This window comes from Choloepus didactylus, chromosome 10 (assembly GCF_015220235.1).
Source record: "Choloepus didactylus isolate mChoDid1 chromosome 10, mChoDid1.pri, whole genome shotgun sequence".
NCBI lineage: Eukaryota > Metazoa > Chordata > Mammalia > Pilosa > Megalonychidae > Choloepus > Choloepus didactylus.
The window spans coordinates 1,349,836-1,421,924 of NC_051316.1; the positions used below are offsets into that span (position 1 = coordinate 1,349,836).

General features: G+C 36.0%; 3 pseudogenes; 1 reads left to right on the forward strand and 2 right to left on the reverse strand.

The window, feature by feature from the left end:
- Window positions 1-21,778: 21,778 nt before the first annotated feature.
- LOC119505694 lies at window positions 21,779-22,862 on the reverse strand (annotated as a pseudogene).
- A 68-nt stretch (window positions 22,863-22,930) lies between these two features.
- LOC119505126 lies at window positions 22,931-37,013 on the forward strand (annotated as a pseudogene).
- A 27,024-nt stretch (window positions 37,014-64,037) lies between these two features.
- Window positions 64,038-65,006, reverse strand: LOC119505128 (annotated as a pseudogene).
- Between the last annotated feature and the right edge of the window lie 7,083 nt (window positions 65,007-72,089).

Here is a 72,089-nt window from a genome sequence, read left to right on the forward strand (position 1 = left end):
AATTCATTTATCAGATTATTTAGTTTTTCAATTTCTTTATTGGTCTTCTGTCTGGTTGATCTATCTATAGGAGAGAGCGATGTGTTGAAGTCTCCCACAATTATTGTGGAAAAATCAATTGCTTCCTTTAGTTTTGCCAGTGTTTCTCTCATGTATTTTGTGGCACCTTGATTGGGTGCATAAACATTTATGATTGTTATTTCTTCTTGTTGAATTGCCCCTTTTATTAGTATGTAGTGACCTGCTTTGTCTCTCAAAACATCCCTGCATTTAAAGTCTATTTTATCTGAGATTAATATTGCTACACCTGCTTTCTTTTGGCTGTAGCTGGCATGAAATATTTTTTCCATCCTTTCACTTTCAATTTCTTTGTGTCCCTGAATCTAAGATGAGTCTCTTGTATGCAGCATATTGATGGTTCACTTTTTTTGATCCATTCTGCTCATCTATACCTTTTAATTGGTGAATTTAATCCATTTAGATTGAACTTTATAACCATGAAGTCATTTCTTGAATCAGCCATCTTATCCTTTGGTTTATGTTTGTTGTATATATTTTCCCCCTCTCTATTAATATCCTTTAATGTACCCATACTGAATCTCTTTATTACTGAACCTTTCTCCATGTCTCTCTCTCCTTTCTTTGTTTCTCTGTATGTAGGGCTCCCTTATGTATTTCCAGTAGGGCAGGTCTCTTGTTAGCAAATTCTTTCGTGCTTTCATTTTCCATTCTGTCATCTTCCAGGTCGCTGATTCATTGTTCAGCTTCCTCCAGTCTTGTACTATGAGTATCCAGAATCTTTTTAACTTGGTCAACAGTTTCTTTAATTTCCATCAGATTATCTTTTTTTTATTTTGTCTTGCAATGTCTTCTTTATGCTCTTCTAGGGTCTTCTTGATGTCCTTTATATCCTGTTCCATACTCTTCTTGATGTCCTTTAAATCCTGTGCCATGGTCTCATCATTCATCTTTAGTTCTGTAGTTAGTTGCTCTAAGTACTGTATTTCTTCTGATCTTTTGATTTGGGGGCTTGGGCTTGGGTTATCCATATCATCTGGTTTTCTCATGTGCTTTAAATTTTTCTGTTGTTTTTTGGCCTCTTGGCATTTACTTAACTTGGTAGGGTTCTTTTAGGATTTGTAGACCAATTGAAATCCTTATCTGTAATTTGTCAGGTCTACAGCTTCATGGAGAACAGTTTCTGTGACTAACCAGCAGGTGGTGTCCATAAGCCACCTGTTTCCCTCAACCCAGTTCTCCCCCACTTTGCTTCTGTGGTGAGTGGGTGAGTAAGTCTTGTGGGGTCCAGTTGGCGTACCAAGCTTGTGTGTGTAATTGGTGTTGCCCACCCTGTATAATGAGCATGTGCCTGGGTGGTCAGGGAGGGGGGCAGCTCTAACAACCAAATCTCCCTGGTGTTCCTGGAGTTTTAAAGCTGCTGCAATAGTCTAATCCTTCAGTTCAGTCCTGCCACAGTTTGTCTCTTCCACTGACCCACAGGTCCTCGGTGTTGGCATGTGGCCCCTGAGACTTGTGAGTGGGTCCCTCTTCCAGGCCGTGCACCCCCTTGTCCTCTGTTGAGGTATGACTGTGTTATGCCACAGGTTAGTGCCATCCCCCAGGGTGGTTCTGGGCTGCTGGTCTCTGTAGGGAGGCTCCCAGTCTGCTGAAATGATGTCTGAATGGGGCTTGTTAATTCCCACTGCTCCACCTTCCCAATTCTGGGACAAACAGCTGAGGGTGCAGGGAAGGCTAATGTCCACATCCAATTTTGTGGTGTATGCATGTTATTGTAAGCACTTCCATCACATTTGGTTGTCTGGGGCACCTCAGGGCTATGGGGTCAGTGACAGGCAGGAGTGTTTCTTGTCCACCAGGATGATGGCTGTAAGAGGACACCCCCCTTTTCTTGGGAAGTTGTGGTGTTTAGTGAATTTTCTCAGCCACTGGATTATTGCCTTTTGTCTCAGAGCTCTCAGTTCTGCTCTTGTCTTGACCTGTCCAAACTGCAAGTCTTTGAGGCTTTCTGTATTGGGTTTCTTAGAGTAATTGTTTAAGAAAATGAAAAAAAAGTTTAAAAAAAAAGGAAAAAAAAGGGCCCTCCTGGCTGGCAGATCTAATGTGTTATTGAAATGCTAAGAGACAAAGCAATTAGGACTATTAAGGAAAGATCCAGGGGGCAGAGAGATCAGTTTTTCTTTGGGTTTTGCAAATGAGCCTGTGGGCCTGAGCTCTGCTCTTCCCCTTTCTATGTTCACCAGAACTCCAAAAAGCATCTGCTTTTATTTTTGATTTTGTCTTGCTGTTTTTTGCTATGTCTACCTCCTCTCTGCTGGGCTGGCTGCTCTCAGATTCTCTGGTGTCTGGTTTCAGTCTACCTCTGCTTGGAGTTTGGATCAGTAGAATGAGTTTCTGATAAGAGCTGCCACTGCAGTTCTCCCTTCTCCTTCCCGGCACTGACACCCCCTCCTCCCATGGTACTGAGTCTGGCAGGGAGGGGCATGGGTCCCCTGGCCACAAAAACTTACAGATTTTGCTGATCTCAACAGTTCCACGTTTTCATGAGTGTTGTATGAAGTATGCCCAAAGTCAGATTGCTCTGTGGTGTCCAGTCCACACAGTTCCTGGCTTTCTACCTATTTCCCTGGAGGAGTAACTAAAACATACACCTCACCAATCCACCATCTTGCCCTGCCTGTCTCTTGTTAATTTTTATCTCAATTTTATTGAATTATATTTGCATACCATACAATCATCCAAAGTGGACAATCAAATTGTTCACAGTACCATCATACTGTTGTGCATTCATCACCCCAATCTATTTTTTGAACATTTTCCTTGTACCAGAAAAAGTGAAAATAAGAATTAAAAAAAGTAAAAAAGAACACCCAAGTCATCCCCCCTCTCACCCTATTTTTCACATAGATTTGTCCACAATTTTTACTCATCCATCCATATGTTGGATAAAGGGAGTGTGATCCACAAGGCTTTCACAATCACACTGTCACCCCTTGGAAGTTACATTGCTATACAATCATCTTCAAGAGTCAAGTCTACTGGTTGCAATTTGATAGTTTCAGATGTTCATGTCTAGCTATTCCAATGCATTAAAACCTGAAATGGGCTATTCATATAGTTCATAAGAATGCCCACCAGAGTGACTTCTTGACTCCATTTGGACTCTCTCAGCCACTGAAACTTTATTTCATTTCAGTTCACATCCCCCTATTAGTCAAGATTATATTCTCAATCCCAGGATTTTGGGTCCAGATTCTATGCTGGGAGTCATATCTCATGTTGCCAGGGAGATTTACACCCCTGGGAGTCAGATCCCATGTATGGGGGAGGGCAGTGAATTCACCCACTGAGTTAGTTTAGCTAGAGGGAGAGGCCCACATCTGATATACCATTTTAAAAAAATTTCGCATTGTCACTTTTGTCCTTGATTCTAAGTGAATGAGTACATTTGCTTATGTATGTCCCCATGGAACTGTATATATCCTTTCTATTTTGTTCCTTTCATTGATTTGTCTCTTACCTTTCCTCACTGGGGAATATGTAGGGTGGGCTAGATAATTAGAAGTTACATTAAGACTTAAAAAAACTCATTGATGATTTGGGGATAATCAATGAATTATATGCCACTTCCTCAGGGAACATCATAAAAGGGGAAGGAAACAATAAATTCCCCTACAAAAGATAAAGTATGCATAATTTGTTGTAAGAAAATTGGCTTTTCATTAAATGTGGTTTGATAGGACTTGTCTTTCATTCTGATGATCTCTTGGTTCTTGGTAATTTCCTATTATTCCTGGATCCTCACTGTAGATACCCCTGTTGTTACTGACAACTGATTTGCTCATGTACACCATTAAAATTCATTTGCTTCAGTTTGCTGGTAACAGGATAGCCCTACCAAAGCATTAAACTCTATGAAGTGAACATATGGCACAGATATATTTGCTCATGTGACCTGATAACAGGAGTTGGATGCTGTAAGTGCAGAGGAAGTTAGAAAAATCTGAAAATTTCATAACTGATCTCATGTAGTTGAACTTATTATGATTAGAAGTGTCAGATATAATAAAAGACACACATTTTCATTTGAATTTCATTGAATTACCAGAGATAAACTTCAAATATTTTGGGTGAAAATGTGTCCTATGTAATAGTTGATAAATAATAAATATTTTTTAGAGAAAGTGTGTAACATATGATATTTGATAAACTGGAAATACATTTCAGATAAGCATTCTTCATGAAAACCTTCAAGATTTTGGTTTTGGTTTTGTTTATAATTTACTACTACATGTTTTTTTTCATAATAGGCATTAAAAACTGATAGAGTAAACTAACAAATAAATAGTATGCTTTTTAAGATTTGCAGAGTTACAGAAAATACCTGTGAGAGTTTGGATATATTATAACCCACCAAAAGCCATATTCATTGATGCAATTTTCTGGGAGCAGATGTATTGTTGATTAGATTAGAATCCTTTGATTGATTGCTTCCATGGACATGTGACTCAATCAACTGTGAGTGAAATGTTGGATTGGAAAATATCTATGGAACTGTACTGCACCCATTCAGGGTGGATTCTAATTGAATCACTGGAGTTGCATAAAGGAATTCACAGACAGAAGTTCCTCAGAGCAACTGAGAGTGACATTTTGAAAAGGAGTTGCAGTCAAAGAGGAAAAAGTGCCCCAAGAGCAACATTTGGGAGAAAGCCATTTTGAAACACAACCTGGGAGAAAACAAATGCCAGCCATGTGCCTTCTGAGCTAACAGAGGTTTTCCAGATGTCAATGGCCATCTTTCAGTGAAGGTACCTGATTATTGATGCCTTAACTTGGACACTTTATGGCCTTCAGATTGTGACTTTGTAACCAAATAAATCCCCTTTATAAAAGCCAATCCATTTCTGGTATTTTTCTTACTGGCAGCATTAGCAAACCAGAACAATACTTGAACCTGAAATAATTTCTAACTCACACAATGATATCTAAAAATTGAAAAATCAGCTATTCATTTGCATATTTCCTTATGCTTTGAGCTCCCATAGTTAATCTTAAATAAAGGTATTAAAATGTACACATTAAGATGTTAATTAACAAATGTGGCATATTCTTTTCCATACCAAAGGAATGGGCAGGGTGGAAGAATCCAGACATCTTAAAAGGGAGATGGTAAATGAGAATGGAAATAGAGAGATACTCAATAAACAGAAGAATATTTATTAGAAAAAAAATTGAAGACCTCAAAATGTTATAATAGGTATTGGAATATTGATCTCCTTTGTGTAATCTAGTGAATATCCTAGTAAAATCTTGAGACAGCAAGCCCGTGAAAGGGTGAGTGTCAGATAAAATTTCCAAATGGAGATAGGCTTACAGTTTGTATATTTGGAATAATGATGGACCTTGAGAGGAGAATGAGGCTCAATAGGGAACAGAGACACTCACCCAGGATGAAGGAATAGAGGTGGCCCCTAATCTCAAGAATTGTCCTGTCCATCAAGATTATAGATCAGGTTCCCACATAGGATGCCAAAAATTGCTGATTCCTTGATTTTCTGACACTCTCCTGAAAATTCTACTGGCACAGCTGTGAAAAATCATCCTTACTTCACAACTGCCAAATGGTGTGACTCTTGACTGCCATTGATCCAATCTTTAGAGCTTCAGTTATTGTTGCACAGGCTAAATTTGGAGATTCTACTTCACTATAAAAATTCTACCCTGCATTTTATGTGACTGGATACCTTAAACTCTATTGTCTTGTCCAATTGAAAAATCATATTGCACAAACATAGATTCTTTTTATGGGAACCCTGAATGTGAGAGGAGTTTAAAAGGGAATGCAAGTGGATTAGGCTAAAGTTGCTTCACTAGCTTCAATCAGAGCAGTTCCAATTTTGACTATTAACTGATTTTCCTTGTAAAACTGTATGAAAGGAAGACAGAAGTAGTTACCATGGAACTATTTGAAATTCAGTCATAGCCTATAAATTTTTCACCTTAAATTTATAGAAATAAATGGATAGCTTATAAAATAGATGTCCTAAATACACTCATATATATTTTAAATGTTTTTTAGAACATATCATTCCACATTGTTTTATGAAATATCATAGGCATATTTAATTAGTCACATATTTTAATATTTCTTTAAACCATAGATTTCAGCAAGCATGGGTCTATGTCTTATAGGCCTGGAAGCTTATTCAAATTGTGGGGTATTTAATAAAAAGCCATAGCATAATTATTACAAATTTCAGTATAAATGTGACTACTTATTTCAAAGGAAAAATAAATAAAAACAAATTATGGATATAAAGAAACTATAATGGTCTCATAATTAACAAAGTCCTTAAATTAAATATTTTTATTAAGTACAGTACAGACACAACTCAGTCTACTAGGTAATAGTATTTTAAAACCCATTTCATGCAAGAAAAAGTATCTCTTTTAAGGAAATATGTCATTGATTTCAACCATAAAGATACAGTCACCAAACCTCATATAAATTATTACAAACTCAATTTCCACTTACTTGGACCCCAGAAAAGCCTCCTGACACTACAGGGCAAATTTACATTGAAGAAGTGCAATGGAGCAGATAACAGAATAGAAAGAGGTGGCTTTCATTGATCACTGTTATGGTCATTATGCTTTCACAACATATAGAGAGACCAATCTCTGAGTAACCATAATGCTAAGACCACACCCAAGGAATTGGTCATTCCCTAAAACTTAAGTTTCATAAGCTCCATGTTAACTGGACATCTTTCATTCAAAATATATCTTATAAGACATATGCAAATTTTCAAGTATACTAAGGAAAACTCTGATTTCACTGCTCAGCTAAACTAAGACCCTAACATTTCTACATAAATACCTACATGTTTTTGATATTTATGGATATACTACAAATAGTGTTGTTACTATTTAGTCAATGTTGTATCAGTGCAAAAAGTGTTTCATATATGAATCTCTCAGATTGAGGAAGAACATATTTTTGCTTCAAAATAAGATGTGGTGTTTATTTTTCTAAGAAGAAATATTCTCAATTTTCTCTACAATATTAAGATTAGGTAATGTTACATGGCATCTTATAGCATGCATTCTATTTCTTCCCAGAAGAATAACTGGATAAAGTGGGCCAATAGAATATGATAGTGCTGCCTGATTTCTTTTTACTGGGAGTCTTGGGTGCCTGAGCAGCAGGGTCCCCTTTTCAGAGTTTTGCTCATCATCTACTTGGTCACTGTGGTGGCCAACCTGGGCATTATCATGCTGACCAAGGTTGATTCTTACATCCACATACGTATGAAATTCCTTATGACACTTGATTGTCATTGATCTTGGCAGTTCTACTGTAATTTGTCTCAAGATGCTGGCAAATTTTGTTGTGGAGCAAAATATCATTCCCTGTATGTCTGTGTCATACAGCTATCCTTTTTCCTTTTGCTCATTATCAGTGAAAACTTTTCATGTTGTCAGCCATGGCCTACAACTGCTATGTGACCTTCAGTAGCCCTCTGCTCTAAAGTTTCATCATGATCCAGAGGATTTGCTATGTGCTTGTGGGTGTCCCCTACCTCTACAACACCTTTTAGTTTCTGATGTTCACCATTATGAATTTTACATCAACCTTCTGTGGCTCTAATGTCATTATTCACTTTCACTGTGATGAAGTTCCTTTGTTACCCATGCTGTGCTCAATTGCACAAGAACTATAAATGTTGAACATAACATTCTCAGCATTTAATATGATTTCCTCCTACCAGTAGTCCAGGTGTACAGCATGTTGTTTCTGATAGCCAGATTTCAAATGCATTCTCCTGAAAGCAGGAAAAGATCTTTTTCCATGTGTGCTTCTCATCTGACAGTGGTGGTTGTATTCTATTGGGCTCTACTATTTATGTATGTACAGCCTAAAACTGGTTACTCCATTGATTCTGACCAAATGCCCTCTGTGTTTTACACTTTAGTTATTCCCATGCTTAACTGCTTGATCTATACTTTAAGGAACAAAGAAGTAAAAAATGTGTTCTACAGGGTCTTTAAAAACACATGCAATATTTGTATTTAATATTCATCACAGAATATTTTCCTAATGAGCTATGGCAAAGGGAATTATCCTTAGAAATATTTTAATAGACATAATTTCATTATTTTGACTCCTAAACAAAGTCAATTATAAGGCACACATATATCATTTCCATTATATTCAGAAATTAAAGATCATAAGTGAGATTACAATTAAATATCACTTCTTTCCCCACTGTGATAGTCAGTGCTCTCAGAGAAACAGACTTAGAGGAGATTTGAATTACTGTATAAATACTATGAGATTCATTGTAAGAATTGGCTCACATGACAGTGGGTCCTGGAAAGTGTGAATTGTTAGGCAGGCCATGAGTTAAGAACTCTGATTAAGGTGCTGTTGATTCACCAGAATTAGTGTGCTTGCTGAGGTAGTGATAGAAATTCTTCTTTCTGATGGCTAAAATGCTCAATTCTCACTTTAAGGCATCCAACTGATTAGATAAGAATTTTCATTTCATCATCAAAGGCAATGTCTTTGTTGATTGTTGATGTAACCATGCATACTTGCTATGGTAGTTGGAAACTGTATGTACTCAGAAAAAAATATATTATTAAATCTAATCCATTCCTGTAGCTATAATCCATTCCCATTTTACTTAGGATCTTTTGATGAGGCTACTTCAGTTATGGTGAGTACCACCTTAATCAGAATGGGTCATACTTTTCTTCTTACTGGAGTCCTTATAAGAAAATGGAATTAAGACAAAGAAAGAAAGATACAGAACCAAGAAGCCAAGATAAATGGAACACAAAAGAAAAGGGAGAGATCATCAGACACTGCTATCTGCCTTGACATGTGGCAGAAGAGCAAAAGATTACCGGTTGCTGGTCTTGAGAAGAAGGTATTGACTTCATGATGCTTGATTTGGACATTTTCCTGGCCTCAAACAGTAATCTATTAACTTTCCATTGTTTAAGCCAACCAATTTCATGGTATCTGCTTTCAGAAGCCTAAAAAATTAAAACAGACTTAAATTAACTGACTAATGATTTAAGTTCCCGGTATCATTCAGACATGTTTGATTGACTAAACACCTGCTCACCATTACTAGCCAAGTTGACAGATAACATCATTCTTTGATTCTGACTATATGATTCATTATGTGATCTCATAGAACCTCATTAATCCTCTGATGAGAAATTTACTATATTACTCATTAGTAAACACTGTGTGCTTATGTAAGTTTTGTTTAAGTACATGGATTTTCTCAATCTTTTTTTTCATTTTGTTTTCTGATCCTAAAATAACAAAGTGTAAACAAAGTTTGAGACAAAGAGTTCTCTGTCTTTTCAAAACACAATGAAGTATTTTCTTTGTCCTTCTGTTATTAGTCATTTCTACAGTGGTGATCATTCCTTATTATCTATGTTGTTCTCAGACATGTGTGAAACAGACTTGATAATTTTGTTTGGCAGTAAATTGCATTTCCTTCCTTAAGAGAAAATTCGTGTCCTCCATGCTGATTCTCATGGCCATTTTCCAGCTATGCAGATAGATGTTAGAAAGGAAATGAATGGATAATGAAAGGGGGTAAAAATAAGCAGGGTGAGTGGTTTAAGATTGTAGAAAGAAGGTAAAAATAAATTTAGATTGTTTGATTAAAATGACCAAGAGATTTATCAAAGTTGATATTTGATGAAGAATATGAATATATAAAGTAATGTAAGAACCAGGAGAAATGGAAAATGTTGACATATTTTCATATCCATATTTTCAATGGATTGCAAATATTGCATTCATAAAGAATAACATGTCAACAGAAAAAATTACCCTTGGATAATTTTATTTATTACTCAACATCCAAATAACTTTAGGAAAGGCTTTATGTGAAAATGGTGCATATTCATTAATAGAGCAGTATAAAAGTAGATGAGGTAATTCTACTGATATTAATATTCATTCAACTGTAGTCATATACACTTTTCCCATTATTTACATTTGTCACAACACAATTCTGGGTACAAGTATCTATATGATTTCAAATTATTTTCCTACCTTCCTTCCAAACAAACCAAGCATTTTCCTATTTTGAATACTTTCTACATCATTGTCAAATAATTAAAGGGACCAAGTACTTGAGAAAATTCTCAAACAGGTTTAATATCTTATAAAAATATGAAATTTATTAAAGGATTATACACACTCTGACTTTCTGCTTTGACTTGCTAAGGATCATATGCCTACCCTAACTTCTAAACTGGTAGATAAAGTGGCTCCTATAACAAATACATAAGTAAAATTAAGCATAATGATGACAGTCCTGTTTTTTGTCCAGTCTCCTATAGGCATTGGGCCTCTAATCTAGAAAAGTACCATTTTTTACATCTAAAATAGAATTTTGCATTCATTTTCTTATAAATTGTCTTATGTTACAGAGCTACAAAATAGACAGTATTCTCAATAATGAACAATAAAACATCATCAGAAATATAGAATTATTACTTATTTTTAAATAAATGAAATAGCTGGAGGAGTTAGAATATTCAATTTCAGAAAAGCCACTCTAGTAAAACAGAAGTTAGTCTGAAATAATTTATTTGGAATTGGATCATTATTTTAGAAGTAAAATTAGATATTTAGTTTTAATTTGGATTGTTAACAAGTATCATAATAGTATTCTATGTGTGGCCTTCATATCCTAACCTATTCTATCATATCATATTATATATATAGCTTTCATAAAAATAATAATTAAGATATCTAAAATAAGACTCAAATTAATATGATCTAGGGATTTGAGACATTGTTACAGCAATAAAAAGAAAACTGAGCTCAAGAACTGATTTCAGATAAAAAATGTACACATACATGTATAGAGATACACATACATGTATAGACACAAACAAAAATATATAGTATAAAGCAAATAGACAATGACTTGCTTTATGTATTTGTTATATAAATAATATATTGGGTGGATTTTTTTCAGTGATTTTTTTGACCATTTTGCTCTTTTGAAAGGAACTTCCACGAGCAATTTGCACAAGTATTTGTTTGAAACCCTGTTTTCAATTCTTTTGTGTTGAATTCTATATTTGACATATTTCTAGGGCAACCAATTTTTTCCCATAGTGTCTGCACCATTTTGCAATTATACAAAATATACAAGGGTTCCAATTCCTCCACATCCTCTTGAACACTTTTCCTATTCACTCCTACTGGAGCTGAGTTTAAAGATGTAATCTTAGACAGCCAGGAGTCCTAACTAAAAACAAAAAAACAGATTCCTGCCAAAAGCTGCTGCTTATCAAAACTCTTTTCTCTCCCATTATCAAATTATTTTCTGAGTTTGTTTTACAAGCAAACTCAGGTGCATTGTCACACTACAGCTTTCACTGGTTTATGTGAGCCTCCTGAAAACAAGTTGATTTAGGATTAGCAAACTCATGATAAGTGATATACCTGGCTATCTTCCAGAGTGGTATCTGGAAATTTATAATCTCAGGTAATGATAACAAAGATTAGAGAAAACTGATACACTCAATGATTAAATAGTGGCTTTTTCATGTCTTTAGTGTTTCTTTCTTGAGCTTGTAAACACAAAGACAATACCCGGCATGGACCTTGTGCTAATAACACAGTGCTTCATTACCATCACATACTCATGCATCAAATGAATCACCTCATTAGTTTGATAGATATTTTCCAGGTTTTTAAAATATATGTACTTATCATATGCTTGTTACTAATATTCAAAGTGAAAATTTTAAGCAATTAAATCAAAATGCAAACACAGCTTCTTGATCCCAGACACATATTCTTTGTGTAATATTCTTCCTTTTTAAATGTACTGGATTTTACTTTATTGGAAAAAAAACTGAATATAATAAAAAATACAAAATTGCTTTTTTGAATAAATTCATTTCTGTTTATCATGTTAGCTTTCACTCCTGTCCTAAGGATATTTAATGTTAAGAATAAATTTTACTTTCTATATTTATGTTTGATATTATATAGTGAAGATTTAATATTTTGGTCATGAATTTTTCCCCATACTTTCTTTTATTAACCTCATAGCCATAGCATCAAGACATATAGCAAAGACAGCAGTATTCTTTTTAAAGCTTATATTTAAATCTTAAATAGCTTTCCCATTTTAATTTCACATTACTCTATCAAAAAAAGTGAAAACTGGACATACTTCCATGATTAGCCAGGCTATGTAAAAGATAATGTCTTTCTTCTTGCCATTGTATATACAGATCCAGGCTCTAGAAAGATAGGAACACTTTATAATTGTTTTTGAAAAGTTTGCTACATAACTGATGGTCTGTAATAAGCCAGGTTACAAAGTAAGGATGGGGATAAGGGAGGGACATTTTCTTTCAGAAACAGGACTTCTGAAGGTTCCCAGTCCAGCAATTATTCCCAAAATGGTTTGAGAAGTGGGGGTAAAATCTTAATGTGAGTTTCAGAGTACTGTCACTTTAAAGGGATGGTAATTGTCTTGTGGGGAGGGGAATGGCTAAGTTGGACCATATCCTTCCTCTCCAGCTGGTGAAATGGAAATGGAAAGTTTATTGCCCAGTGACTGTGAAAGTACACTGAAGATCTGATGTGCAAAATTCTCTAAGTGGTTTCTTCTAGAAACAAACAAATTAGATTCCTCCTCTCACTTCATCAAAGAAGTTATTTTTAAAGGCTGTTGGAGTGGGGCAAGATGTCAGAGTGGTGTGTTGTGGGTTTTTGTTACTCCTCTGGGGGAGCTGGTAGATAGCCAGTTACTGTATGGAATGGACACCTCAAGGGAATCTGAGTTTGGGCACATATCACACAAAAGTCTTGAGCACATGGAACAGCTGAGATCAGTGAAATATGTAAGTTCTAACAGCCTGAGTCCCCCATCCCTCCCTGCCAAGTATAACAGATAGTTTTGCTGCTGGTGTCCTAAGGTACAAGGGGCTGCTGGTGCTGGAAACCAGGAGGGAGAACTGCAGTTCCAGAACTAATTAAGAAACAGATTGCTAAACAAAAACTCCAACCATAGATAAACTGAGACCAGACTGGAGAATCTGGGAGCAGTAAGCAAAAACAGAAAGCAAAAAAGAAATAAAAACCTTTTGGAGTTGGGGTTGAACATAATATGGGAAATGGCCAGACTCAAACAGAAACAGGCATATATGCAAACCCAGGGGACCAGGGCTCTCCTCTGAAAAGCTGGTTTTTCTGCTTTCTTGTTTGCTCCTCAGTTGCTCTCCAACTCCTTGTCTTTTTGCATTTCAGGGGATCATCAGAACTGCAAGGATAGAATTACAGTTGTTTTTCTTTAAATAGTCTATACTGGGCCTTTCTTTTCCTATTTTTCTCTTTTTAAATTTTTCTGTCTCTTTCTCTTTTTAAAAAAAAAATAAATTCTAAGTAGTCCATTACAGACAGCCTCAAAGGCTTGCAATTTGGGCCCAGGCAAGAGAAAGCTAAGGTAATTCTGAGAGAAAAAGCAATAAGTCTAGTGGAGGAGACAAATTTCTAAAGCCCATAACTTCCCCAAGAAAAGGATGGTGTGGTCCAACTCAAGGGGCAGCCCTCCTTTGGGGATCTCAGACCCCAGGGACTTTAATTCAGAAACCAACTACAGTCAGCCATGCCCCCAACAGGATCAGGGTCACTGCGAGAACTAAAGGCCCACTACCTCCTTACACTGGTGGGGGAGCTGCAGACTGGCAAGTACTACCTCTTGGACAGGATAGGAAAAGCACAGAATCTAAAGGCCTCACAGTAGGGTCTCAATCTCAAGGAAACTCTGCACCCTCCTTCTGAGACCTAGACCTCTCTAAGACTAGGAAAACCTGATTGGGATTGATCATATCTGAAGAGAAACCTCACACAAAAAGGCTACATGGGGGCAGGAAGGAAATAGAAAAACAAGAAGTGAAAAACTCTGATCAATTAAATGGAATCAAGTCACAGGCTTAGAAAAACTGAACTGAATATGAAAGGTTAGAGAACAAAGCCAATGAACAATAAAACCCTAGGTAAAAGAGGGAAAATGAGCTCCAGAATAAACTAATCTAGAAAGTCAGATGCCTAGACAGGTTATGATAATAAGCCATATGAGGAAACACAGAAATATGGAACAGCCAAAGGAATAAACTAATAGTTCAACTGAGATACAGGAGTTGAAGAAACTAAAGCTAAATCAATTCAATGAACTGAAGGAAGAACTAATTAAAGATGTTCAAACAAATCTCTTAATCAATTCAAAAATCAAGTCAATGAAATGAGGGAAGATATAGCAAAAGACATGAAGGATATAAGAAAGATGTTGGATGACCATAAAGAAGAATTCATAAACTTGAAAAACAAATGGCAGAACTTATGGAATGAAGGGCATAATGGAAGAGATGAAAAAGACAATGGAGGGATACAACAGTAAATTTGACCAGGCAGAAGAAAAGGATCAGTGAAGTGGAAGACAAGACATTTGAATTCATACACACAAAAGAACAGATAATGAAAAGAATGGAAAAATATGATCAGGGTCTTAGGGAGCTGAGTGACAACATGAAGCATACAAATATATGTGTTAGGCATGTCACAGGGGGAGAAGAAAGAGGAAAAGGGGAAGAAAGAGTAATAGAATAAATATTCACTCAAAATTTCACAACTTTTATGAAAAAAAATTCAGATTCAAGAAGTACAGCATACACCAAACAGAATAGTTTGTATAGACATACTCCAAGACACTTATAATCAGATTGTCCAGTGTCAAAGACAAAGAGAATTCTGAAAGCAGAAAGGGAAAAGTAATCCATCATATACAAGGAAAGTTCAATAAGACTATGCACAGATTTCTCCACAGAAACAATGGGGGCAAGAAGACAGTGGTATGATATATTTAAGATACTGAAAGAGAAGAATTGCCAACAAATAATACTATATCAAGCAAAACTGTCTTTCAAAAATGAGGGAGAAATTAAAATATTTCCAGGAAAACAGATACTGAGAGTGTTTGTGAAAAAGAGACCAGCACTACAAGAAATACTAAAGGGAGTGCTACAGGCTGATAGGAAAAGACAGGAGAGAGAGGATGGAGAGTAGTGTAGAAATGAACATAATCAGAAAGGGTTAAAGGAGAGACAGAGAAAAATAAGACATGACATATAAAATCCAAAATACTGAATGGTAGAAGAAAGTACTGCCCATCCAGTAATAATACTAAATGTTAATGGATTAAACTCCCCAATAAAAAGACACAGAGTAGCAGAATGGATTAAAAAACAAGACCCATCTATATGCTGTCTACAAGAAACTCACTTTTAAAACAAGGACAAAAATAGGCCAAATGTGAAAGGTTGGAAAAAGGTATTTCATGCCAACAGCAACCAGAAAAAAGCAGGAGTAGCTATAGTAATATCAGTCAAATTAGACTTCAAAAGCAAAACAATTAAAAGGACAAAGAAAGTCACTATATATTAATAAAAGAGTAAATTCATCAAGAAAACACAACAATTATAAATATTTATGCACCAATCCAGAAAGTCCCAAAGTACATGAGCCAAACACTGAGAACACTGAAGGGAGAAGTAGATTCCTCTACAGTAATAGCTGGAGATTTGAATACACCTTTCTCAACAGTGGATAGAACATGTAGATTGAGGAGCAATAAGGAGAGATGTTGAGTTCTATGGTAAATGAAATAGACTTGACAGAAATTTATAGAACACTACATGCTACAACAGCAGGATGCAAACATTTTTTTGAAGAGCTCATGGAACATTCTGTAAGATATACCACATGTTGAGTCACAAAGCAGCCCTCAACAAATTTTAAAATATTGGTATTAGAAAAAAAAACACTTTTTCAAATCATAATGGAATGAAGTTGTAAATAAGTAACAGGCAAAAGGTTGTAAAATTCACAAATATATGGAAACTAAGCAACACAATATTAGAAAACCAGTGGTAAAGGATGAAATTACAAGAGAAATTGGTAAATACCTTGAGGCATGACAATGAAAACACAGCATATCAAAACTCATGGAATTCAAAAAAGGCAGTGCTGAGAGGGAAATTTATTGCCCTAAACACTTGTATTAAAAGAGAAGAGAGATCCAAAATTGAGGAATTAACTGTTCACTTGGTGGAATTAGAGAAAGAACAGCAAACTAACCCCAAAGAAAACAGAAGGAAAGAAATAACAAAGATTAGAGCAGAAATGAATGAAATTGAGAACAGGAAAACAATAGAGAGAACCAAAAAAACTATAAGTGATACTTTTAGAAAATCAACAAAAATGAAGGAACCCTATTTAGGCAGACAAACAAACAAACAAGCAAACAAGCAAAAAAGACAGCAGATGTAAGTAATGCAATCAGAAACAGGAAAGGAAACATTACTAGTGACCTTGCAGAAATAAAGGAGATAATGAGAAGATACTATGAGCAACTATATGCTAATAAACTAGATAGCTTAAATAAAATGGACAACTTCTTAGAAAAGCATAAAACAACCAACATTGACTCAAGAAGATATAGAAGACCTCAACAAACCAATCACAAGTAAAGATCATCAAAAAGCTCCCCAAAAAGAAAAGCCCAAGACCAGAGGGCATCACATGTGTATTCTACCAAGCATTCAAGAAAGAATTAGTACCAACACTGCTCAAGCTCTTCCAAAAAATTTAAGAGGAAGGAAAGCTACCCAACTCATTCAATGAAGCCAAAATCACCCTGTTATCTAAATCAGACAGTGATACTACAAAAAAAAAAAAAGAAATTTATAGAGCAATCTCTTTAGTGAATATAGATACAAAAATTCTCAGCAAAATTCTTGCAAATCAAATCCAGCAGCACAATAAAAGAATTTTACACAATGACAAAGTGGGGTTTATTCCAGGTATGCAAGGCTGGTTCAAAACAAGAAAGTCAATTAATGTAATACACCACATCAAGAAATCAAAGCAGAAGAACCACATAATCATCTTGATCAATGCAGAAAAGGCACTTGACAAAACTCAATATCCTTTCATGATGAAAACACATCAAAGTATACAAACAGAAGGGACTTTTCTCAATATGATAAAGGCAATATTTGAAAAACCCATAGCTACCATTGTATTCAATCAGGAGAGACTGAAAGATTTCCCTCTAATATCAGGAACAAGACAGGGATGCCCACTGTCACCATTGTTATTCAACACTGCATTGGGCATTCTAGCTAGATCAATTAGGTTTGAAAAACAAATAAAAGGTATCCAACTTGGAAAGGAAGTAAAACTTTCACTCTTTGCAAATGACATCATTCTATATCTAGAAAATCCAGAAAAATCTACAGCAAAGCTATTAGAACCAATCAATGAAAACAGCAAAGTGGCATGCTACAAGATCAGTGTCTAAAAATTTATAGTGTTCTTATACATGAGTAATGTGCAACAAGAGAAAGAAATCAAGTATAAAAGTCTATTTACAATAGCAACAAAAAGAATCAAGTGTTCAGGAATAAAAACAGGGCCACAAAAGACCTATGCAAAGAAAACTACAAGACTCTGCTAAAAAAAATTGAACATGACTATAAAAAATGAAAGAACATACTGTGTTCATGGAAAAGACTAAATATAATTAACATGTCAATTCTACCTAAACTGATTTATATATTCAGTGCAATGACAATTAAAATCCCAACAACTTATTTGCAGAAATAGAAAAATCAATAACCAAATTTATTTGGAAGGGAAAAGTGTCCTAAATAGCAAAAAATATCTTGAGAAAGACTAACAAAGTTGGAAGTTTCACACTACCTGACTTTGAAGCATATTACAAAGCTACAATTCTCAAAACAGCGTGGTACTGGCATAACAATAGATATACCAATCAATGGAATTGAATTGAGTGTTCAGAAATAGAATTTCACATCTATGAACAATTGATCTTTGATAAGACAGTGAAGCCAAAGCAACTGGGACAGAGCAGCCTTTTCAATAAATAGTATTTGGAAAACTGGGTATCCATCTCCAAAAGAATGAAAGACAACCCCTTTCTCACACCACATACAAAAATTAACTCAAAATCCATAAAAGACCTACACATTAGCACTAAGACCATATGACTCTTAGAAGAAAATGTAGGACAATTTCTGAAAGATGTTGTGATAGGTTGTGGTTTCCTATACCTTACACCCAAAGCACAAGCAACCAAAGAACAAATTGACAAATGGTATCTCCTCAAAATTAAGCACTTTTTTACATCTAATGACTTTGTCAGAAAGGTAAAAAAGCAGCCTAGAAAATGAATGACAATATTTGGAAACCACATATAAGATAAGCATTCAATATCCCAAATATGTAAAGAAATCCTACACCTTAACACAGAAAGACAAACAACCCAATTAAAAATGGTCAAAAGACATGGACATATAATTTTCTAAAGAGGAAATACAAATGGCTCAAAAACATATGAAAAAATGCTCAACTTCTCTGGCTATTAGGGAAATGCTAATAAAAACCACAATGAGATATCATCCCAAACCTGCCAGAATGGCCATTATCCAAAAAACAGAAAATTAAAAGTACTGGAGAGGTTGTGAAGAAAGAGGCAAATGTATTCACTGTTGGTGGGAACATAGAGTGTTGCAACCACTCTGGAAGACAGTGTGGCAGTTCCTCAGGAATCTAAGTATAGTTTTGACATATGACCAAGCTATTCCATTGATAGGTATATACTCAGATGAACTGAAGGTTAAGACACAAATGGACATTTGTAAACAGATGTTTATCATGGCATGATTTGCAATAGTCAAGAGATGGAAACAGCCCAAATGTTCAACAAAAGATGAGTGGATAAACAAACTGCAGTACATACACACAAAGGAAGATCACATAGTTATATGACAGAACAAAGACATTGAACATATAATAACATGGATGAACCTTGAGGACATTATGTTGAGTGAAATTAGCCAGAAACAAAAAGACAATTACTGTATGGTTTCACTAATATGAACTAACATTAACGACTAAATTTTGAGAGTTAAAAGCTGATAACACAGGCTACCAGGAGATAGAAAGTGGGTACTATAGAATGTTCAGCAGGGAATTAATTGTATAGATGAAGAAATAGTGTGATACTGTGTGATGGTAGCACAATATTGTAACTACACTGAACAAAGATGTACTTGAGTAAAGCTGAAAGATGTGGTGTAGGGGCATAAATGACACCTGAGGTAAAGATAGAAGATAAAGACTAGGACTGTTTAACTTAACTAACTAAAACTGAAGTGGTCAATGATTGTGACTAAATGTACAAACAAAACTGTTATTTCATTTCAGAGAACAAATGAATGTCAACCAGGCATAGTGTTGGGAAGGGGATGGTATTGTGGAAAATATAATCAAAGCCAACTGAAGTCTATCATCAACAGTAACATTGTGATATGCTTCCATTAAATGTAACAAAGACAATATACCAAAACTAAATGTTTAGGAGAGGAGGATATAAGGGAGGCATATGGGAATCTTGGTAGTGGTGTTGTTGTCTGACCCTACTATATAATGTAGTGTATGATATTTTCTTTTTCTTTTTATTATCTTTTTATTACCCACTAAAAAAAACTGTTTTCATAGTAATCAATATGTCCAAGTGCTGACTGGGTGATAAATGCTCGACTCTATGTTGAAACCATGAACAACTGATTGTACACTGTGGATAATCACAGAGTGTGTGAATATAGCTCTATAAAATTGTATGAAAATATTAACAGGGATAAAAGTGCTGGAGAAAACATGGAGAGTGGGATGTACATATTTACTTTTGGTTAGGAGGCAGAATGGTATAGCCTCCTTGGAGGACAGTGGGGTGGTTCCACAGGAAGCTAAATATGTAGGTGTGTAAAGGTCCTGCAACATCATTAGAGGTCACCTCCTTTTAGGATCTGAGAGCAGGGACATGCATGGACATTTGCACATTGGTGTTTAAGAAGAGAGTATGTATGGATTTCAGTGGGTAGGAGGTGTCCTAAGGGTACCTCAACTGAGGAACAAGATGGTGAACTATTGTGCATACATACAATGGAATATTGAGCAAGAGTAAATCTGTGAGACATGCAATAATGTGAATGGAACCTGGAGAGTGCATTTTGAGTGAAGTACACCAGAAACAAAGGCAAACACTATAATGCTTCACCAATATGGACTAACTACAATGTGTAAACTCATAATTGAATCTTAGAGCACAGCTTATCAGGGGAATGCTTATTTTAATGGTCCCTCGATTCTAAGCTCTTACAAGCAGTTACATCTATTCCTGAATTGTAATGGCTATCTAAAGATTCTGAGATACTGGTCCCTTTGTGTATAACCTGATCAAGCCCTGGAACTTTGGGTGTCTGTGTGATGCTTGAAACTCAGAGCTAGAACTCAGCAGATATGAATGTCAGTATTAGCACTGCTAAAAAAGCTGAAAAAGTGTCCAGCATTCAACTAGATATGAATGAATTAGATGTGGTTAGGACTAGGGCAAAACAGGCCAAAGGTTAAAGGACAATAATACTGGCTTCATTTTAAAACTTCAATTTCCATGTAAGAGGAAGGGAAGTGATGTTTAGTTGGTGCAAGATCAATGTTTCCTGAACAACTTAATTCATACAGTTTGTTCAAATACCATAATTTCATGGAAATTTTAATAGGAAGTGAGACCTGATAGGTTTGCATAAGTTCTTGTGAAATAACAACATATCCCAGTGTAATTTGGACAGAAAATAAAAAAATATATACACAAGGCCCTCCTGAGGAGCTGGGAGAAAATGCAGAGGTGTTAGGCTTCCTCACCTGGATAGTTGCTGATTTTCTCACATACATTGAGGACTGACAGTTTGATGGGCTGAGCTCTCTGTCATGGGACTTGCCCTTAAGAATCTCATTACCACAAAGGAGAGGCTACGTCTGCTTATAATTGTGCCTAAGCTTCTCCCCCTGAGTATCTTTTGGTTTCTTAGTTGTGTCCTCTCTCCCTGACTAATCCAACAAACCAGGTGAATTCAATGCACTCTCCCCTATGTGGGACTTGACTCCCAGTGGTGTAAATCTCCCTGGCAAGGCAGTGTATGATTCCTGAGAATGAATCTGGACCTGATATCATAGGATTAAGAACATCTTCTTGATGAAAAAGGGGATGCAAAATGAAACAAAATAAAACCTCTGGCTGAGAGATTCCAAATGGAGATAAGAGATCACTATGGTGGGCATTCTTACACATTATATAGATAACCCTTTTTAGGTTTGAATGTATTGGAATAGCTAGAAGAAAAGACCTGAAACTATCAAACTGCAACCCAGTAGCCTTGACTCTTGAAAACAATTGTAGAGTAATGTATCTTACATGAGGTGACAGTGTGATTGTGAAAGCCTTGTGGATTGGACTCCCTTCATCCAGTGTATGGATGAATGAGGAGAAAAATGGGGACAAAGACTAAGGGAAAAATAGCATGAGAGCAGGGGATGGTTTGGGTGTTCTTTTTTACTTTTGTTTTTTATTCTATTTTCACTTTTTCTGGTACAATGGAAACATTCAAAAATAGATGGTATTGATGAATGCACAACTATATGGTGGTACTATGAAAAATTGATTGTACACTTTGGATGATTGTATGGAATGTGAATATGTCTCAATAAAATTGAATTTAAAAAAAAAAAACACTTGGGATGTTCCTTGCCACCCATCTGGTAGTAATCTCAGAGAAGTGCATCATCAGTACAGCCCCTTTCTAGGACATAGCAGAATTCCTGAAGATTGGAGACCCTGTAGAAGTGTGCAAAGGGAGCTGCCCCCACTAGGAAGTGGAAAACCTGATTAGACTGGAACTATATATCAAGCTTTCCAGGAAGAAGCACTCAGTAATCTGTACAGTGTAAAGTACAGCTCTGGTGATGTACATTGCAGTCATGAGGAAGACCTAGTACATCTGCCCCCATGGTGGCTTTGACAAAGCCCTTAGCAAAAATAAAGTGCATGGTGGGCACACCACCATTCAAGCCAAATTCCAGGATATCTCATGCTCCAGTGCACCACAATGATGACAGAAATCCCTAGGACACAGACAATGGAGATGTAGATGAGCTGTGGCTTTGGTGAGGAGTAGAAGGAGTAAAAGAGGCAGGGGATAAGGTTCCCCATAATCAGTAGAGCATCCCTGAATAGTTCAGTTTGGAAAGAAGTCCAAGAGACTTTCTCTGAAAGACAATAGAGGTGTGAAAGAGCCAGAAGAAACTAACACAGAGCACAGCACCCAAAAAGAACATCCCCTAAACCACCTTCTTCTGTAGAGAGGTCATGAAGTGCACTTTGTTCTGAGCATACTCAAGAGTCCCAAAAAGAGAAACAGCACAGAACCAAGCAGATGGGTCCATATGATGTCAGTTTCTGTATGGATGCAGAATATGATCTTGTACAAGCCAGAAAGGATGGTTTGGGTGGTCTGTGGCCATGTAGCATTTAGTCTTTGTCCTTCAGCCATTAGGGGAGCACATCACATAGGATGATCCTCCAATGTCCCTCCCAGGTCCTATATACAAACTCTTCCATCTTCTCCATGGTGTGGTGTCCTTGCAGGGGAAGTGGCAGCATGGTACCCAGACTCCTCCTCTTCTTCCTGGGGCATTGGACATGTTTGCTGTTTTTCAGCTTTGGTTGGGGTTATGCAAATTCCTATTTGCCTATCTCTTCTACCACAGGTTTCAGTTCAGCCTGTTCCACTGTGTCAGTTTTCCTGTTAATGGGATTGCATTTTGCCACAAAAGATTCTTTGTGGGAAGACATTTGGCTTGTAACTTCAATTTTGGAAACATTGGGGTCTCTCAGGCCCAGGGGGCAGATTTCTCCCTGTGATGGATGACATGCCAGGATGGCAGGTTCTGCTGGAAGCTGGGCCCACAGCACTATATCCCATAGTACAGGAGATGACCTGCCATGGAGCAGTACGTGTTCTTTGGCACTCTCTCCTGGTCATGCATTTTTTCTTTCTCAAAGTCTACCATTCTCATCATTTTTTCACAAACCACAAGAAAAGTAAAATAATATTGATAATATTCTCCAATATTATCCATATTGAATGCACTTTATAAAAGCATACTTCATCAATTTTCCTAAACTAGCTTTAGTTACTTGAGCATTCATTAACTTTTTGGCAAATAAATATTAAATATTTGTTTTCATTTTTAATAAAATCATTAATTGTGGAGTATAGATCAATGAATTTGTATTTGACCATTCCTTGATTTATAGACCTTTAGTTGTGTTCATTTTTTTTTCTTTTTGCCAATATTAAAAAATGACAGCTGTAGTAAACAGTCTTGTGCTTTTAATCTGATATGTTAATAATTTTTATTTCTCAATTTAATGTGTAAGTGCTCTTTTGCAGTATAACAAAATGTTCTTGGGTGAGTTTTTACATATATACAAATAATTTGTGAAAACTCTGCTAAGAATCGTGATTTTTCAAACAGTGCTTTCTTTTTTTAATTTTTCATGATAGGATACTATAATATGCTATTGTATCATTTTTGTCTGTGTGATGATAAAATTGAATATGACTATAATAGATATGTGATATCAGCTATCTGATATCATAGTTACAATATGAATGGTCCTCAAATATTTCCTTCTTTTCTGTAGAAAATCTAAAATATTCCAGATTTTACTGAACAGTGCCATCATCTGTAGTAGTCACAAATCACATTTTCTCTTCATATTTATAGCAATGAATAGTTCCAGAAAAATGCTGGTATCCTATATGTAAACCCTTTATTTGAACATACATAAACTTCTTCCCCAAATTAGAACCTTCATATTTCTTTTGATTATGTATTTTCAACGTATATGCACCTAATGACTTGATGAACCAAAAGCTTTTAGCTAATGGACTGGATTATACTTGCATTAATTCTTAAATTGCAATAGTTACAAAAGGACCTTATGACTAGGTTGCATAAACTTGACCCACAGTTATTACTAAAAGTTCTCAAGTTTGATGCCCCACATGAACTCAGTAATGAATTTCTTCTAAATATTTCATGGTTTCTTTATTGTTTTGAACTGATTTTCTCAAAGAATCCAAATTTTCCATATGGAACAGGAAGCCATTCTGGCTTTAAGATATTGAAACTTTATGGGTCATTAACAGGCTTTTGAAGTTTACTATTTTATCTTAAGCATCCAAGTGGTTCATCCCTAATTTCACTTATAGGGTTTAGACCAAGCTACAACATTTAAGAAGAATCAATGATAAGTTAGGGATCAAATTTAAAAAAAAAAATCAGATAACTTTGATTTTAAATCTGTGACTCTTCTGTGACTTTTGGTTTGAAACTGTGACTTTTGATTTGATTCTGTGACTTTTGATTTAAATCTGTGACTTTTGATTTGAATCTGTGACTCTTCTTAGAGCAGACTGAGTCTCATGGTGCACAAGCAAGTCCCCCCCTGTCTGACTTGATGTCTGCTTCCATACAGTAGATTAAAAACATTAAGTTTAGACAAAACAAGCTTATAAAAGAACAAAGTTGAAGAATTTACAATGATGATTTCAAGACTTACTATAAAGCTACAGTAATGAAGATAAACAATATTTTATAAAGATAGATAAATAGATCAATGGAACAGAATTGAAGCATCTAAAACAGATACATACATATGTTCAAAAATCATCAGCTAAGAGCCCAAAACAGCTGAAATCATGTCCAGATTTATATAAATCTTCCTACCACTCAATAGCAAAATAGAAACAAATAATATAAAAGATATAAAATATGTTAAATGACATTTCACAGGAAAGAAATATGAATGACCAATGAAAAAGCATGAAAAGCCATAGATTCCAATGTCATCAGAGAAATGCCATGACAGTGAAAATGAAATATCACTTTCTACTCACTAGATTAGCTAAAATTTGGAAAAAAATGATATTACCAAATACCAATTACTATTTTCTCCTTCTGGAATCATCAAACATGGTTGATTCGAGTGGAAAATGGTAGAGCCACTTCAGAAAACAACTTGGCAGTCTCTAATAAAGTTACCATATGTCTAGCATATGTCTCAGTAATCTCCTTTTTGAATCTTAACCAAGAGAAATGAAAGCATATTTGTGTATTAATGTTCATGAAGGTTTTATTCATAGTAATCTGAACTTCAAATATTCCAACTCCATATAAACAGAAAAATATATTTTAAAAACTGTGGTATATTCATAAAATTAATTCTATTCATCAATGAAATTGAATCAACTACTAATGTGTCCAACAGCAGTGACGAATTTCAATAGCATTAAGTCAAGGAAAAGAAACCAGACAAAAACATACTATATTATTCTATTTATATCATATTCTAGGATAGGTAAAATTAACCTCTGTTGATAAAAATCATATGAATTGTGGCCTGGATATAATGTGGGGTATTGACCACCAAGAAAACTTTCTGGGGTGATAGAAATGTTCTCTTGATTGGGGCAGTAGTCAATCAGGTGTTTTCATTTGTCAAATCTCATCCATGTACACTCTTACAGTCTGTGCAATTTATGTGCAAATAAACCTTAATAATTTTTTGAAGAACCCATTGAAAAGTAACTTTTTGTTTAATATTTTTATTTTTCTTCTCAGAAGCCTGCTCTTAATTTCTATGTAATACATATAAACTAAATTTTACAGGCTACATTTTATGAAATATATATCTCGATATTTTACTTAATACACTTCTGAGATGCAGATTTATTTTGATTCCAGTATTTTGCCATACTGAATAATCCTCTCATGAAGATTTTTTTTACATTTTAATAACTTATATGTAGTTGCATAACTGAATTTAGGAGTGTATTATCTGCCTACTGAATATGTATGTCTTTTCAAATGTTCTTGGACCTTAGGAGAGAGGTTTAGAATAGTTGTGCTCCTCTGCTCATGGCATATCATCATCAGTGGGCCTAGCAAAGTACACCTCTTTTTAGATTTTTATCTTATTCCATTTTAACTTTATTTCTTTATCCATCCCTTCTGCTAAACCCTGATATATTTAATGTGAATATTGTTATTGTATTCTTACAAAATATTTTTTTCTTTTCCATGTGCATACATTTATACTTTACATAAATGGCATTGTGCCATATAGCTCAACATCCATCCTTAAATTTAAAGTCACTAGGGGACAATCTTATTACACTCAAAATAGGAAGTTTTGCTACAAAGATACTTAAGCTCCACCAAAGAGAATTGTCTTTATATAATCCCATTACCCATCACATGCACTATAAGCTTCTGTGTTTATAAAAAGTGTCTATATCTGGAAATCTGGAGATATATTCTAAGCTAAGAAAAGAGTTTCGCATTTAACTACTGTTTGATTTTTTCCCAGTAGTTGCCTTCCACATCTTTTCTCAACAAGAATACAAGAGTAAAAATAAAAGTTTAAAATAATTTTATTGCATGAGGGTTTTTCCTTGTGAGACTCATCCCCCTTTTATTTTTCTTCAAAACAAACCTTTAGACAATAACCATGCTAATTGTATTCCTTGAGGCAGAAGAGGAGAAAAACCCATCAACAGAAAGTGACATAATGAAAGTACTATTTACAGTAGAATTAATACATAACTAAATAGATATTATTCACATTAATTTGACTGCAAGATATTTAGTTCCTAGTTCTTCAACATTCCATTTTCATAGAAATCAATCCCCAAATATAAATTAGATGCTTTGGGAAATACAGTTAATCATTTTGTCCCTTAGATGCCATGGAGTTTGCCTCAGTTCAGTAGTCTAGACCTAGACTGTCACAAAGAGTTCTCAAATGGTACCTGATTGAATTCCTAGAGTAGCTTCTGTTAAAGAATGGTCACTGGTGGCACCTTCTCCAAGGAGATAAAAGACAATTGTGGCTCCTGGAATCACTGTTAAGAAAGCTCCATCAACTCTGACTGCCTTGGTGAAGTAAAGACACCCACTGAGAACTAGAAGCAGATCCTCTAATAGATGTGGGTAGAAAACATTTATCATCTTTTTTATAATGGACACTAAAAATTCTAAAACCTTCAGCTTAAAACAATCCACCTACTTTTGTAGAAGGGACACTTTGCAAATCTGGGTTCATCACTCAGCATGGCTAATAGAAGTCACCTGAACCAGGCTAAAGAGAAAAAGAGTGTTTATGCTGGCAGGAGGACAGGGGAAGATTTCCCAAATCAGTCTCCATTAATGTTAGGGGTTGCTCCTTCCAAACCAAGTCTCAGTGACTATTCCTCCATGCCTGGGGCTGCACCCTCCAAAATCATCTTTTGCAAATTCATGGCCTCCAAGCACCCAAACCAAGTGCAGTCTCCTGCTGACAGCTCCAGCAGGAGTTAACATATCACTGAAGAAGAAAAAATCAGGGACCACAAACAAAAAGAAGAGAAGACCAAGAACCAGAGAAACAAGACCAAGGCCTGTACATGCACACAAAACATCCACACTCACTCACCAAACCAGTTTTCCTCTGCAGCCAGCTGCCATTGGGGTGCTGGATACCAAGGGCAAGAAACTCGCTTGTCCAGCTCTGGGAGAAAAGTGTCTCCATTGACCATAGATCTGAGTTTCAAGAATACCTTACATTGGAGTTCAAAGAATCCACTGAGCAACACATCATTTACAAGTTGTGCCTCACACTGGGGGACAAAACTGTAGAAGAGACACTTCCAAAATCTGGGTCCATCACTTGGTGCAGGCAAAAGAAGTTACACCAAAGCAGGCTGAAGAGGAAAAGAGGGTTTATTTACACCAGCAGGAGGACAGGGGGGAAGCTTTCCCAAATCAGCCTCCCTGAAGTGTTTCTTCAGTTGGTTTTTATACCTATCAGAGACAAAAATAATTAATCATTTTAGTTAACATGTTACAGAAGTCTGGAGAATTTTAGTAGTTTATCTTACTTTCTTTAGTATTTACATTCTGTTTCATATGGGAAAGTTGTCTTCCAGTCTAGGAAGATAGACTAAAGGCTTATATATATCTGGGAGGTTTGGGGCAATCTCCCCAAAGTGATTCTTTAATTGACTAAATCCATTTGAGACAAAGAGAGTTAATCATCTTAGTTAACATGTAACAGGAGAATTGCACTAATTTTTCATACTGTCTCGGGCATTTATGATGGGAAAGTTGCCTCCCAGGCCAGGAAGATAAACAAAAGGATTATTCATACCTGGGATGTTTGGGTCAATACAATAAAGCTTATTAATGTTTGTGTGCAGTCTTTACACTTACATACTGCTGCAGACCTTATATGTACATTTCACTCTGCAAGACTAAAAGTTTTCATCTCTGTTTACTTCCTGTTTTAATGCTACACTTAAAAATTGCTTTTATGTTACATTTTAAGGATAATTTACAATTTTCTGCTTGTTATATTTAAGAAGTTATTCTTAAAGTTTCCTCATAAAATGATGTTTATTTCCAATGTTGGGAAATGGGCCATCATTCATTTTGGCTACTTCTTGCTGAAATTGGGGCAGAGTAATCAAGGGGTCATCTGGTGAAATTTCTGACTCATAACTTGCAGATATTGTCAATCTCTTTTGATGTAGAATGGGTCATTCTTAGCTGGAGTTCTAGAAGACAAAAAGAGTTTTGCATATATTTGAGTTATGATTTGAGTATTTAGAATCTAATTTCTTTTAATTCGGACAAGAGTATATATAACAATCAGGAAGACTATAAGCATGGTTTGAAGAAGTGTCTGTAACCATGACCCTATTCCTGAAGTTAGCCAACTGAATAGATCAGAAAATTTAGAATTATCATATAGGTACAGCATTCTTTTTGACTATGGCACAGGCCCCCCTTGTGAGGTAGTGAGTATATCAAGAGCCATTCTATTCTGTAGTACTGCCTTGCACATTAAATCCATTTCTACCTTTACTAGAGTTCTACTGTGATAGCTGTTGCTTAATGCCTGGACAACAAATGTGTTAAATGCATCTACTTTGACCACTATATCTTCAACTCCTATAGATGGGATGAAAACTCCAGCTACATGATCCTACCAATGGAAAAGAGAGTGAATCCAAGGAGCTTGTAGCATGTGTAAATTGGCTGCTATATAAGGCAGCTTGCTATGAATTGTTCCTTGTGCCCAAGGTAACTGCAGAGTTTATCATACTATCCATCCAGCTGAGAGCCAGGGCCACAGATTAGATCCACAGATCCATTAGGTTCCTTTAGGGGTGAACCAATATTTTGTAGATCTAAGATTCCAATCAGTAATATACTGATCACTAGCTAATAGAGTGATATTTTGTTTACAATTTTAGGTGCAACTGTTCCATTTTGCATTCTTAGGATGGAATGTGCAGCAGGGAATGATTTTTCTGTTCCCAACAAAGTGGAGCCTTCTCAGTCAGCCTTCCATATCCCAGTGTAAGCCAAACTATACTGTCCCAGAGTTGAACATGTCCATCTTTTATTCTTTCAGTAAAATATTCTCTCTTTTTACCTAATTGTTGGGAATAATGCATTGCTGCTTCATTGGTGTTTTTTTTTTTTTTTTCAGAGTAAACAAGGTGTGGTCCTGCTGGTTTAAGTTTACTGGCCATGACTAGGATCAGCCCTGGTGATAGTGTTGGAATTTGACATATTAGATTGTTTCTGCAGTTAGTTTATTAAAGACTTGAAAGCTATCCAGTCTGAACCCTGAAAGGGAGATAGGTATGCACCATGGCAGACCAGAGACAATAGAGATAGGCAGCTGGCCACAAATCCAGCAGTTAGACTGGTTCATGGAAGCAACATATGAATGGGACCATTGCAAAAAAAGATTATTTCCTTGGTTGGTTACTAAAGGGCACAATAGGATCATGGAATAATAGAAGGCAAAGAACATTTAACTAATCTGTCTAGAGAGACTTATTTTTAACCAAATATTTTAGGCCATTCATAGGTTCACAGGTGTACTTCTGTTCTGGATCATTAAGGGAGTCCTCTGTCACTGTGGCTTTCCAGCTAATGGGAGGTGAGTCTCCATTCTGGAACAGTTGTGCTTTGACCCTGGTGTGGTTAATCCAAGGTTTTATTCCCTACAACTTTAGAGAAGAAAAAGTAAAATGTAATGCCAAGTAAGGTCCAATCCATTTGGGATTTAGTTGAGCCTGGGAATGTTGGTCCTTCCAAGTACAGAGCCAGACCCAATCTACAGGCTGGTAATGGCATAAGGGGGTATCAGTGGGGAATTTAAAATGATTAGTGTCATAATTATTAGTTTATTGAATTGCAGCTAATTCTGAACTGGGATGCATTGTTGCCTGTATATTCAACATTTAGAAATGGCTTTCCAAATGTCATTTCATAAGGGCTCAAACCCAGCCCACTCTGTGGCACTACTTGTTTCCTTAGGAGGACAGTAGGCAGAGCTTTACCCATTTTAAATGATTTTCCAAGCAGATTTGTGCAAGGCTTTCTTTTAAAGTTTGATTCATGCATTCTGTTTTTCCTGTGGCTTCTGGCCTGTAGGTGGAATATAGCCAGTAGTTGATACCTAGGAGTCCTGAGACATCTTTTACAATCTTTGATATGAAATTTGGTCCATTCTTTCTTTGAATAGAAAGTGGGAGTCCAAACCTAAGATACATTTCTTTAAGTAACCATTTAATAACTTCTCATATTTCCTCAGTTCAACAAGGAAGAGTTTCTACCCACCAAGAAAAGGTGTCCACAAATACAAGCAGACACTTCAAGTTTCCAGGGACTTTAGGCATTACTATAAAATCTATTAGCCAGTCTTCCCCACCACCTAAGCCTCTATATTGTAGTCCTTTAGTTAACACAGGAACTTTGGAGTAGGTTCAGTGATTAACTCTGGCACAGGTTATGCACTGACTCATTGTATTTTGTATGGTTTGGCATAAGTTAGGACATACCAGAACCAGCTTATCCATTGGAAGAGAGTTTCTCATACATAATGAGTCATTTCATGAAAATACGGTACAACAGACTTCAAAAAATTTTCATAAATAAATAATATTTGATAGTCTTCCTTGTCCTCTCCCCTCCTAAGCCAGCTTTGATTTGTTAATGTAGTAAATCCCCGTTCCTTTGCCCTTGCTAAGTCTTTATCTGTGTACTGGGGCTTTTCAAATCTTGAGTTCAAGATTCTGATCACTCTATGACAATAGGTTGAGCTTTAGATTAGGATCAAGAACAACAGCAATACTTCCTAGCTCTTGCCTGGCTGTCTCCTTTTGCCACTTTGTCTGCCAGTCTATCACCCATAACCTCTTTAGTTTTTGTGGATTGGTGCCCTTTGCAGTGGACAATGGGTAATTCTCTGGGATGCATCACTGCATCTAGCAATTCCAAATTTAGATCTACATGTTTTATGTCTACAGTTAACAGACCATGCTCCTTCCAAATCATTCTGTGAGCATGTAGAATAGTGAAGGCATACCTCAAGTCTGTATACATGGTGACTCTCTGTCCTGCAATCAATTGCAGAGCTCTCAAGAGAGCAACTAGCTCTACCCTCTATGCTGCAATTCCTGGCAGGAGAGGATTTTCCTCCAGTATTTCTGTGAGTGTGACCACTAAATATCCCACTGTTCATTTACCCTGGTCCCTGTAATACTCCCATAATTAAGCAGCACATCTGTCGGCCCTGGTCAGCTTGAATAGACTTCATCTAACAGCTGAACACAATCATGTTTTCAGCAGGTCCATTCAGACCCCATTCTTACTTTCTGGGGTTCATCTATAGTCTTTAGGATGACATTTGGGTTGACCAGCATCATCACATTAGAGTGGCTCAACTTCCCCATGGTGAGACATTGTCCACCTTTTGGTTCTAATATAGTAATGAAATATTAAGGAATAAAAACATGGGTTGGGGAGCCTAAAGTAAACTTTTCTGCTTCCTGAAAGAGTTTGCAAATGGCTGCCACTGCTCTTAGACAAGCAGGCCATCCTTGGGCCACAGTGTCCAACTGTTTTGAGAAATAAGCCACTGGTTCTATACTTCCTCCAGAAGGTTGCACAAGTACCCCTAAGGCAATGCCCTGCTTTTCATGAACAAACAGGTCAAATTCTTTCATAGGTTCAGGAAGCACTATGCTAGTTTCGATATATTATGTACCATCAAAAGCCATATTTTTTAATGTAATCTTGTGGGGACAGAGGTATTAGTGTTGATTAGGTTGGAATCCTTTGAATGTTTACATGGAGATTTGACTCAATCAAATGTGAGTGAAATGTTTGAATTATTTCCTTGGAGATATGAACACTGACCTTTCAGGGTGGGTCTTGATTTTATCACTGGAGTCCTGTAAAAGAGTTCCTAAACAGAAGTATCTCAGAGCAGCTGAGATGGACATTTTGGAGACGGCCACTGAAAGTAGACTTTTGCTGACACTTTGGAGATGCTAGCCCAGTGTTTGCTCTGGAGAAGCTAAGAGAGGACAAAATGCCCCAAGAGGAATATTTTAAAGAAAGCACAGGAGCTGAGAGAGGAGTTGTAGGTGGGATCAGCAGATGCCAGCCATGTGCCATTCCAGCTAACAGAGGTTTTCCAGATGCCATTGGCCTTCCTTTGGTGAAGGTATACTTGTGTTGGTGCCTTAATCTGGATATTTTCATGGCCTTCAGACTGTAAATTTGTAACCAAATAAGCCCCCTTTATAAAAGCCTATAAATTTTTGCTATTTTGCATGATGACAGCATTAGCAAACCAGAACAAGCACCAAGACTGGAGCTGATATCAGTTTGTCCTTTGGACTTTGAAAAACAATTGCACATTCTGGTGTCCATTTTAAAGGATCCTTTTCATTTCCCTTTTCAATCCCTAAATATAGGAATCTGGCTATTAATCCAAAATTTTGTATCCACATTCAGCAGTGGCTGGCCATACCTAAATGTGTTCTGAGTTCCTTTCTGTTCTTTGGTGTGAATACCAGCCAGAGGGCTTCCTTTCTACTAGGTAACAGAGCTCTTTATCCTTTAGAGAGCTCAAATCTCAGGTATTTGACATGAGTTTGTGTAATCCATGCCTTTTTTTTTTTCAGATACTTTATGTCCTTTTTTGGCTAGCCCATTCAGCATCGTTATGGTATTAATGTCTGAGGTTTCTTGTAACTTGCTAGAAATGAAGATATAGTCTACATATGGGAGAAAAAGTCCTTCCTGGAGCTTCACTCCCTGGAGATCTCTGGACTAGGCTTGTTGAAAAACAGTTGGGGCATTTTTGAAACCTTGAGTTAACATAGTCCAAAAATATTGCTATTTTATCAGATTCTTCCCATTCAAATGCATAAAGCTTTTGTGTCTTTATGCAATGGAATGCAATAAAAGGTGTCTTTTAAATATAAACTGTAAAACAAGTATATGTATCAGAAATGTTGATGAGGAGGGTATACAGATTAAGCACCATGGGGTGTATGTGTTCCACTCTTTGGTTTATAGCTCTTAGACCTTGCACAAATCTGTAAACCTGTGTTCCTGGTTTAGCACTGGCAAGATGGGGCTGTTAAAGACTGATTGGCAGGGTTTTATTAGACCCTATTCTAAAAATCTCCTAATTAGTGGCAAGATACCTACCCTGACTTCTGCTTAACTGGGTACTGTTTTAAGCATTGTGGAGCAATGTTTGTCTGCAATTTTACCATGAATTCCTGTGCCTCTCTGGCTCATCCTGGGTGTCTGTGGTCCATGCCTCAGTTGGGACTTGTTGCTTGATGTTTTCAGGCACTCTAAATCTCTCAGTGCTGTCAGGCCCAATATTGCTGCTTGCAAAACACAAGCATGGATTGCTGAGACCTGTAAATGTATTTTGCCAGGTGAGAAAGAGAGAGGATCATAGTTTAGACAGTAAATCTTAGCCTAAGAGAGGAAGGATGCACTCCAGCATGTAAAGGAACTTGTACATTAATTGACTTTCACCAATTTGATATTGCAGTGTTTACAGGAAGAAGTGGTCATTAGCAATTCCAGCTACACCCATAACAGGGACAGATTTCTTTGAGATGCAATTAAGTTTCTGATTTAAAATTAAATAGGTTGCTCCATTATCCACCATGTAATTTACTAATTTCTTACCCACATGGAATGAGATCCAAGGTCCTTTGTGGGTCATCGGGATGGTTTCCTGAACTGTGGAAAGTGCCCCCAAGCCCCATCACTCCAGGTCACTGTCCTTATCTCCTGTCTGCTGCAGACACTGGATTGCTGGAGTCCTTTTGGTTTCCCTTGGCATTAAGCTGGGACATTCCCATTTCCAATGTCCCTCCTCCCTGCAATATGCACACTGCTCCAGGTCTAGCAGTTTCTTTGGGGGCCCAGGGGTCTTAACTTTTACAGACTCCATTGTTAGCTGAAAAATTTTACTTGGGTCTGGTCCTAGGAGATTAGCATTTAAGTTAGCTTTATAGGCAATAACTTTCATTTTGTCCTTTTCTTAAACTGCATCACCATTATAGAACATCTTAAATGCAATTTCCTCTAGTGCCTAGATTGGTAACCCAATTCCACCCTCAACTTTCTGCATTTTCCAGTGAATTTCAGGGCACTCTGACAAATAAAGGACCAATTTGCATTATGTTAAGTTATTGGATTCTCAAGGCTTATATCAGTAAATTTATGGTAAGCTTCAAATAATCATTCTAAAAACATTGATGGATTTTCATCAGACCCTTGGACAACCTCCTGAATTGAGGTGAATAAGAAATCTATTGTCAATGTAGTGTGTGAGGAAAGCAAGATGGACTTGTGTGTTTTATATATTGATAATAAATTTTTAAAATCTGCCCCTTAGTTTTCTATTAAATACAGTCTAATGATAGCACTGGGCTAAAAATAATGAAGAAAGGGACAGAACCTTATGTTTCTTTTATCATGGTGTATGCACAGAATACTATCACTGAAACAGAAGATGTAGCAAATGCTAGTAATCACAACCTGATTAACATTGTGTGAATGATTATCATGGCATTATGTATGTATGGACTTAAGTTTCAGATATTAAATAATTCTACTATGTATATACTGTGATTTTAAAAAGTGACAAATGCATCCAGTACATATGGCCAAATGTTCCATCTCTATTTGTGCTTTGTTATAAAATGTCATGACTTGTGGTCTGGAATTGCAAAACTAGATACATAATTACAGAAAATACTTAAAATAAACAAGCATCTCAGGAGCAGGGTAATATCCCTGACCAAGCCACATTACTCTAAACATAATAAAGAGATATTTCTTACCAAAGAATCCAAAGAAATAATAACATTTAAGTAATCAAAAACCACATTTGGTCCCCAAATTCATTTTTAATTTGGCTTAAAATATAAAATCAAGTTATAAAATTAAGGAATAATGAGTATTGGACATTCTACAGAATGTCATGAAATGCCAAAAGCAGTTTTTTTATACAAGAGTTCAGAAACTTGATATAGTGAATCATGCATAAATTCACAGAATGGTCTCATTCACTATAAGTTCATAGGCTTCTAATTCATAGTTGTAATAATCACTGTTAGTGTCTCTATACAACTCATAGACTACACTGCTGCATCATTTTACTCTCTCTCATACCAAACAAGGGTACAGTAAATAGTATCATCAATAGACATGTAGTAAAGATCATGTCCAGTGAACAGAGCCTGGCTTCTCAGCATAACAAATTAGGAGTAGTAGATTAGTCCAATTAAAGTCCCTGATACAAAGAATTGAAGGCCAAGAGAAATTAAGAAACATGAGAAGATACATATTGCACAAATGGCATCCACATGTAGGTCAAAGTTTCTCAATTCTGATAAATGATAATTTTCATTATTATCAAATAGCTAAGAATGCTATTTGGCACATATCTGGGTAATATTCTGGGAATAAAGAAGAAAATTGAGAGAAACAAATAACTTCCTGATTTACAGATAATAGTTTGTGAATGTCCAGAGAGTTAAACATGCATATACCATTTTCTTGATTATTTTTTTCAACAGTCTAGTCAAGAACAAAGAAGAATAGAAAGGGGAAACTGCTCCTTCTTGACTGAATTCATTTTCTTGGGAATAACTACTAACTCTGACATCAAAGGGACCCTATTCACCATATTTCTAGTTGTTTATCTCATTAACATTCTGGCAAATCTTGGAATGATCTTTTTAATTAGAATGGATTCCCAGCTTCACACACCCATGTACTTTTTCCTCAGCCACCTCTCCTTCTGTGACCTCTGCTATTCTACAGCAATTGGGCCCAAGATGCTGATGCACCTCTTTGCCAAGAGCAAATCAATTCCCTTTTTTGTCTGTGCTCTGCAATTCTTCATCTTCTGTGTCTTTGCAGATGCTGAGTGTCTGCTGCTGGCAGTGATGGCCAATAGGCACAAGGTACATTAAGTACAAGACCATTAGTAACCCCTTGCTCTATACAGTCAACATGTCCAGCAGGGTGTGCTCTATGTTCATGGCTGGAGTTTACCTTGTGGGAATGATGGATGGTTTGACACATACAACATTAACATTCCACTTATGTTTCTGTGGGTCAAATGAGATTAATCATTTCTTTTGTGACTTACCTTCTCTTTTCCTCCTTTCATGTTCTGATATACAGGTCAATGAACTGGTATTATTTACCATTTTGGCTTCATTGAACTGAATACCATTTCAGGAGTTCTTGTTCTTATTGTTATATCATCCTATCAGTTTTAAAGATTCAGTCTGCTGATGGGATATGGAAGGCTTTCTCCACCTGCACATCCCACACATCCCACTTGAATGCTGTTGCAATTTTCCAGGGAACTATACTCTTCATGTATTTCAGGCCCAGTTCTTCATATTCCTTAGATCAAGACAAAATGACCTCAGTATTTTATACTCTTGTGATTCCCATGTTAAACCCCCTGATTTATAGCCTAGGGAAAAAAGATGTGGAAGAGGCTTTGGGAAGACTGAAAAATGAACGGTGGTATTAAATATATATATATATATATATGTGTGTGTGTGTGTGTGTGTGTGTGTGTACATATATTTGTATTTATTGTTTTCATTAAATCATATGAAAATACATGAGAAATTAGTTGTTACAAATACTAATTGAAAAAAGGGTGTACTAAATTGCAATCATACCACAATTTTGCATTTCCCTAAAAGGTCATGTTTCATTATATCCCCTGAATTTATATATATAAATCCCTCTTTGTATAAAACTTGTCTGAAACGTCTTGTCATGTCAAATTTTTACTTGCTCAAGCTCTCATTTGTGTATTATTTCAATTATTCTAAAATACAGTACATTTTTACTAAGTGCCTTTTGTATATTTAGGTGCTTAGTATTTCATGATGAACCTAGTAGTTCTTATACTAATGAATTATCTGGTGGAAAAACAAATATTAATTAGTTTAGTTTTCAAAAATTCATAATAAACTGCAAATCATCATGAAATAAAAAGACCAATGAAATCCAAAACAAAATGTCCAATTTTGGTGTGCAGAGAAGGAAGGCTCCCCTCAGTGGAGTAATTTTGTCACAGAGCTAAATAATGAATAAATATGCAAGTTGGGGGAAGGAAAGGATTCTATTCACAGAGAATGGCAGTTTGAAAGGACTTGAGGAGGACAACACCCTCCCTTTAAAGATGAAATAAAGTCCAACATGCTTAGATTTTAATGAACAAAGGGAAGGACCTGGAGAAAGTATACCCTTGAATGATAATTCTTAACTCCTCCATCACTTCCTTCAGAAAGCTTTTCTACTCTTCTCCTTTCTTGATGTATGTTTAATGCTCCTTTTTGTATTCAAAAACAACTGATTCCTCCAGGCACTTTTGCAATATTATTTTTATTAAATAATTTTCTCCAATATGGCATTCTGAACATTTTGTACTCAAGAACTGAGTTTTTCTTTCCTGTTATCCAAAGTATCTGTCTCATGCCTTAGACACAAAATGGGAAATAATCAGATAAGTAATAAAATCAAAGCATTAATATTATTAAGTGCTTATTAAATGTTAGTTAAAATATTAACTGAAGGTATAAATATTGATTGAAAGTACAGGAAATGCCTTGAATATATTTTTTAGCTTGTAAGTACATGTACCTGTTGTGATTACTAGAATTAGTGGATATACAAAGGAATACATATCAACAATTTAAGAAAAAAGAGCATTCATTGATGTACTCTCTTGATATTCACCTACTTTATCACCTCAGGTCTAGCAACACTCAAGGACACTCCTAATTATACATTATAATTGTACAAGCTAAAGTGATTGAAAATTCTTAGACTTGATAGCTATCATTGTAAAATGCCCTGGGTGAAAACATTCTAGAATATGAGTAAAGTCCAAAGACCTCCTTGTGTGTTACAAGTTGGCATTTCTTTGTGGAACACAAGGACATGTTAGAGAAAAGTATACAAGTAGAGAAGATCTATGGGGAATCTTGTTTTAGACAAATGACTTTAAAGCATTCCTAATTGTGATTGTTAGGTTTATGGGTCAACTTGGCCAAGTAATGGTGCCCAGTTGTCTGGTCAAGCAAGCACTGGAATAACCATTACTGTGAGAACATTTTGTGGGCTGAAATCATCAGTAAGTTGATTGCATCTGTGACTGAGCATATCTAGAATCAACTAAGGACAGGGTCTTGAGCAATGACATACATTTAATCCAGTCAGCTGAAGGCTTTGAAAGAAATGATGACTTCAGCAACCCAAAAAGAGAATTTTCATCTTTATTTCAGCCAGCCAGCCTATCCTGGGGAATTCATCAAAAACCATCATCAGAGTTGCCAGCTTACACCCTGCCCTACAGAATTTGTACTAATGCATCCCACAGTTTTGAAACACTTTTATAAAATCTCATATTTGCAGATATCTCCTGTTGGTTCTGTTTCTGTAGAGAGACCCAAATAATACACTCCTCCACCATATTTTCTCTATTAACTCATAGAGTGTTGGAATTGTTATTATGAGTGGTAGCATGGCAGAAAATTGTTTGAAATTGAGAAATTAAAGTTCAAACCATGGAAAGACTTCAGAGGATTGCCAATAATTTGGAATATCTAAAAATGACATCTAATTAACTCATTACACTTCCATATGACATAAGATGTTACTACTTCTAAAGACCAATTAGATCTCCACTTTGGAACCTTTATCCATTTAGTGGGTGTGAAATAGAGGGAAGGATATTTTAAGCCCTATAAATGGATTACAAAAATGGAATTGACTGCTTTGGCTGTGTTTCCTCTCCCTTAAATGTGCAAGTTGATGTAGAATAAACAACTGTTGGTATTCTTGTTTAGGAGATTCATAACTGAAAAGCTTGGGAATATGGCATGTAGGTACATTTCTACCTTGGAATACTACACAAATAGTGAGCACCTAACATTGAAAGGCTTTGATATATCCTAACCTGTCTACCACATTCCTCACTAGACCTGTTATTGTCTGTTTATATACCCCATACTCTTCTCACACATCTATCAACAAATGATAGGAATTTTATTTTCCAACCTTGATATTATAAACATGTGTGTACAGGGTTAATTTTATAGGCATATTCTCATATCTATTCCTTTAGTCTTGTTATTGAAATCCTAAACATAAAAATAGTGCACTAGTGGATTTGGGTATGAGTATAAAACAGCAGATAGAAAGATATATAATCTTGAGTCCCTGCTTAACTATATTTGTGAGAATAGAAGAGTACTAATGTTCAATGACCCAGTTAGTGGGAGGTATACATTAAAGTCAGAATCAACAATGTTATCTCCTTTGAAGAAATCCCTTGTTATGAACCTGTTATACACCAGGGGTTAAATGCTGCTAAAATAAATGTACTCTTTAACAAGTCATTCTTCCTTGCTAGATTTCAGTTCTCTCTCTGTGGAAGAGGGGCTCAAATTCAATATCACTAAGGTCCTTTCCAGCTGCCACCTTTTGTACCTATGTATGATTCTAATGTTGTTTAAATCCATCTCACTATTGGATTGAATTTGAAAAAAAATAGTTGATTCATCTTTATACAAAGGGAAGGCACTGTGTATCAATGCTGATATGACCTGATATAATAGTGTAATGATATCAGTGAGATTGTGGGATTATCAAAAGTCCAAGTACTTTTAAATGCAGTCCTTTGAACTGGCTTCTTATTCACATTATGTCTTTCATAGATATATCACAGAAATGGATATTCAACTTTGTATGTAAATAGAAATTAAATTCAAGTAAATAGAAATTAAAACCTAAGTACAGTACCATGACTCAGTTACAAAAAGCTAAAATGGTGATACTCAGAGCTAACTCATATTGGTGAGTATGTGGAAGAACAATACCTATCATACATTCATACAATGAGTGAAAATTGTCACCCCTATTTGGAAAGCTTAATGACATAGAAAAAAACAAAAAATTGTATTCCTAGTTTTACCCAAGACACTGAGTGAATATCCACCAAAGGCATATATAGAAATACTCACAGTAGCATTATTTACAATAACATAAATCAGAAAACAACTCAAGTTTCTATTGACACATTAGATCAGAGTTGAGATTTTTTAAGTGTTGTTAATATTTTAGACTTTGTAGGTAATAAATCTGTCTCAAGCATTCAAGTTTCTCTTTGCATCAAAAACTAGAGCCAATATACAATGAATGGAGGTGAATGTGTTACAATGAATTTTTACAGGAAATATTTGCAAATCACTGCTCTAGATAAAATAAACAACATATGGATGTGGTATATTGGACTACTATAAAGCTGTGAGAATGAAGAAAGTCCGCAGCAAACAGTAACATAAAGAAATGTCACAGACATAAACTTTTGTGAAAGAAGCAAGACATAATTATATACAAACACTATGATTTCACTTCCATATGGTTAAAAATCTACAAACTATTCTCTTATATTGGACATCAATTTATGAGAGGGTGTGTGGATGATTTCTGAGATGCTTACTGATGTCTTATGCTGTGGATTCTGGGTGATGAATATTTTCATTTCTGAAAAATTACTTGATACATACTAATTATATGATTATATTCTAAAAGGTTTTCAAAAACAAAGGATATTCAGTATCATGTGTAAGCAACTGTTTTATTTCATTAATATTTTTTCAATCTCTAGTAGTTTCTTATATATGATGAGTAATAAAATATATTTGTAAATTTAATGTAGAGTACAACTCTCATAGAATATATCAACCAATGCTCATTAATTATGTTACTCAAAATGTGCTGCCTCTCTTGTAAACCAAAAATGTCTTTATCAGTACATGAACACTTCTAGTCAGTCATCAATACTAGCAAGACTACAATTACTTTGCTCTTAGTATCATGCAAAGAACTCTGATTCATAACAGTCCATGCCTTATGGCTGGGCAATGATTTTCTGAAGAAGGTGGTCTTGTATATAGACAGTTAACTATATAGTATTATTTTAGAGGTAGCAGGGACACCTATAAAGCCCTAAACCTAGACATATTTTTCTTATCTGCTTGCCTGTGATGTGTAAATTCCTCCAAAAGATTGATTTAATTATGAGTGCCATTCTGAATTAAAACACAAATCCCTTTGTTAGGCCAAGTATGATATCCAATTTGTAAACATCATGTAGCTATATGCAAGCTTAGGTTTTAATGGAGAGAGCTGGAGGGAAGTTTAACTATGTGATCTATAGGGGCAGTGTGTTTAGGAAGCTTAGTCTGGATCCTGCCTAGAGTGTACTCTGAGGGGATTTGACACCCCCTGGAGGATTGGAAACACCTAAAGGGAAAATAATATCAGAAAAGAATCAGAAGAAGGTGAGAAAGGATGACTTCACTTCCTCCAAATATGCACTTGAGAATTGCATAATTAAAGTAAAGTTCTTGGGTAATGCAAATGCTTCATCTTCTTGTGATTACCTGGTGGACAATTATTACTAATTACTCAGGTGGTTTGAACTTTGCCTCAACACCATTTCCCACAGGAATACATTTCCTATTTTAGTACTGGGATCATAACACAAAGAATGGCAATGATATGTGAAAAGGCATTAAAATTGTCATCTAAATCACTTCTCTCAAAATTAAAAATATACATCATTCAAGGATGTTAGTCTGATGAGTCTCCTAAGCTTTTTTGGGAAATATAAAAACAACAAAAACTTTTTCCTTTTTATTTTCAAGTAATGTTTTAAAAGAAACAGGAAATGCTCTTCAGTGTTTTGGTAAATAAAATGGCTTATGCTTAATACCACTTAGATTTGTGTGTGTGTGTGTGTGTTTACCCAGAAATTTTGCATTGACTGGTGTAGTGGCAATTAAATCAACTGTAATAAGACACAGATTGTAAAAGGTGTGTGCTTGATTTTTTTAATTTTTAACTTTATTTATCAAAAAATTAAAAAACAAAAAACAATATTCCAAACAAAATAAATTATTAAGAAAAACAAATAACCTAAAATAACTACTTTGCTTCCAACATGTTCCTACCATACCCCAAGAAAATTAACAAACCATAATCAAAAGCATAAGAAAAACCAAATAACCTAAAATAACTACATTGAAGCTAATTTTTTAATGCAATAGCTTTTTTACTTTATCAAAAAATAAAAAAACAATTAAAACAAAACAAAACAAAGGAATAAGAAAAACAAATCACCTAAAGTAACTTTATTGCTTCCAAAATGTCTCTACCATACCCCAAGAAAATTAACAAATCCTAACAAAACAAGGGAATAAAAAACAATAACCTAAAATAAATACAATGCTTCCAACATTATCCTCCCATACCCAAGAAAGTTTGCAAACCATAATCATTCCTGAGCATTCCTATAACATTGAGATTACCCTCAATAGCTTATCTATTCTTACTAGATTATCCTTCCCCCTTCACTAGTTGCTATCTCTAGGTCCCCTACATTCTACAATACAGAGTATTTATTTTACATTTTTCAAAGAATTCACATTAGTGGCACCATACAATATCTCTCTTTTTGTGTCTGGCTGATGTAACTCAGCGTTATGCCTTCAAGGTTCATCCATGTTGTCATAGGTTTCACGAGCTTGCTCCTTCTTACTGCTGCATAGTATACCATTGTGTGTATAAACCACATTTTGTTTAGCCATTTATTGGAAATTGTGAATAATGCTGCTATGAACATCAGTGTGCAAATATCTGTTTGTGTCACTGCTTTCAGATCTTCTGGGTATACACTGAGAAATGAAATTGCTGGATCAAAGGGTAACTTGATATCTAGTTTCCTAAGGAACTGACAGTCTTCCAGAGTGGCTGTAACATTACACAGCCCCATCAACAATGAATAAAAGTTCCAATTTCTCCACATCTTCTCCAGCATTTGTAGTTTCCTGTTTGTTATTAGTAGCCATTCTAATTGGTGTGAGATGATATCTCATTGCGGTCTTAATTTACATCTCCCTAATAGCTAGTGAAGATGAACATTTTTTTTCATGAGTTCTTTAGCCATTTGTATTTCCTCTTCCATGAAATGTCTTTTCACATCTTCTGCCCATTTTTAAATTGGGCTGATTGTACTACTGTCACTGAGTTGAAGGATTTCTTTATATATGCAAAATTTCAGTCTTTTGTCAGATACATGGTTTCCAAATATTTTTTTCCCATTGAGTAGTCTGCCTCTTCACTTTTTTGACAAATTCCTTTGAGGTATAGAAGTATTCAGTTTTGTGGAGTTCCCATTTATGTATTTTTTTCTTTCATTCCTTGTGCTATGAGTGTAAAGTCTAAGAAGTGACCTCCTAATACAAGGTCTTGAAGATGTTTCCCTACATTACCTTCTAGGAGTTTCATGTTGCTGACTCCTTTAATGAGGTCTTTGATCCACTTAGAGTTAAATTTTGTGTAGGATATGAGGTAGGGATCCTCTCTCATTCTTTTTGATATGGATATCCAGTTCTGCAATCACCTTTTGTTGAAGAGATTTTTATGTCCCATATCAATGGTTTTGGGGGACTTATCAAAGATTAGTCAACCATAGATCTGGGGGTCTATCTGAATTCTCAAATAAATTCCATTGATCAATATGTCTATCATTGTGCCAGTACCATGCTGTTTCATCTACTGTGGCTTTTCAGTAAGCTTCAGTCAGGAAGTGTAAGTCCTCCCACTTCATTTTTCATTTCTAGAATGTTTTTAGCAATTCGAGGCAACTTTCCCTTCCAAATAAGTTTGATAAATAGCTTTTCCAAGTCTTCAAAGTAGGTTGTTGGAATTTTGATTGGAATTGCTTTGAATTTGTGGATAAATTTGTGTAGAATTTACATCTTAATGCCATTTACCCTTCCTATCAATGAACATGGGATATTTTCCCATCTTTTTAGGTTACCTTCTATTAGTTTTAGCAAAATTATGTAGCTTTTTATGTATAGGTCTTTTACATCCTTGGTTAAGTTTATTCCAGGGTACTTGATTTTATTTAGTTGCTACCGAGAATGGAATATTTTCCTTGAGTGTCTCTTCAGTTAGGTCATTTCTAGTATAGAATTATTACTATCTTATTTACATTAATCTTTAACCTGCTAATTTGCTATATTTGTTTACTAGCTCAAGTAGCTGTGTCATCCATTGCTCAGGGTTTTCCAAATATAAGATAATATCATCTACAAATAGTGAGAGTTTTACATCTTTCTTTCCAATTTGGATGCCTTTTATTTCTTTGTTTTTCTTGGTTGCTCTTGCTAGCACTTCCAGCACAATGTTGAATAACAGTAGTGACAGTGGGCATTCTTGCCTCATTCTTGATCTTAGAGGAAAGGCTTTCAGTCTCTTGTCATTAAGCACTATTCTGGCTGTGGGTTTTTCATATATTCCCTTTATCATATTGAGGAAGTTTCCTTCAATTCCTACCTTTTGATGTGTTTTTATCAAAAAAGGGTACTGGATTTTGTCAGATGCTTTTTCAGCATCTATTGAGATGATCATTTGGATCTTTTTCTTTTGATTTGTTAATGTGTTGTACTACATTGATTTTTCTTATGTTGAACCATCCTTGCATGTCTGGAATGAACCCTCCTTTTCACAGTGTATGATATTTTTTTAATGTGTCTTTGTATTCCATTTGCAGGCATTTTTTTGAGAATTTTCGCATCTATATTCATGAGGGACATCACCCTGTAGTTTTCCTTTCTTATAGCATCTTTACCTGGTTTTGGTATTAGAGTGATGTTAGCTTCATAAAATGTGTTTGGTAGTTTTCCATTTTCTTCAATTTTATGAAAGAATTGAAGATTGGTGTCAGTTCTTTTTGGAAAGTTTGCTAGAATTCCCCTGTGAGGCCATCTGGCCTAGGGCATTTATTTATGGGAAGCTTTCTGATGACTGATTGGATTGCTTTGCTTGTGATTGGTTGGTTGAAAGTCTTCTATTTCTTCTCTGGACAATCTAGATTATTCATGTATTTCCGAGAAATTGTCAATTTCCTCTACATTATCTTGTTTGTTGGCATACAGGTGTTCATAATATTCTCATCATTTTTAAAATTTCTTTGGGATCCACAATAACGTGCCCTCTCTCATTTATTATTTTACTTGGGTCTTCTCTTGGATTTTTCAGTCTAGCTAGGGGCTTGTCAATGTTGTTGATCTTCTCAAAGAACAAATTTTTGGTTTTATATATTCTCTCTATTGTTTTTATTGTTGTTTTTCTCTATGTCATTTATTTATGCTTTAAACATTATTTTTTAAATTCTGCTTGGTTTAGGATGAATTTGCTGTTCTTTTTCTAGCTTCTTCAGTTGTTACATTAGTTCTTTGGTTTTAGCTCTTTCTTCTTCTTAATGTTTGCATTCAGAGCTATAAATTTCCTCCTCAATACTGCCTTCACTGCATTCCATAAGTTTTGATATGGTGTGCCCTCATTTTCACTCATGTATAGATATTTAGCAATTTCTCTTATTTCTTCTTTAACCCATTCATTGTTTATGAGTGTGTTGTTTAACATCCAGATATTTGTCAATGTTCTAAATCTTTGATGGGTATTGACATCTAGATGTATTACATTGTGATCAGAGAATGTCTGCTTTGAATAATTTCAATCTTTTTAAATTTGTTGAGGCTTGTTTTGTGGCCCAGGATATTATCTATTCTGAAGAAAGTTCTGTGGGCACTAGAGAAGAATGCATATCCTGGTGATTTGTGATGTAATGCTCTATATATGTCATTTATCACATTGTTTAGTTTTTGAAATTCCTTATTGCTCCTCTGGTTGATCTATCTATGGGAGAGAGTAATGTATTGAAGTCTGCCACAAATATTGTGGAAACTTCTATTGCTTCCTTCAGTTTTGCCAATATTTATTTCATGTACTTTGGGGCACCTTGATTCGGTGCATAGACATTTATGACTATTATATCTTCCTTTTTAATTTTCCCCTTTATTAGTATATAGTGACCTTTCTTGTCTCTTGTTACAACCTTGCATTTAACATCTATTTTATCTGAGATTAATATTGATACTTCTGCTTTCTTTTGGCTGTAGATTGCATGGAATATTTTTTCCATCCTTTCACTTTCAGTTTCTTTGTGACTTTGGGTCTAAGATAAGTCTCTTTTAAGCACCATATTGATGGTTCCTATTTTTTATTCCATTCTGCCATTCTATATCATTCAATTGGGAAGTTTAATCCATTCACATTCAATGTTATTACTGTGAAGGCAGTTCTTGAAACAGCCATCATATCTTTTGGTTTTTATTTGTCAGATACAGTTTTGTCCTCTCCCTCTTTATTTTCTTTAATGCATATTTACTTAAATTCTTTAGTTCTGTGTCCTTTTCCAGACCTCTCTCCTTTCTTTTTTTCTCAGCAGGTAGAGCTCCCTTTAGTATCTCTTGTAGTGCAGGTCTCTAGTTAGCAAATTCTCTCAGCATTTGTTTATCTGTGAAGATTTTAAGCCCTCCCTCATATTTGAAGAAGAGCTTTGCTGGATAAAGAATACATGTTTAGCAATTTTTCTCTTTCAGAATTTTAAATATGTCATACCACTACCTTCTCACCTCCATGGTGGCCACTGAGTAGTCAGTACTTAATCTTATGTGGTTTCCCTTCTGTGTGGTGAATTGCTTCTCTCTTGCTGCTTTCAGAACTTGCTCCTTCACTTCAGCATTTGAAAATCTGACAAGAATATGTCTCAGAGTGGGCTTATTTGGATTTATTCTGTTTGGAGCTGATTGGGCATCTATAATTTGCATATTTATGTCATTTAGAAGTTTTGGGAAGTTCTCACCAACAAAGTCTTTGAATACTCTTCCTAGTCATTTTTCCCCTTTTTTTCCCCTTCTGGAACTACAATGATTCTTGTATTTGTTTGCTTCATGTTGTCCATGATATCCCAGAGATCCACTTTGAATTTTTCAATTTTTCACTATTCATTCTTTTCTGCTTTCACTTTACAACCTACACTCTTCCAGTTCACTTTTTCCTTCCTCTGCTTCCTCTAAACTAGTACAATGTGTGACAAGAATCTTTTTAATTTGAACACAGTTTCTTTTATTTCCATAAGATCCTCTATTTTTTTTGAATTTACTCTTACAAATTCTTCTTTATGCTCTTCTAGGGTCTTCTTGATATCCTTAATATCCTGAGTCAGTGTATTGGTGTTTGTGATTACTTCTTTGATTAATTTATCCAAATTCTGTATCTCCTCTGATTTTTTAATTTGACTGTTTGGGTTATCCATATCTTCTGGTTTCTTTATATGCTTTATGCTTTTCTGTTGTTTTTGTCCTCTTGACATTTGCTTATCTTGATATCCAGCTGGTTATTAATATGTAATTAATTATATATAATTATTTAACAATTATACATAATTTGACAGAGTTACAGCATGATACAGTGCACTTTCTCTTACCTACCATCAGATAGCACCCCCAAGTCACCTCTTGTTCTCAATACAGTTCTCCCCAACTTTGTTTATACAGCAAATGAGGGTCCAAGCCATGTGGATATCCAATCAGTGCACCAATTTTCCATGTGCAATGGGACCACAAGCCCTTTCGGTAGGGGTGGTGCCCTGTGCAGTACAACAGGGAAAAGGTCTTTAAGACCCAGTACTCCTAGCTGTTTCCCAGGTTGTAGATTTGATACCCTGGTGCTGTGGCAGTCACCAACCTCTTCAGCTCTGACTCCCCTCTGTACCTGTCTGCCATGGGCCCACAAGTCCCCAGGCTTAGTGTAGGGCTCCTTTCCCCTCTGTTCAGCTCCCTTGCCTCTTTGCTGTGTACCCCAGGGGCTTCTGCTAATGAGGGATTGCACTTTCAAAAGCCAGCTTAATCCTGATTTCCTTTGAGGATGCTTTTGGCCACAGTGCTACAAAGGGATAGCCCCCAGCCCACTTCAAAGATGGTTGCACAGGGCATGGAAAATACTCACTTCCACAATTGTTTGCTTGCTTCAGTGTCTTGCCCCTGATTTGGAGGGTCTTCATCTGTGGGTGTTGAAATGGCTAGCACCCACACAAGTTACTGAGGTGGGTGCCTGGGGCATGGTAGGCACTCCCTGCTGCAATCAACTGCAGCTCCCTCTGCCATCTACCTGGCTACTCCCCAGTCCCGCTCTGACCTGCCTCCAAACACAGCATGAGTCTGGCTGCCATTTTCCCAGCATCTCTCCAGATCAAAGAATTTCACAATGCTGAATGCAGATTATTGGTTTCTCCAAATGCTCAATCACTATGAATATATAAGTCCCTGCCCAGCTGGTGAAACCCTGGAACCAGTATTCTGGAGCACTTTCTGAATTTTATCTAGTATTTTTCATGTAGGAAAATTTTCCTCTGTCTCTCCTAATCTGCCATCTTGAATCTCCAATGTGTGCTTGATTTTTGTACACTTTTTGTATATTATCTTGAAATATAAATATAAAGTAAATGTAAAATGAATACATAGCAATCTGTCCTTGTCAAAATACAGAAATGATTAATATATTGTAAAATACTACTCCAAACCTAAATAACACAGAGAGCTTCCTCCAAGCCTACCACTTTGTGCATCTTCAGAGGCCACCATTTTTCATTATTTTCTATTTGCTCTCTAGGATTATGCAATATGGTAGCCATCCACATCACTTACTTTTCATATCAACCTTAGCAATGTTTCAGTGTTCAACTGAAATAAAATATTTTACCTTCCAGTACTTCAGCCTTCCTATTTGTTTCTTTCTACCCTCTATCAACTACCTTGGTTTAGATCTGGTTTAGACCCTTAGAATCCTGCCTTGGATTAGATATGATACTTGGATATCTTCTCTGTTTGCTTTGAAATCTAAAAATCTGTGGAACACTAATTTTGAATTTGCAGACAATAATTTAATGTAAACAAACAAAACTTCCATTGGATAACCAAGATAATTACTTTTAAAAGTAGGATTTGTATGCAAGAAGTTATTGAAAGCAAGTGCTTTGCAGTCCTCAAAACTTAATGTATAAGGAGGTGGGGCAAGTTGACAGCATAGGGAGGTGTGGAACTTCATTAGTCCCCAAGAGCAACTAATAAATAGCCAGGATCAACTAGATATTAGTCTGCAACACCTAATGGGGAGACATCCATTACCAGACAGCATTGTGCACCTGTCAGAAGTGGGTGCAATGGCTGAGATTGCAGCATAGAACTGTAAGTGAAGCTACCAAAACTGTGGAGCTGTTATCCCTCCCCCACAAGCATGGCAGGCTGAGTTGCAAAACTTTATGGGAAAAAGAAGCACTCTCTACTGAGAGCAAGGGAATGTAGCTCAGTGAAGCTCCAATTGCAGTTTTAATTTAAATATTTGGACTGCTGAGTACATGCTATGAACACACATAACCTCATAGGAAGCAGAAATGGAACACAGAGATTTATTTTGGCATAGTGGATGTTGGATGATGGAAAAATATGTAAATAAATAAAGGAGAGAAGTTTGGAGTCTGCTGAGCTCAGAATACTGGAAAAAGGATTTGTCACAAGAAAATGGGCACACAGAACCAGGTATCAACTCCAGTTCTTGCCTGGTGAAGTGAAGGACTGGGGACTGACTCTGAGAAGGGGGCACCTTGATTTTTTCCCTTTTTTCTCTCTAATTCTAAGTAGCTCATTAGAGAAAGCCTCAGTCATTTTCAATTGTCAGAACTGAGAAAGAAAAGGGTGGATTTAAAACAGAGAGTCAAAGGAAAACCTCAAGTATAGGAAACAATTCCCTAAAAGGCTTATCTTCCCTAAGTACAGGGGCTGAGGTGGGCTCAACTCATATGGTGGCCCTCCCTTAGGTAACTGAGGCCCCAGGTCCTGCAGGAAAGAAAAAAATAACAGAAACTGTTTATGCTTGGCTTCTGACTCCCTCAGTCCCTGTCTGGGAGGGGGTCCATTGAGAATTAAATACACAACAAATATTTATGCTGATGGCTGTGGGCTGACAAGCATCATCTGCTGGGCAGAATAGGAAAAGCACAGAGTCTAGAAGCCTCACAGGGAATTCTCACAATCTACCAGGTTTCACCATCAAGGAAACCTGATACTGAATAAAACCACCTCCTGAAACCTGGGCCCAATTGGTCTGGGAAAAACTGATTGGGGTTATCAAGGAAACCAGATGCTTAGAAAACAGAAAATTATGGATCACACTAAGAAAAATGGAAATTTGGTACTGTCAAAGGAACAAACTTGCCCTTCAACTAATATACAGGAATTGAAAAAGCTGATTATTAATCAAAAAACCTCCTAAATCAACTAAAAAATCAAATCAATGAGTTGAGGGAAGACATGGCAAAAGAGATTAAAGATGTAAAGAGCATGGGCAAATATAAGGAAGAACTTGAAGGTTTGAAAAAAACAATTGGCAGAAATTAAGGAAATCAAAGGCAAAACAGAAGAGATGAAAAACACAATGGATATATACAACTGCAGATATTAGAAGGTAGAAGAAAGGATTCATGAACTGGAGAAAAGGATATCTGAAATCCTATACATCAAAGAACAGACAGGGAAAAGAATGGAAAAATATGAGCAGGATCACAGGGATCTGTATGACAACATGAAGCACATGAATATACATGTCATGGATTTCCCAGAAAGAGAATAGAAGGGAAAAGGAGCAGAAAGAATAACAAAGGAAATAATCACTGAGAATTTCCCATCCATTATGAAAGACATAAAATTACAGATCCAAGAGGCACAGCATAACCCAAACAGAACAGATATCAGTAGACCAACTCCAAGACACATAATAATCAGATTATCAAAAGACAAAGAGAAAATTCTGAAAGCAGCAAGAGAAAAGTGATCTATTATATACAAAGGAAGCTTGATAAAAGTATATGTGGATTTCTCAATAGAAAATGTGGATGCGAGAAGGAAATGGTATGATATATTTAAGATACTGAAAGAGAAAAAGTGTCAACCAAGAATTCTATATCCTGGCAAAACTATCATTTAAAAATGAGGGAGAGCTTAAAATATTTTCAGACAAACAGATACTGAGAGTTTGTGATCAAGAAAACTTTTCTACAAGAAATACTAAAGGGAGCACTACAGGCAGATAGGGAAAGACAGGAAAGAGAGGTTTGGAGAAGAGTGTAGAAATGAAGAATATCAGTAAGGGTAAAGAGAGAGGAAAATAAAAATTAAATAAGATATGCTTTAAAATTTTCTGTATTTTTTTTTGGCCTCTTGGCATTTGCTTAACTTGCTAGGATATGCAGACTTACCTGACCAATTGTCTATAATATGTCAGAGCTACAGCTTGGTGGAGTATGCTTTCCCCAACTTACCAGCAGATGGTACCCCCAAGTCACCTATTACCCTCAAGCCAGGTCTCTCCAACTTCATCTATGTGGCAATTGAGAGTCTGAATCTTGTGGGGTTCCAATCAGTGCACCAAATTTCTGTGTGCATTTGCTGCAGTCAGACCTGAAGGTGGGGGTGTGCCCTATACAGTTAGGAAGGGAAGGCAGCTTTAAGACTCAACTCTCTGACCTGTTCCTGGAGACTTAAAGTTGTTGCAGAAGTCCAAAACTTTGGCTCAGACTCCCCAAAGTCTCCTTCTTCTGTGGGTCCACAAGTTCCTGTGACTGGTGTAGAGCCCTTGGTACTTCTGTGTGGGACCTTCCTCCAAGCCATGCACTCTGTGAGCCTCCACAAAGGGAAGACTATACAACATCACAGGTGAGCAGAATTCCCAAGGGTAAGCTCTGGGCCATGGGGCTGTGCAGGGTCCTTCCCAGCCCACTGAAAAGATGGCTGTATGGGTGTGCCTTCCTAGCTCTGGGGCAATTAGCTGTGGGTGTGCAAATATCTACTGTCCACACCAGATACTGAGGTGGGTGCCCAGGACATCAAAAGCACTCCCCCCATGCTTGACTGCTTGGCTTTCACTGCTAGATCTGCAGGTGTTTTTGGGGTTTTTAAACTAAATCTCCTCCAAATGCCCACCCCAGTTTTCTCCCCACTGCTGCCTGGCTACTGTTTCCCCAGCAGCCTCACTCACTCATTTCTGAAAGCAGACTCTCAGTTTCACCAAGTGCACAGTCATTGTGGACATAGCAGACCTTGTACAACTGGTACAACTCTGGAACTGCTGTCTTGGAGCACTTTCGGTCTTTAATCTAGTGTGTTTCATGGAGAGGTATTTTGCTCTGTCTCTTATAATCTATCACCTTGGATCATCCAAGCCTGTATTTTTGTGTGGTTTTGAAGCTAAGAGACATTCTAACTGACATCAGCAAGACAAGAGACTTTCTGTCCCACTTTTTTCCCTTGTTTTTTTTATTTTTTTACTTTTGCGTTAGCTGGAAGAGGGAAAAAATATATCCAAGTTCGAGGTGGGAGAAATAAGATGGAGGGAAATACTGATAAAACCACCAGGTTTCCCATGTGACCTTTCCACATTAGTTTATAAACAGAACTGTTTCATCATACTAGAAAGCTAATAGTCTCTGATCCACCCTGTGTTTGTCTTCAAACTTCTCATTTGCTTGCTGTTGTGGTGATATATTTTCCTATAGAGTTTTACTTCATTGCTTAATATAACTAAAAATATCATTAACATCATCCAACTTGCACATTTTTATGTCTTTTGCACCATTGAACTATGCCTTTTACATATGTAGGGAATTGTTTTGAAGACAAATGTCCATATGGCATCATATTTCTCATCAGCACATTTTATTTGAAACCCTTTATATAGAGTTCCTACCTGAACTACAACAGAAATATGAATATTTCTAGTTTCCTTTAAAAACCCCTAGATGCTTTAAAGAAAACTATAAAGAATTTCTACCACTTTTAATCTAATATTCTATTGTACAACTCATATATGTTATAATACATCTAAAAACTAATTTTAAATTGCAATTTTTTAATACATTAGTTTTCTATTACTCCATAACACATTACTATGCACTTAGTTTCTTAAAATGATACCACCTATTAATGCTGAATATTCTGATTGGGCTTGACTGATTTCTTTCCTTTGGGTCCTATAAGGCTGATATCCAGGTATCAGTGAGGTTGGGGTCTTAGTTGGAGAGTCAGAGGAAGAATCACTTCCAGGGTTATTCAGGTTACAAGAAGAATTCAGATCTATGCAGTTGTAGGACTGAGGTCACCATTCCCTGGCTTGCTGTCAGCCAGTTTCCTCTTACCTCCTACAGTCCTCTCTCCAGTTCTTGCAGGTGGTTTCCCTGCCCCTGAAGACAGCAATGGATTGTCAAATTCTTGTTGTCCCTTATAGATGTATGATTTCTCCTTCTGCTACCAGCAAAAGAAAATATTCTGCTTTCAAAGAAATTTTTTATTTTAATTATGTGTTTAGTTAGGCCAACACAGATAATCTCCCTTTATTACATTCAAACTCAACTGATTAGTAACCTTAATTACACCAGCAAAAGCCTTGCTGCTGTGAAATATAACATAGGCATGATAGTCTAAAGGATTAGTGGAAGAAATTTAGGGGGATATTTTGGAGTTCTTTATACCACCTTGATAACACAATTTTGAAAGTCAAGCTTTAACACAAGAGTCAGAAACAACTCATTGCTAACATGGAAATCATTTTAATCTTTCTCTTAAGCCACCTGTGCATCTTCTACTGCTAATTCATTCATGAAATAAAATGATATTCCCATACGGATGGGAGAAAATTTTGGAATCAGAAATGTTGCATTTTATGTGAACTTAAACAATTATTGTTTCCAACTGTACATATGAACTTTATCACATAGTTAATCCATTCAATTAGTAGAACTCAATGTTAACATGAATGAACATGCAAATGCCATGGTTGATGTATTAAAGTAAGGATCTTAAATTTCAATTTGTATAGTTTTGTGTAGTGACTTGTTCCATTTTGTCCTTGTGTATCATTTACTTCACTCTAAAAGCCATGTTTACAATGTTTTTTCATGCTACTTATACATCCTTTCTTGCATATGTCAGAGTCTCTTAAAATAATAATAATAAGATAATTACAATAATCATAATAAAGAAAGAATTCAGAATGTATGACTTATTATGTATAACAAAGTATTTAATGTGTTTATAGATGAAGAAGCTGAATCTCAGTGATGTAATTATTGTGCCAAAGTCACAAACCTGGTGAGTGGAAGATCTGGGATTTGGACTCAAACAACCTAGATACAAACTCTGAGTGGTAAATACTACTGAATCCTGGGCATCTGATTAATTCACCTTCAATAAAATTGGCTTTTCTTGTGAGTACTTAAGATAAATTTCTAATTAGGTTTCAACGCTGTTACTATCCTGCATCCATCAGCCATCTTCCTATAACCATTCAAATACAAATCCACATGCATTTGCATGCATGCACACATACACAAACTTGAAAATAATCATCTCTCCTGGAAGTTTGTCTGACACCAAAAACACAGAGATGAATCTGTGTGGTAGTGAAACCCAAATAATAAGAGCAACTCAGGAAAAATATGAAAGCTAATCCTTTAAATTATAATTATTTGCTATCATCAAATAATTAAAACTATAAAAAGACTTCCTTAATAATCTATTTTGTTGTGATTTTTGAAATTTTTTATAAATAGATTGTATAATTTGGAGGAAAAAAGCATAATATTTAATTAAACTACTCAATTCCATGGATACATATTTGAGTCTTGATTGTACTTGAAGCCCAGCTATAAAATTCAAAATTCAAATACATTTCTGAAATATTTAGCATATTACTTTATTATCTTACTTTAAATTGAAAATCCAGAAATGTTTATAAAGCATTTACTATGTGGAAATTATAGTAGTACTGGTCATAGTAGAGTGTTAAAAATCATCTTAGCTGAGGTGAAGTTCAAATCTACTAATCATTAGCAGCCTAGCTTTGTCAGATTACCTCTTTGTGCTTCTGTGGAAATATTAATAGCGCCATCTCATAGGGTCATTATGGGCAACAAATTAATAACTCCATTTAAATTCCTTACAACAATTCTTTCACACTGTAATGAATGTTTCAATTATTGCTATTACTCTCTCCAACAAAAAATAATAGTGTTCAATACAAAGTTGAGAAAAAGTGGACCCTAATTCACTGAGCTAAAAATCTACTGAGAAGATAATGCCGTTATGAAAAAAAAAACAAAACAAACAAGCAGACAATCTTTGAAATAGAATCAAATGATTTGCAGAAATCAGTTATGGGGAATCCAATGAGATGACTTGGGGTACAGTATGAGGAAAAAGATATAATGAGGATAAACTTTATGACAAAGGGAGTAATTGATTGACCATAATATATTAAGTAAAAGCAGAATACCTTAAATATAAGTGAATTATCAGAATTGATAATGAAAGCAGAAAAAGACTCAATATTTAATTAATTTAGTATGGTTAATTCTCTGCAAAGAGGGTAATGAGTGTAATTTTTTAACTTTTTGATCACTGACCCAAAATCTGTATTTGGTATTTGTTATTGCATATTTGAAGTAATTTGGAAGAATAAAAAACCAACACATTTGAAAATCCAATATAAGCAAGTTAGAATCACCAGGGTTTATATTTACTATTCTGGCTTAAGAATCATCTTACGGAAGGTCATTGGGATTTCACCCAGTTCACTCAAGTGCCTTTAAATACTCCTTCCAAATCTTCCATGGCAGCTTCCCATGGAAACCCCAAGCCTGTGCATTTAGGGAGCTAGACTTTGTTGCTTGTCACCACATCAAAAGGAAGAAAGACAAGAGCAAAATGTCCAAATGCATCCAGCATTTTCCTTGAATTGTTGACAAGACTCTCATTCTCATTCTTACTACATATGGAGTTAGTTTTAAATATATATTCATTTTAAATATAATTTTAAAGCTACATACCAAACATGAGTCTTTTTCATTTTTTTATCTTGGAATATATATTTATTATTATTAATTTAGGATAGGTTTTCTCATATGTTGCACGAATATAGAAGACCAGACTATCCCTTCAAATATTGTTTGAATAGCATTAACCAGTATGTGAGGTCTTTAAAAAAATTCCTCCTTTTTTGCTTTAATCCTTTTCTTTTCTACCTTTCATCTTTTTTCTTCTTTCTGTTTTTTTTTTTTGTTGACTGAATTTATATAAAGTCATCTCTTTGAATAACAATAGCATCATTCATATTTATCTGCTTCTTTTCCAAGGAAATAAGTTTTTTCCATGAATGTATACACTGAAAATATATCTGATTATCATTTCTTTTATAATCTTTGGATTCTTCTAATTCATGTCATATTTGGCATTTTAATAGTCTAGACAACCTTAAGAAACCTGTCCTGGAGTGACTATAGTTCTTTAATGGGATTATAAGTATCAGTGTTGCATAGAAAGTGTACATGTCTGTAAATGGCTATTTAAAGGCAAGTAACCCACAGAGTTGCACCACAAACCTAAATAAGTGTAAACATGATATAAGGTATGACACTGGTGCAGATGGTTAACAACACAGTGGTATGGAAAAACTCCCCATTACATATATTAATTACTATATTTAATAGGAATAATTAGCAGCTTATAGGATCTCTGGGATGTATCATGTTATGATAATTGTTTAAGGTTGAGAGTGATGATGATTGTACAACTAAGTGAAGATAATATAAGAAACTGTTTTTCTTGGGATAGAATACACATTAAGTCAAGTTAGGAACACACTACTTAATAAATCAAGCCCTTGACTTGCTTTTGTGAAATTTAGGATTATAAATAGGAGACTGAGCCCTCCTATAATTATACTTAAGAGATGCCTCTAGGCAACAACTTTGTTGCTCAGATGTAGCCTTTCTCTCTCTAAGCCTAAATTGGCAAATAAATTTGTTAACCTCCCCCTCAAGGGACATTACTCCAAGGAGAATGAATCTCTTGGTGATGTGGGACATGATTCCCAGAGATGAGCTTAGACCTGGCAGTGGGGGATTGAAAATGCCTACTTGGCCAAAAGGGGGTAAAAGAAAGGTAATAAGTTGAGGTTATAGTAGCTGAGAGATCCCAAATAGAGTCAAGAGACTACCCTGGTGGTTTCTCTAATGCAAGCTCCAGCTAGACATCCCAATTGGTCACAGCATGCCATGCCCTTACCAAAAGTAGTCCCCAAATACCTAGGACCCTACCTGAAATCCTATTAAAGATGCACACACTATGTTTTATCTCTCAGAAACTTAAATCCACTAGAGTATTCCTATAACAGACAAATCCCAAAACCCAGAGGCAACAGCCTCTTTAAGATCAACTATCAGATGTTGCCCCCTTTCCCATACTGTTGACACCCCCTTTTAATATGTACAATGTAGTGTGCTCAATGCCTAGACAGTCCTGAAGATGGAGAAAGAGATTAAGTGAGAGAAAGGAGTAGCAACAAACAAGATAAGATTGAGCAAAGGTCTATGAATACTGAAACTTTGTATAATTATATATATTTTGATGCTGGGGTGTTGGAATGGCTGGAAGGAGGCAAATGACATGGTGGAACTGCAGCCTAAAGCATCCCTTGGGATTTGCTCTGTAGCTGCTCCTTGAACTGTGCCTTGAAGGTCTTGACCTTTCTATATATACCATGTATTGCATAGTAGAGAAAAAATTGAAATTATGGAACTGTAACCCATAGTAATTTTTAAATTACCTATATGACTGCTTGTTGACCTGTATATCAAGAGATTACAAATTTCTGTATGTATGTTATATTTCACAATAATGGAAATGACTGAAGTTGTGGGAGTGTGACCCATGAAGTTCTTTGGGATATGCTCTGTAACTACTTGTGGAATTGTACATAGAAAGTTGCCACTATTATGTATATATGTTAAAGTTCACAATTTACAAAAAAAATGGAAATAAAAACAGAAAAACCACCAACACAACAAAAAGTTGGTTTCATGAAAGGACTCATAAAATTCAGAAGGCTTTAGCATGATCAATCAAAAGAAAAGAGAGAAAAATACAAATAACCAATATTATGTATTGCTATTAGTAAAGCATCTAAAAACATGATAGAATTCTAACTCTAGATAATTACTGACAATACTAATAATTTGCCTATTACTAAAGTATCATCAATAAGAAGTAGACATTCATACCTTATCTTAGCAGTGAAAATGAGTTCAATGGACATATTCTCATGCATCTAGCATGTCTGCTCTTCCTTTCAGTCAATTTTGAAGCATAGGTAAGACAATTAATTTCAAAAAGGGAGAAATAAATTACCCTTGGTATTAAAGTAAAACTATATATGCATTTCAGGGATAGGAACCAAACACTATTCAGAACAACAAGCTCTCTGATGATAGAGGTTTTCTTCTGATCTCTCATCAAGAAACACTAGCCAACCCATTTCACACATGCAGATCAAACTCTTCATAAACATGCAGGCACACATATACATAGACACATTTCTTTATTTAAAAAATTCCCATATTCTCTGGAAAAATAGTGCTTTAAACCAAGTCAAACATATGAATAATGATCTAGTCAGAGCTAATATCCTTTATAATAAAAGTGAAATATCAAAAGAGGAGACCCTGGTACTAAATGCAAACATTAATGCCAATGTGTCTTGTCCTGTATCTCTCAGCTGTATCTACACAGCAGGGAAAATTCTATCAGGGAAGTGCTGTGTGGAAGTACTGCAAATATTCTGTTGAAAAAAATGACAAGTGCCAGGATAGAGAGAAAAGTCTGCAGAAATTGGAACAAAGGCAAAAAGCAAGATTGATTTATGTCCTTGATAATATGTGAGGGTCAGGATTAATTATGAAAGAAGTGTTTCACTTATTTAGATAATAGATAGCTAAAAAGATATCATAGGACGCTGAAAGTCTGCAGGATTCTTTTCCTCCCAGATTTACACTTGGGGATATCTGTTAAAGTTTTGGGGTGTTCAGACATTACTTTTTTCATTACTAAGTCACATTTGTTAGTGACACAGGAAATGTTCACACAGGTGAGAAGGATGTATAGACTCAAATAGAGAGGAGCTGTTATGTTTAAATAATTGTTAGAAAAAAATTCATGAAAGATGCATCTTGATAAGGATGAGTTCATTGAATGTGGAGGGTTTCCTTTTCTCTTTCCTAAATCATTTATTTCAAATAATCTGGTAATAAAATGTGTTATGATCCAAACCTTTCCCTAAAATCTTTAGAACTGACTTTTGATATCACAGCTAAGAACTCTTATGGAAATTTCCCCATGTGTTTTATTCTAAATATTTTATTTTTTATTATTCTGGTTTGCTAATGCTACCATAACGCAAAATACCAGAAATGGATTGGCATTTTTAAAGGGGTTTTATTTGGTTACAAGTTTACAGTCTGAAAGCCATGGAAGAAAATTTCCAAATTAAGGCATCGACACATGTATACTTTCACCAAAGGAAGGCTAAAGGCCTCTGGGAAACCTCTGTTAGCTGGGAAGGCAAGTGGCTGGAATCTGCTTGCTCCCAGGTTGTGTTTCAAAATGGTATTCCCCAAAATGTCAACTTTCAATAGCCATCTTCAAAATCTGTCTCTCAGCTGCAGCAATAAAATGTCACTCCTAGCTGCTCTCCAAAATATCACTCTTAGCTGTTCTGGGATCCTTCTGATTGTGAGCTATTTTATGACTCCAGTGATTAGATCAAAGATCCATTCTGAATGGGCAGGGCCCATATCTCCATGGGAATAATCTAATCAAAGCTTTCAGTCATAGTTGATTGAGTCACATCTCCATGGAAACACTGAAAGGATTCCAACCTAATCAACACTAATATATCTGCCCCCCACAACATTACATCAAAGAACATGACAGTTTGGGGTATATAATACATAAAAACTGGCACATTTATATTTTATGTAGATATATATGATCCATCTTTACTGAAATTTCATATACAACACAACTGATAGGCCTATTTTTCAATGAAATACTTCCTGGGAAAATGGAATATTAAACCAAGTTAAAGAAAACTATGACTATATTAGAGCTAATTTCCTATGGAAGGGACAGAATGATTTTCCTTATATTCCAGAGATTTCCATTGCTCCAAGGGAAAATAAATTATAATTTTGATCCCAGGACGTGAAATATGCCAAAAAGATGTTCCTGGTACTAAAGATAATGAAAAGAAAAGTGTCTCAACAGGGAGTAGTGTCTAGAAATTGGAACAAAGGCATAGAGCTGGAAATGCATTATGTGATTTATAAGATTTGGGGTAAGTGCTATATGGAACAGTATTAATGCTTTCATACAGAAAATAAGTAAGTTGAAGGATAATAGAAGGGGGAAGACAATATGCTGGATTTCATTTCCTCCCTGAGAGGAAATGTGCTAAAGTTTCTGGCCTTTCCAATGTCACTTATTTTGTTATTCATACATGATTGTGAATGACAAGGGGATGTTACACGTATGTGAGAATGGGTGTATGCAGTCAAACAAAAAAGGAGATAGTATAATTTATTAGATACAATGATATTTTATTTAGATCTTATTTTGTCTGAGGCAGATTTTTGTGAAAAATTATATACAAATAAAAAGGAAAGATAGCAGGTTACATTCTGGCACAGTCAAATTAGGAAAACACACTTCATAAAAAAGAAATGCCTGTTATGTGAAGAATAAAATTCCATATGATTAGCAATATAATCACAGGGGGAAATTGAAGTAAAAGCACACCTAGTTACCTAGTTTTAATTTTATCACACTTAAGTTAATGTACATCACAGATAATGCATTTTTTAATTGAAGATAGATGACAACTCTACAACAAGCAATTCTATCAGTGCAATTTTTCCAACAGCATGCACCCACTTATTGCCTGTGTTACATTTTGGTAAAACTTGCAATTTTTCAAATGCTTTCATTTTTATCTCTGTTATGTTGATCTTTGATCAGTGATGTTTGGTATTACCTTGTAATTGTTTTGGAGCACCACAAATTTTCAACCATGTAAGATGGTGAACTTACTTGATAATGGCTCTATTGTGTTCTAATGGGTCCACTGACTGCCATTCCCATCTCTACCCATCTCTTCAGGCCTTCTTATTCCCTAAGTGGAAATATTGAAATTAGGTCAATTAATAGCCTTATAAAGGCTTCTAAGTTTTAAAGAGAAAGGAAGAATTGCACATTTCTCAATTGAAAATGAAAGCTAGAAATGATTAAATTTAGTGAGAAAGACATGTCAAATGCCAAGATTGACTGAAAGTCAGGTTTCTTGGGTCCAACTGTTAGCCAATTGTGAATGAAAATGTCAAGGGCTGGAAGAAAATAGAAGGTGCTACTCCAGTGAACCCATGAATGATAAGAAAGCCAAACAGCCTTATTTCTGATATGGAGAAATTTTTCATATTCTGGATTGAAGACCAAAGCAGCCACAACATTCCCTTAAGCCAAAGCCTAATCCAGATCAAAGGCCTAATTCTATTCAATACTATGAAGGCTGAGTGAGGTGAGGAAGCTGCAGAAAAAAGTTTGAAGATAGCACATGTAGCTTCATATCTTAAGGAAAGAAGCCATGTCTATTACAAAAAATTGCAAGGTGCAGCCACAATTTATTATGCAGAAGCTGCACCAGGTTAACCAAAAGACAAAACTAAGATAATCGATGAAAGTGGCTATCTAAACAAAAGAGTTCCAATGTAGATGAAACATTAAACTGGAAGATGCCATCAAAGACTTTCATAGCTAGGGAGGGGAATCTAATGCCTGGCACCAAAACTACAAAGACAGTTTGACCCACTTGCTGGAGTCCAATGCAGAAAATCCTAGGGCCCTTAAGAATTATGCTAAATATGTCCTGTGGTCTATCACTGGGAGAGCAAATCCTGGCTGACAGCATATCTGTATACAATATGGCTTACTGAATATTTTAAGCCACCTATTGAGAACTACAACAAAAAAAGGAGGCACCTTTTAAACTCATTGACAGTGCACCTGGTCATCCATTGGCTCTTATGGAGGTGTACAATGAGATTAGTGTTGTTTTCATGCATGCTACAACATCTTTTCTGCAACACATGGACAAGGAGTAATTTCAACTTTAAAGTCTTATTATTTGAGAAATATATTTCCTAGCCCTATAGCTGCCACAGATAGATATTCCTCTGATAGATTTGGGCAAAGTAAATTGAAAATCTTCTGGAAAGCATTCACCATTCTAGATGCCATCAGGAACATTCATGATTCATGGGAGGAGGTCAATGTAACAACACAGGTATTTGGAAAAAGTTGATTCAATCACATATGGATGACTTTGAGGGATTCATGAAATAGCAGAGGTAGTAATTGCATTTGGGGTGGAAAGAGCAAGAGAACTAGATTTAAAAGTCGAACCTGAAGATGTGAATGAGTTGCTGCAATCTCATGATAAATCTTTAAGGGATGAGTAGTTGCATAGTCTGGATGAGCAAAGAAAGTGGTTTCTTGTGATGAAATCTACTAGTGAAGATGCTGTGAACATTGCTGAAATTACAACAAAGGATTTAGATTACATAAACTTATTTGATAAAGCAGCAGCAGGGTTTCAGAGGATAGACTTCAAATTTGAGAGAAATTCTACAGTGGGTAAAATGCTACCAAAGGGCATCACATGCTACAGAGAAATCTTTTGAAGAGTCAATTTATGCAGCATACCCCATTGTATTATTTTAATAAATTGGCACAGCCACACAAACCTCAGAAACCACTAACTACCCTGATCATTCAGCAGCCATCATCCTTGAGGCAAGACTCAACAGAAGCAAAAATATAGGATTTGCAGAAGTATTTTCGACTGAGGTATGCACATTTTTTAGACTGTAAACTCTAAACATAATTTTTATATGCAGAATAATGTATGGTACACTAAGTAAAGAGACAGCAAAAAAGAAAAAAGCTAGAGGTGATAGAGTTTGGAGAATGTAGATGGATACAGTATAGGCAGTTTAAATCATCTGAGCAAAAGAAAGAAACGAAAAAAAAAAGATAGAGGAATAGAAAAGACATCTTAAACCTACTGTGATACACCATGCTAAAACTTCATGTGTGTTAGTCAATATAATCTTACAACTCTTTTTTTGGACACATAATATTATCCCAATTTCAAAGATAATTCAAAAATGAGGGTAAGAAAATTAGAGAAAATTTCCAAGACCCGTAGGCCAGAAGTGGCTAGGTCAATGCTTGACGCAGGTATATTGGACCTAAAAACCTATTATTGTAGTTCATTATCATGTTTCCCCAGTGAAATAATTTCTAAAATTAGCAAACCAGACATGAGCCAAATTGGTGATATTTCCAGCTAACAAGGGAAAGGGTTGGATTTTATTCATGGGAAAATAGTCTTGTAAGTTTTTGAAGGGGGATTGGCAAGATTAATAAGGAATTTCAGATAGATATTTCTCACATTCTTCAACTACAAGAGTACACACCCAGGTCAATTTGGAACCAATAAATAGCACGTTGCTATATGAATAATAGTAATTTGTATTTTGGGCTTTTATAATGTCAGAAGTCATTTAGTCCAATTTCCAAAGAAAGCTTAACCGCGTTATTCAGTGACCTTAATAATTACCCTAGGGATATAGGATGTGAATCACAATGAATATCAATTTATTGTCTAATTCTAAATGTGCCATTTTAGACCATACCTTTTTCAAGGCAATTTTTATCTCCATATTTCTCAGTGTATAGATGAAAGGATTCAGCACGGGGCTAATAACAGTGTAAAACACAGAGATTTCCTTGCCTTTGATCTCACTTTCAGGAAGTATAACATAGATATAGAGACAAGGCACAAAAAACAAAGCTACAACCATTATGTGAGAGCTACAAGTTGAGAGAGATTGGCATCATGCTGCAGGGCTATTCATCCCAAGATTGTACAGCATGAGTATGTAAGAAGTCATCAGGACAGGAAAAATTAAAGCCCCTGAGAATGCTGAATTGGCAATAACTAAGATACTAGCAACATGAATATCTCTGCAGACCAGTTTCAGAAGAGGCTTCACATCACACATGTAACGATTGATCTGATTATGGCCACAGAAGGTAAATTGAGGACAATGAGCAGTAGAGCAATTGAGTGCCAAAAACCCATACCCCAGGCCATAACAATCAGCATGTTGCACTTCTTATGGTTCATGATGACCATGTAGTGCAGGGGCTTGGCAATGGCAACATAGTGGTCAAAAGCCATAGACACCAGGATTAATATTTCCACAGCTGCCAGCAAGTGGAAGGTGAAGAGTTGGGTTAAACAGTTGTTATAGGAAAGGATTTTTCTCTCTGAGGCTAACTCTGTGATTAGCAGGGGAACTACAACAGTGGTGAAGGAGATATCCATGAAGGCAGAGGTGGCAGAGAAAGTAGTACATTGGTTGCTCAATTAGATGGCTGCAGGTGATTGTGAGTAAGATGATGAAGTTCCCCATTAAGACTGCCAAGTAACAGAGCAGGAACAAGAAAGAGAAGAACAGCTCCATTTGCTTATTCTCCCACAGCCCCAAGAAGACAAATTCAGTGACATTGTTCAGATGCTTCATAAGGCTAATGTGAGTCCAGAGTACAGACTAGAAACTTAATTTACCTGAAATAATACAGACCATAGCATTAAACATTAAGTAGCATTATTAATCTTGGTGTGTGATTTGTAAGTTGAAAAATGATGCAGGTCATAGTGGATTTATTACATGGCATAATCATTAAAAATCTTTTTGAATTAGGGCATTTTTACCATGTCAAATGATACTTCAGGAGTGTCATTTAATCCTAGTATTCTATAATTATTTTACATGTATTAAATCCCATAACCAACCATGAATAAGATTTACTATTCTTATACTCATTTTATATATGGAGCTTTAGAGACATATAAGGGTTCAATTAATTACATGAAATCATTAAATTATACAGTTGCTGACCAAAAGGGGGATGTGAAAGGAAATGAAATAAGCTTCAGTGGCAGAGAGATTCCAAAACGAGCCGAGAGATCACTCTGGTGGGCACTCTTACGCACACTTTAGACAACCTTTTTTAGGTTCTAAAGAATTGGGGTAGCTGGTGGTGGATACCTGAAACTATTAAACTACAACCCAGAACCCATGAATCTCGAAGACAGTTGTATAAAAATGTAGCTTATGAGGGGTGACAGTGGGATTGGGAATGCCATAAGGACCAAACTCCACTTTGTCTAGTTTATGGATCGATGTGTAGAAAAGTAGGGGAAGCAAACAAACAGACAAAGGTACCTAGTGTTCTTTTTTACTTCAATTGCTCTTTTTCACTCTAATTATTATTCTTGTTATTTTTGTGTGTGTGCTAATGAAGGTGTCAGGGATTGATTTACGTGATGAATGTACAACTATGTAATGGTACTGTAAACAATCGAAAGTACAATTTGTTTTGTATGACTGCGTGGTATGTGAATATATCTCAATAAAATGATGATTAAAAAAAAAATAAATTATACAGTTGCAGATCTAAGAGTTGAACCTGTATTGGATGCCAGATTCCATTCTCTTCACATCTACGCTGTGTTCACCACAGGCCAAATGGCCCAAATGTTTTCCATATCTGTGAAATAAATGGGGATTGTCTCCAATCTGCAACTAATACCTTTAACTATAAGCAACCCTCTCACCTTCTCTTGGCTACATATAATTTATCAGTATTCCCCAAATCACTCTAGAATTGTTCATATCCATTGAAATGAAATATTTATTCTTGATATTAAAACACACGCACACACACACACACACACACACACACACACACAAACATATATCAAGGCTCTTAATCATATCTGAGAAAAAACCTGAAGTATTTGCTGAAAATTGGTGTCTCTACATCTTCTGTTTGATTGAGGTTCGGGATCTTGACTGGGAATCAACACCAGCAAATGCCTCAACTTTTAGTTAATTTTGTTAAAGGTATAATTTTGAGGCTGCTATTAGAAATACATTAGAAAGATTGTTATCTGTTGCAATGCTGAATGAAGTAATGAAATGAAAGAATACCTTCTTATTTGCACATACATTTAGAAGACTGCAGACATTCAGAAAGATCTGAGATTTCTTTTCCACCTAACATGTGGAACAAATGATACTATGTCATTTATCTTCTGCCAAGAAAAAAAGTAAAGAAGAGTATGTAAAGAGTATAGTATAAGAAATAAGTGCAGAAGATGGCAGACTGGTGAGCTGTATGTTTTAGTTACTACTCCAGGAAAGTAGGTAGAAAGCCAGGAACTGCATGGACTGGACACCACAGAGCAATCTGACTTTGGGCATACTTCATACAACACTCATGAAAACGTGGAACTGCTGAGATCAGCGAAATCTGTAAGTTTTTGCGGCCAGGGGACCCGCGCCCCTCCCTGCCAGACTCAGTCCCGTGGGAGGAGGGGCTGTCAGCTCCGGGAAGGAGAAGGGAGAACTGCAGTGGCAGCCCTTATCGGAAACACATTCTACTGATTCAAATTCCAACCATAGACAGACTGAGACCAGACACCAGAGAATCTGAGAGCAGCCAGCCCAGCAGAGAGGAGACAGGCATAGAAAAAAAACAACATGAAAAACTCCAAAATAAAAGCGGAGGATTTTTTGAGTTCTGGTGAACATAGAAAGGGGAAGGGCCCTGAGGTGCACATGCAAATCCTGAAGAAAAGCTGATCTCTCTGCCCTGTGGACCTTTCCTTAATGGCCCTGGTTGCTTTGTCTCTTAGCATTTCAATAACCCATTAGATCTCTGAGGAGGGCCCGTTTTTTTTTGTTTGTTTGTTTGTTTGTTTGTTTGTTTGTTTTTAATCCTTTTTTCTTTTTCTAAAACAATTACTCTAAGAAGCCCAATACAGAAAGCTTCAAAGACTTGCTATTTGGGCAGGTCAAGTCAAGAGCAGAACTAGGAGAGCTCTGAGACAAAACGCAATAATTCAGTGGCTGAGAAAATTCACTAAACACCACAACTTCCCAAGAAAAGGGGGGTGTCCGCTCACAGCCATCATCCTGGTGGACAGGAAACACTCCTACCCATCACCAGCCCCATAGCCCAGAACTGCCCCAGACAACCCAGTGTGACGGAAGTGCTTCAAATAACAGGCACACACCACAAAACTGGGCGTGGACATTAGCGTTCCCTGCAACCTCAGCTGATTGTCCCAGAGTTGGGAAGGTAGAGCAGTGTGAATTAACAAAGCCACATTCAGCCATCATTTCAGCAGACTGGGAGCCTCCCTACACAGCCCAGTAGCCCAGAACTGCACTGGGGGGACGGCACTCACCTGTGACATAGCACAGTCATCCCTCAACAGAGGACCCGGGGTGCACGGCCTGGAAGAGGGGCACACTTGCAAGTCTCAGGAGCCATACGCCAATACCAAGGACTTGTGGGTCAGTGGCAGAGACAAACTGTGGCAGGACTGAACTGAAGAATTAGACTATTGCAGCAGCTTTAAAACTCTAGGATCACCAGGGAGATTTGATTGTTAGAGCCACCCCCCCTCCCTGACTGCCCAGAAACATGCCCCATATACAGGGCAGGCAACACCAACTACACACGCAAGCTTGGTACACCAATTGGACCTCACAAGACTCACTCCCCCACTCACCAAAAAGGCTAAGCAGGGGAGAACTGGCTTGTGGAGAACAGGTGGCTCGTGGATGCCACCTGCTGGTTAGTTAGAGAAAGTGTACTCCACGAAGCTGTAGATCTGATAAATTAGAGATAAGGACTCCAATTGGTCTACAAATCCTAAAAGAACCCTATCAAGTTCAGCAAATGCCACGAGGCCAAAAACAACAGAAAATTATAAAGCATATGAAAAAACCAGACGATATGGATAACCCAAGCCCAAGCACCCAAATCAAAAGACCAGAAGAGACACAGCACCTAGAGCAACTACTCAAAGAACTAAAGATGAACAATGAGACCCTAGTACGAGATACAAACGAAATCAAGAAGACCCTAGAAGAGCATAAAGAAGACATTACAAGACTAAATAAAAAAAAATGGATGATCTTATGGAAATTAAAGAAACTGTTGACCAAATTAAAAAGATTCTGGACACTCATAGTACAAGACTAGAGGAAGTTGAACAACGAATCAGTGACCTCGAAGATGACAGAATGGAAAATGAAATCATAAAAGAAAGAATGGGGAAAAAAATTGAAAAAATCAAAATGGACCTCAGGGATATGATAGATAATAAGAAACGTCCAAATATAAGACTCATTGGTGTCCCAGAAGGGGAAGAAAAGGGTAAAGGTCTAGGGAGAGTATTCAAAGAAATTGTTGGGGAAAACTTCCCAAATCTTCTAAACAACATAAATACACAAATCATAAATGCTCAGCGAACTCCAAATAGAATAAATCCAAATAAACCCACTCCAAGACATATACTGATCACACTATCAAACACAGAAGAGAAGGAGCAAGTTCTGAAAGCAGCAAGAGAAAAGCAATTCACCACATACAAAGGAAACAGCATAAGACTAAGTAGTGACTACTCAGCAGCCACCATGGAGGCAAGAAGGCAGTGGCACGATATATTTAAAATTCTGAGTGAGAAAAATTTCCAGCCAAGAATACTTTATCCAGCAAAGCTCTCCTTCAAATTTGAGGGAGAGCTTAAATTTTTCACAGACAAAGAAATGCTGAGAGAATTTGCTAACAAGAGACCTGCCCTACTGGAGATACTCAAGGGAGCCCTACAGACAGAGAAACAAAGACAGGACAGAGAGACTTGGAGAAAGGTTCAGTACTAAAGAGATTCGGTATGGATACAATAAAGGATATTAATAGACAGAGGGGAAAAATATGACAAACATAAACCAAAGGATAAGATGGCTGATTCAAGAAATGCCTTCACGGTTATAACGTTGAATGTAAATGGATTAAACCCCCCAATTAAAAGATATAGATTCGCAGAATGGATCAAAAAAAATGAACCATCAATATGTTGCATACAAGAGACTCATCTTAGACACAGGGACACAAAGAAACTGAAAGTGAAAGGATGGAAAAAACTATTTCATGCAAGCTACAGCCAAAAGAAAGCAGGTGTAGCAATATTAATCTCAGATAAAATAGACTTCAAATGCAGGGATGTTTTGAGAGACAAAGAAGGCCACTACGTACTAATAAAAGGGGCAATTCAGCAGGAAGAAATAACAATTGTAAATGTCTATGCACGCAACAAAGGTGCCACAAAATACATGAGAGAAACACTGGCAAAACTAAAGGAAGCAATTGATGTTTCCACAATAATTGTGGGAGACTTCAACACATCACTCTCTCCTATAGATAGATCAACCAGACAGAAGACCAATAAGGAAATTGAAAACCTAAACAATCTGATAAATGAATTAGATTTAACAGACATATACAGGACATTACATCCCAAATCACCAGGATACACATACTTTTCTAGTGCTCATGGAACTTTCTCCAGAATAGATCATATGCTGGGACATAAAACAAGCCTCAATAAATTTAAAAAGATTGAAATTATTCAAAGCACATTCTCTGACCATAATGGAATACAATTAGAAGTCAATAACCATCAGAGACTTAGAAAATTCACAAATACCTGGAGGTTAAACAACACACTCCTAAACAATCAGTGGGTTAAAGAAGAAATAGCAAGAGAAATTGCTAAATATATAGAGACGAATGAAAATGAGAACACAACATACCAAAACCTATGGGATGCAGCAAAAGCAGTGCTGAGGGGGAAATTTATAGCACTAAATGCATATATTAAAAAGGAAGAAAGAGCCAAAATCAAAGAACTAATGGATCAACTGAAGAAGCTAGAAAATGAACAGCAAACCAATCCTAAACCAAGTACAAGAAAAGAAATAACAAGGATTAAAGCAGAAATAAATGACATAGAGAACAAAAAAACAATAAAGAGGATAAATATCACCAAAAGTTGGTTCTTTGAGAAGATCAACAAGATTGACAAGCCCCTAGCTAGACTGACAAAATCAAAAAGAGAGAAGACCCATATAAACAAAATAATGATTGAAAAAGGTGACATAACTGCAGATCCTGAAGAAATTAAAAAAATTATAAGAGAATACTATGAACAACTGTATGGCAACAAACGGGACAATGTAGAGGAAATGGACAATTTCCTGGAAACATATGAACAACCTAGACTGACCAGAGAAGAAATAGAAGACCTCAACCAACCCAGCACAAGCAAAGAGATCCAATCAGTCATCAAAAATCTTCCCACAAATAAATGCCCAGGGTCAGATGGCTTCACAGGGGAATTCTACCAAACTTTCCAGAAAGAACTGACACCAATCTTACTCAAACTCTTTCAAAACATTGAAGAAAATGGAACACTACCTAACTCATTTTATGAAGCTAACATCAATCTAATACCAAAACCAGGCAAAGATGTTACAAAAAAGGAAAACTACCGGCCAATCTCCCTAATGAATATAGATGCAAAAATCCTCAACAAAATACTTGCAAATCGAATCCAAAGACACATTAAAAAAATTATACACCATGACCAAGTGGGGTTTATTCCAGGCATGCAAGGATGTTTCAACATAAGAAAATCAATCAATGTATTACAACACATTAACAAGTCAAAAGGGAAAAATCAATTGATCATCTCAATAGATGCTGAAAAAGCATTTGACAAAATCCAACATCCCTTTTTGATAAAAACACTTCAAAAGGTAGGAATTGAAGGAAACTTCCTCAACATGATAAAGAGCATATGTGAAAAACCCACAGCCAGCATAGTACTCAATGGTGAGAGACTGAAAGCCTTCCCTCTAAGATCAGGAACAAGACAAGGATGCCCACTGTCACCACTGTTATTCAACATTGTGCTGGAAGTGCTAGCCAGGGCAATCCGGCAAGACAAAGAAATAAAAGGCATCCAAATGGGAAAAGAAGAAGTAAAACTGTCATTGTTTGCAGATGATATGATCTTATATCTAGAAAACCCTGAGAAATCGACGATACAGCTGCTAGAGCTAATAAACAAATTTAGCAAAGTAGCGGGATACAAGGTTAATGCACACAAGTCAGTAATGTTTCTATATGCTAGAAATGAACAAACTGAAGAGACACTCAAGAAAAAGATACCATTTTCAATAGCAACTAAAAAAATCAAGTACCTAGGAATAAACTTAACCAAAGATGTAAAAGACCTATACAAAGAAAACTACATAACTCTACTAAAAGAAATAGAAGGGGACCTTAAAAGATGGAAAAATATTCCATGTTCATGGATAGGAAGGCTAAATGTCATTAAGATGTCAATTCTACCCAAACTCATCTACAGATTCAATGCAATCCCAATCAAAATTCCAACAACCTACTTTGCAGACTTGGAAAAGCTAGTTATCAAATTTATTTGGAAAGGGAAGATGCCTCAAATTGCTAAAGACACTCTAAAAAAGAAAAACGAAGTGGGAGGACTTACACTCCCTGACTTTGAAGCTTATTATAAAGCCACAATTGCCAAAACAGCATGGTCCTGGCACAAAGATAGACATATAGATCAATGGAATCGAATTGAGAATTCAGAGACAGACCCTCGAATCTGTGGCCGACTGATCTTTGATAAGGCCCCCAAAATCACAGAACTGAGTCATAAT